At 33.3% G+C, this 72089-nt stretch overlaps 4 protein-coding genes and 1 pseudogene across 8 annotated transcripts; 3 read left to right on the top strand and 2 right to left on the bottom strand.

Moving 5' to 3' along the window:
• The first annotated feature begins 20272 nt into the window (after positions 1-20272).
• LOC140991760 (protein RETICULATA-RELATED 4, chloroplastic-like) lies at positions 20273-30568 on the top strand (annotated as a pseudogene).
• Positions 30548-32774, bottom strand: LOC140991758 (uncharacterized). Its single transcript, XM_073461901.1, has 3 exons — positions 31893-32774; positions 31126-31662; positions 30548-30719 (listed from the first exon to the last, which is right to left on the bottom strand). Exons 1-3 carry the CDS (start codon positions 32658-32660, stop codon positions 30624-30626), a joined length of 1401 nt encoding a protein of 466 aa, XP_073318002.1. The 5' UTR covers positions 32661-32774; the 3' UTR covers positions 30548-30623.
• Positions 32775-39220: 6446 nt separating this feature from the next.
• Positions 39221-43821, top strand: LOC140991114 (protein TRAUCO-like). Of its 3 annotated transcripts, none has more exons than XM_073461056.1 (4): positions 39221-40367; positions 41618-41857; positions 43078-43192; positions 43712-43821. In XM_073461056.1, exons 1-3 carry the CDS (start codon positions 39242-39244, stop codon positions 43170-43172), a joined length of 1461 nt encoding a protein of 486 aa, XP_073317157.1. In that variant the 5' UTR covers positions 39221-39241; the 3' UTR covers positions 43173-43192; positions 43712-43821. The 3 variants fall into 3 exon arrangements, with proteins under 3 accessions (XP_073317157.1, XP_073317158.1, XP_073317159.1); XM_073461057.1 differs by having other exon boundaries at positions 43654-43821; XM_073461058.1 differs by lacking the exon at positions 43712-43821 and having other exon boundaries at positions 39221-39443; positions 39537-40367; positions 43078-43632.
• A 496-nt stretch (positions 43822-44317) lies between these two features.
• LOC140991113 (ABC transporter G family member 12-like) lies at positions 44318-49314 on the bottom strand. 2 transcript variants are annotated; one of them, XM_073461055.1, is made up of 9 exons: positions 48975-49312; positions 47752-47831; positions 46841-47302; positions 46629-46751; positions 46396-46527; positions 45988-46278; positions 44944-45216; positions 44762-44869; positions 44318-44674 (listed from the first exon to the last, which is right to left on the bottom strand). In XM_073461055.1, exons 1-9 carry the CDS (start codon positions 49234-49236, stop codon positions 44318-44320), a joined length of 2088 nt encoding a protein of 695 aa, XP_073317156.1. In that variant the 5' UTR covers positions 49237-49312. The 2 variants fall into 2 exon arrangements, with proteins under 2 accessions (XP_073317156.1, XP_073317154.1); XM_073461053.1 differs by having other exon boundaries at positions 45988-46527; positions 48975-49314.
• Positions 49315-61242: 11928 nt separating this feature from the next.
• On the top strand, positions 61243-64894 carry LOC140990887 (transcription initiation factor IIB). 2 transcript variants are annotated; one of them, XM_073460724.1, is made up of 8 exons: positions 61243-61674; positions 62777-62801; positions 63510-63639; positions 63724-63854; positions 63919-64007; positions 64087-64163; positions 64268-64441; positions 64878-64894. In XM_073460724.1, the coding sequence occupies exons 1-7, from the start codon at positions 61322-61324 to the stop codon at positions 64399-64401; spliced, it is 939 nt and encodes a 312-aa protein (XP_073316825.1). In that variant the 5' UTR covers positions 61243-61321; the 3' UTR covers positions 64402-64441; positions 64878-64894. The 2 variants fall into 2 exon arrangements, with proteins under 2 accessions (XP_073316825.1, XP_073316824.1); XM_073460723.1 differs by lacking the exon at positions 64878-64894 and having other exon boundaries at positions 64268-64583.
• The last annotated feature ends 7195 nt before the right edge of the window (positions 64895-72089 follow it).

The following is a 72089-nucleotide window of genomic DNA, read 5'->3' as shown; positions in this document are numbered from 1 at the left end:
AATTTCTTATGCAAAAATGAAAAAAAAATGAATATATAAAAAAAAAGGGAGTGAGAAGGAAAATAAGAGCAACGAAGAAGAAAAAAATGTTCTTGGATGTTATAACGAGATTGAAGATGTTATCGTTAGCTGGATGCAATTGTCTTTGTAGAAAATGCGTATGTGTTCTTCAGTTCCATAAACCGTTGTACTTCTTTCCTACCTGACCTCTAGCCACAGTACAACCCATTTATAATGCTTGTTTGTGCGTTTCAATCCATTCATTTGGGGGAGGACGTGATATATTTGCAAGCTTATGGTAAAGATTTTCAGTGTTTTGACATGAGAGCTCCTTGATACATACCTAGACACTTACGAGTGAAATGAGAGAATCCTATGAGGAGTTTTTGGACCCTATGCATTTTTATTTCTGCACGTTCGGCTCTTTTATGCTTGAGGACAAGCATGGTTTAGGTGTGAGAGATTTGATAAACTCGTAATAGTTTGCATTTTTGTTGTCATATCTCTCATTGTTACCACTTTCAACGTGCTTAATTGACATATTTTTGTGTGATTTTATTGTAAGAGGAAGTTTTCTGGTCTTGCGATAAATTTGGGCTAGAAAAGGTGATTTTATATTACAATTAAAGTTTCCGATATGATATTATTGGAAGACTTGAAACAGAAAAATTCAGAAGTGGTTTTTGGACAAGACGTGATCACGCCTTGTACTTCGGCTGCCTAGTGAGATAAGGAATTTTTATATCAAACAAGAAATACAAGATAGAGTTTTTTCCATAAAAAACTCTATATTTTTTGGAGGATATTTTCTAGCATCTTTTAATTTTTAGAGATTATGTTTTATTTTAGATCATTGGTCTTTTATGTTTTTGGGCCCATTTTTCTTTCTTTTGATTGCCTAAAACTCACGTCAAGAAGGCACACAAGAAGATTGGAAAAAAAAAAAAAGAGAAGCCTTCCAAGACCAAGAACACATGTGAAGAAGAGGAAAAAAAAGGGCTCACGGATTTTCTCTCTAATTTTCTCCACGATTCTAGTACTTTTCCTTTCTTTATTTATTTTTATGGAGATATTAAAACAAGCCACGCTTGGCAAATTTCTTAGTCTTGTTTAAAGGTTGTTTTTACTGTTTAATTTATCACTGTGAGATATTCATTCTTATATTTAATATTCTTGTTATTCCAAGTATTTGTCTATTTATGATTTAATTCAATGAATATTGTATATCAATTAATCTGACAATTTAATTCGATATAAGATTTTCTATTGCTAACCATGAATTCCGTTATCCGTAATTGTCATGAATTATTGGTATACGAGTAGCATAGATTAGATGTGTTGTGCTATCATGATAAATTTAATCTAAATAAATAAACAAAACTGGATTTATCAATTGAAGCTATCTCGGTTGTTAGATTTCAGGATTAACTGTTTTCACAAATCTAAAATATATCGTTAATTAACGCTATCATGCCCAGTTGGTTATTGATAAGTTTTGACGGGATGTTGGGTTCGGTCAATTAAACGTAAGAATTTTTGTGGGACCCTTAACTCCTAATCGTTATTACAATACAATCTAATTAGGGTTAATTAATTACAGCGAAAAACGAGTATAAATTTTCTTTATAATGAGCCCAAAACATGTCAACTGTAATTATAATACTAAAAATAGTATATAATATAATCTCGTCTCAACATGTCACAATATAAAACAAGACCACACATAATCCAGATCAAATACATACAAACAAACTCATATCCTCGGGACATACTCCGGTATATAAATACATAAACATATATACTGAGAAAGACCACTAAACCTCAACTTAAATTGTGATTCCCTCCAGAAGTACCCTATCCGTTCTCCTAATATCCTGGAGTACCTGTCATTGTCCACATAAAAAGACAACAACAGCCCCATCTGGGGTGAGCAAAGCTCAGTCTGAAGCAACCACAATATATACCACAGATATCTAAACAATGATATATGATATGCAAATCATGTATGTCGTGGAGGTATCAGGTCAAATGCCCATCCACTGAGCACATGTCAAAATCAAACGAATCGATATCAAATCAATGCTCGAACTGGCATAATGGCCTCAATCAGGGATACTCATATGATAACGTCGACAAAGCGTCATCAAATCCCAAATCTCAATCAATTATCGGGGCCACAAATGACTATGATTTAAGGGTCATGTAATACCAAACATAGCATCGTGTTCACAAACCTCATAATCAAATCAAATCATATCAGGTTATCCAAGGATCATAGCTTAACGTGCATGTCATGTATGCCACATAAACTCAACAAATAAGGCATATAGACATTTATAATACAATCCAATCGATCAAACATATATCATACAATACAGATACCTGTCGTATGTTACCCGGTCGCAACATACCTCAATTCTTCCTTCCAAGCGATGTAGTTTGAATATATCAGTATAAAAATTCTATCTACATCAATAACACATTTTATTCAATCAATAATTTCATTCAAATTCAATAATATAAGTTTCAAATATCTTTTGAAACTTCGAAAATTCATATTAAATCAAAATTGTAACATAATTCAATTTCGACTTCAAAACTTAGTTTCTTGTCGGCTATTCTACCACATATATAATCAGAATTAATAACAATTGACAAACAATTCTTCAATCTCAATCCAAAGATTCAAATTCCATAATTATAATAAATTGGGAATAATTCAAAATAACATCACTATAATCATCTCTTCTTCGTTAAAATCATACACTATTCAATAATCTTCAATTTCCAGTATGATTTAATAATTTATCGAATTTACTCCAAAAATCGACGAATTTCAAACATCACCAAAAATATAAAATTTATACCTCAAATCGAAGATCTCGTGTCAACGATCCCAAAACTGAAGTCGGTTCGTCTATTGGATAAACCGATAAGTCGCAAGATCGAAAAGAAAATCGAAATCCTAATTACATTATAATAATATAATATAATATATAATATTTAACATTTTAACGTCGGTGTATCCTTTTGGACCAGTCAAACGATCACATTTTCCAAAACTCAAAATATGAAACTTTTATATCTTTGAGTTTTCTACGTTATATCCAAATTTCAAATCATTTCGACTTTATATTACCGAGGTATGTCACTAATTACCATTTTATCCTTAAAATTAATTTTTTATTTTTCAACTTATTTACAAAAATGCCATCATTGAATATTTTTCAACTTATTTACAAAAATACCATCGAAACTATTTTAAAAGTTGTTTGACTATTGTTTAATCTTGGGGTCTTACAATTTTAGCGGCTATCCATATAATTTTAAGGTTAATTGCTTGGAACAACTTGAATAAATTATTTGTTAGTCGATGAACAGTGATATAATTAAATAGTAGAACTCTCTTGAATCAGATCTTTCTCATATTAAATTCTTCACTTTATTCTAGTTGATTAATTATCATTTAAATTTATTACTTTTTTTTTCTGGAATAAATTTAGTTTAATATTTTATTAAATTCAGATCACAAAATCCCTCATTTTACTTATTTTTATTATTGAAAGAAATAAATCCCCGGTTCCATGTGGATTCGACCCTACTCACCATTACACTCGCTATATTTGAAAGTAGGAAATTAAGTTTGGTAGCTTAACAACAGCACACCACTGTGCCGCTAGCACACACCTTTTATAACTATGTATTCACCTTCTACTTCTTTAAATCTTTTCTCGACAGAAATTGCATGAGAAATTCATATCTTAATTTGTGAAATTTCATTATATGAATCTGAAAAATTTTCATTCCAAGTATTCACTGAGTGCATTCTCTTTCAAAATTTCATAAACCTACTGGAATTTGCAACATCATTTTGTCATTCTCAGTGTTTCCTCCCTTTTCGGGGGCATGGTCCTTCTCATGTGATTGATGAATTCATTTATGCTTCTCACTAAGCTTAGGAAATTGGAGGCATCTTGGTCCCACGGGGCGGGTTTACACTGAAAAATTGTGGGCGTGTCATTTCGTTCCAAATTTTTGAATAATATGATTTTCACGATCAAGTGTTGTAAATCACGATTCGATTGTTAATCATAACTCATTCAGTAAGTCACATAGCTAATAGTTTAAACAAGGAATCTCATAAAATTTGCAGAAGAAATCCATGAATAACATATAATTTAATTATGTTATTGTGAATCGGAATAATGTTTTTACAACTAGAATTGTGTAAGTAAAGAAAGGTTTTAAGTACAAAATGTTTATGGCGTGAAATCATATTTCTGTGTACATATATTATATGAAAATAGGAAACCAACACCGCTCTGGCTCTACTACTGCTTGTAGTCGAGACAATGGTATAAATCTTTTCATGAATATACTTTCATTTCGGTAATTTAATTCGCATATTAATAAACATAAATTGTTTTTTTTTTCAATGCAAGCATTTGGGTTAACATTTTCCCCAATATAAGCACCAAATCAAGATTTTTTTTTCAGCAGCATAGTTCTGTTATTCTCGTTAATACTCAAACAATTTTATCTCTTTCATGTTTTCAAAAACCATGGAACCTGATGCAATCCGGGTGAAATGGATGAGCCGGGTCGGATAATCCACCGGATCTGCTATCAAGATAATGAAAGGAATAAGAGCAGAATGTCTGGATCGAAAGCTTTTTTTCTCGGATAGCTGGAAAGATCTGTAATCAAAAAGATAACCACGTGAATTGGCGACGGAGGGGTGTCCGGCGTGATCACTCCGATGCTTAAGTCAGTGAATGACTCAATAAAAAACCAATAAAAACCAAGTGATGGCTGTAATATTGGTGTGAATAATAAATGTGTGCATTCAATATCTGAATAGAGAGTAAATACAAGAATGGAACCTGGTATTTATAATAGAGGATGTAATGATGACCTCGTTATTCGCGCTACTCATTAATTATAGTAGGGCGGCTGATTATACCCTATTATTCTGACATGTCAAATCTCATACTAGTCACATCCAACACACCTGATTTTGTCAACCACTTGGATTAGTGTTAGAGATAGGACGGCTGCTCTCACCCTATTCTGCTAGAACACTCGAGTGCGATGCTTACATCGAGGTAGTCCGGGTAGGGGACTTTCTGGGAAATGGCCCAAGAGCCCGGACATCTACAACCCAGTGATAAGTCGTCCCGGGTGTTCAATGATCCGGCCTCTAATGAGCTTCTCTGTAGATTCTCCCCGTCGGTCTGTGCTCCTAGTTTCCCGAGCTGTCCGGATCCTAACTCTCTTGCCGGCTTGTCATGCTACCTCGGGTCATCCAAGACCTGGGAATAATCAAGGTCCCTGACCCGGGCACTTTTTCATGTCCATGTCCCGAGACTTATCCATGGTCCATGATACCACGGGGCATCATCAAAACCTATTCCTGATAGGTTTCAGCTTTGAGTGGATAAAGCATGTCATAATTGGATACATAATATAACAGGACAAATGAATAGGGGGTAATAACTTGTGGATCCTTCTTCAAGCAGATTTTCTTTCATCGAGGGAAGTCTCTCTTTGGCTCCATCAGTTGACAGCAGGTGCTTTGTCTTCTTTGCATCATCTGCAGAAAAGGTTTGTCTTATTTTTTTGCCGTAAATTAAAAGCAAAAATTATTTTGTGAAAGAAACATAACAATCTTTAATTAATTTTCTGACCAAATTAGCAAACATGTCGCAGATAGTAATCAATCGACCAGATTTAAATCCAAAAAATTAAAACCATTGGTCGCAAGGGCATTAGTAAAAAGCCAAGTATTGTAGCCAAATTTAAGATGCATCATTCAAATGATGAAGCTAGAGTTACGAATCACGAACATATGCCTAGCTTGATGTAACCGCACTGGAGGAGGAATTTGACGAGCCAGGAATCTATATATCCACTCATGTGACAAAAACTGTTATATTTTTCTTCGTGTTTGATATCATGTTGAGCACGAAGAAGAAAAAATGACGAAGACATTGTGGGCGTGTTCTGGTTTACTGCATAACATGTGGGGGGAGCTGTTCTTAAAGCAAATTATCTTTTAAATAAGGTGGCCCGAAAAAAGTAAGGTAAAAGTCCATACGAGTTATGGGAAGGAATAACTCCTTCTTATCAATATTTGTGAGTGTGAGGGTGTCTTGCAAGGTAGCAATGTCCACTCCGAAGAAAGGAAAGATAAGACCAAAAACTGTTGATTGCATTTTCATTTGATATGCTCAAAACAATAGTGCTTATCGTTTTCTTGTAGATGAATATCAAAAACCTAATACAATAATATGATAATAGAATCTAGAAATGCTTTTTTCTCTGAACATATGTTTCCATGCAAATCTAAGGAAAACCAAGTTCTTCCAAGAGATCATATGAGACAATTGAAAAAGATCAAGAGGTTAACCATGAGGTTGAAACTAGACGGAGTAAGAGAGCTAGGACAGAGAAGTCCTTCGGTCCGGATTTCATCACATTCATGATGGAGAGTGAACTTCAAAGCTTCAAGGAATCGACAAATTCATCGGAGGGACCTCAATGGAAAGATGATGTCAATTGTGAAATAGAATTCATTTTACAAAACAATACATGGGAATTAGTGGATCTTCCTCCGGGAAGCAAACCACTAGGCTGTAAATGGATTTTCAAATGGAAAATGAATAAGATGGAACCACATATAAGTATAAAGCCATATTGGTAATCAAGGTTTGCCATCAACGTGAAGGACTTGATTACTTTGACACGTATTCTCCTGTAACGAGAATAACCTCTATTCGTGTGATACTTGCAATTGCCGTCTTGCGGAATCTTGAGGTACACAAAATGGATGTAAAGACAACTTTTCTACATGAATATTTAGAAGAGGAAATTTACATGGAACAACCTGAGGGATTTTCTGCAACTGGGCAAAAAAATAAGGTTTGCAAACTGGTGAAATCTCTATATGGCTTAAAACAAGCAACAAAGCAATGACACGAAAAATTTGATAATGTCATGATAGAAAGTGGATTTAAATCCAGTGAATGTGACAAATGTGTATACATAAATAATACTGAAAATGATTCATTTTATTTCTTCACGTAGATGACATACTTGTCATCGGTAGCAATGATAAGATGATTAAATCCACCTAAAAGTTTTTGAACTCAAGATTCAACATGAAAAGTTAGGGATTAGCCGATGTGATCCTTGGAATTAAAATTCATAGGATATCATAAGGGCTAGTTCTAAGTCAGTCACATTATATGGACAAAATCCTTAAGAAATTCAATAAGGATGATTCTGCATTGGCTAGAACCTCGATTGATACTAGTCGACATCTATCAAAGAATTGAGGTGAGAGTATTTCTCAATTAGAATACATACTCTCGAGCCATTGGAAGTCTGATATACTTATTGAGTTGTACAAGACTAGACATAGCATATGCAATAAGCGAATTGAGTAGAGTAATACAGGACTTGAACACTGGAAAGCAATTATCATATTGCTAAGATACTTAAGATACACTCATGACAATGGACTGCACTATACTAGATATCCCGCTGTTATTGAAGGATAGAGTGATGCAAGCTGGATATATGATATGAAAGACTAGTACACGTAAACCTCATGCATGATTGAAACCTCATACATGATTGAAATAATTTAATTACTCAATTAATAATTTAGATGATGCATGTTATGTGTTAAATTATTTTAAATATATATATATATTTATTTTATTATGTAATTTAAAATATTTTCATTAGTTTTAGTTTCAAAAGAATATTCAATGCCTAACCAAGAAAGGAGATCTGAGACGATTAAGGTGTTAAAAAATTTAAAGTTATAATTTTTATTTTAAGTCAAGAAAATAAGAATTTAAAAGATTTACGAATTTTAGCATTTAATGTCTAAATTTAATTTATTGAGTGAAATAAGAGTATGTTAAGCATTTTAATTAGCAAAATTCGAAAAATAAGATATTTAAATACGTCCACTCGAAATAAAATATTTAATAATTATTTTTATGATTTAATTAATTAAATTAGTTAGTATTTAATTATGGGTAAATTTTAAAATTTTTAGAACCCTTAAATATACAAATTTCAAAACTTGGAGGACTTAATTAGTAATTTTAAATTGGGATTTAATTAAACTAAACACCTAGTTAATATTTCTATTTAAACCCAAGAAGAGTCCTACCCTAAATCATTCACCACTCACATACACTCACACTAAAACACACTGCACACACACTTTGGCCGTGAGATTCAAGGCCTAGGGCAGNTTTTTTTTTTTTTTTTTTTTTTTTTCAAATTCCTCCTAGCAGCAACCTTAGGCAATCATCACACTATAATCCTTGATTTATTTAGCCACTTTTCAAGCCAATAAACGCAACAATCCGTCTTCGTTCAGCTTCCGTTTTCCCACGCGTTCATTTATCGATATTTCGTGCGTTTTTAACGCAAAGGCAAGTCTAAACCTTTATTTTATGCATTGATCATGTTATACAATGTATTTTGAGACAAATTATGAATGAAAACACATTGTTTTGATTGTATGTATGCTAGAACTTGATTAAAACTCGTTTCGATACATATTATGCATGAACTTCTTCGTTTTCTCGAGTTTTTAATCTCTGTTTTCACTGGACCTATCCTAAGGTTTGATGCTATGTATGGTCATGTTTAGGGATGTGTTTATATGTCATTAGGTGGTCCATGATGGGGCAAAGGGCTGCTGGTACCATAAAAAGCGAGTAGAGGGCATGGTCGCGCTTATGGGGTGATCGCAGGTGAGTTCACGTCGGGTTCAATATAGGGCTGGGCAAGGGTGTGTGGATATGGTCTAGGTGGGGTCTTAGGGCCCCTAGGTGAGCCTGGTCTTGGTCTCTTAGGGTTTGGTTAGGCGGCAAGGGCTGAAGTCTCGATTGTCGCATGCACGAGTGATTGTGGCCGCGCGGGTGAGGGTGGTCACGGGTTGTGTGGATTCAAGGGGATGTGGTGCATTATGGGCTGGACCAGAGGCTTAATTTATGTCTAAGGGTTGAGTCTAGGGCTTGGTTCGGGTTTGTTTCGAGTTAGAATCGATAGAAAGTCGTACGGAATGAAAAAGTACCATAGCGTCAATCTTTGGGCAGCTTGTGTCTATTTGGTTCGTTGTGCATAGTATGGGTTTAGGCATGGTTCGGGGCTATTCTAGGGCCTTGGCCAGTAGTTTAGGATGTATTTTATGTATGGGTCGAGTCCCGAGTCAATTGGTACGTCCTAAGTGGTTCTATTTAATTGGGGAGTCGTATGTGTCCGAATATACCTTAGGGGCGGTTTTGGGTATAAATTTTAGTATGTTAGGGCCGCATGTCCAAGGACGATCCAACGAGGTTTACGATGTTCTTAAGTATGTATGCCATGCAAAATAATTATTTTTGAGGTATGCGATTGTCTTGTGGCCAAACTATGTTACATGTTTGGAAGCCGGAGAACGTGTGTGGAGACCTCTCCCACCTCTTTGGAGGAATTATATTATGTTAGGGAGTGGACATTTAATCCAAGGGTTGTGGTGATCCCTGCAGACCCAGTACTATGATTTAGTTTGATCAAATGAATTATATTATGGGCCACTTGCATTGAACAGAACTCTACGCAAAATGATTTATGATTACGATTATTATGACAAGCATGAAAATATAATTTTTATGAAAATGTTTATGCAGGAAAGTCATGTTATACATATTTATGTTTATATTATGCTATGTACGAGCTATGTTAAAATTGCATGAATTTTATTATGTATTACTTGTTATTTACGATTTATGCATGCTGAGTCATTAGGCTCACTAGACTTGATCGATGCAGATAATGTAGTTGAATAGACGGGAGGTGATGACCAGTGAGCAGGCTCGGGCCAGCGACAATGCAAACCCGAGGACCTTATAGTTCACGAGTTTTATTATGCATATTTTAAAACTATTTACTCTTCTTTTATTGCACCGATTTTGGTGATTATTATGCTGAACTTTTATATTATGTTGGATTTTTCAAATTATGGTGGATGTTTTAACTTGATTTCATGGTTGTGGTATTTAAAATGGTGGAGTTTTAATATTAATTTTATTTTGGTATGCGTGGTGACCATTAAATTGTTTTACGTGTTAGATTAATAATAAATTATTTCAAAAAAAATTTCAATTTTTTCCGTAAATATTAAAGTAGTAGTATTATAAGATACGGTTCCTGACAACCTAATCGCACTAATTTGTAGAATCACTTTGGGGGTTATCTCTAGTTCATTCCTATTATAAAATAGTGAATGTTGAGGATAAGCTTATGTGTAGGACAGAACGCTTTCCGTTTTACCAAAAGCTATAACTGGTGGTAATGGTGCAACTCAAATATTTTAAACCGCACAGCAGCTCAAGCACCACGGTTCGATCGTCATTTTACCAAGCAGGGAGAATTATTGAACCCAAAAATCTCCCTCTCAATAATTGTACTGCTTGCAATCAATGGGAATCGAACACGTGACATTGGCTCTGATACCAATTGCAGGACCAAGCGCTTGCCGCTTTATCAAAAACTATAGCGGGTGGTAATGGTTCAAATCAAATCTTTTGAACTGCACAGCAGCTCAAGCACCGCGGTTCGATCGCTCTACCAAGCAGGGACAATTATTGCACCCAACATTACGAATTTTAATGATTCTCATGAGAAACAATATAGAATCACCTATGTGATAGAGAAGTGAGGCCGCTTCGAAGGAATTGCAAGGCTCAATTCTAGACCCTCTTGCAAAACCAAGAATGTGTCATGGCCAAAACGAACACAATCATGAGAAATTAATAATATCAGAGAGGGTCATGTGTGAAGTATATCTTAATTTACACAAACAACTATACAGTTCAAAGACATGATGTCTACTGTCAACCAGTGAATTAATGTGCTTTCACAAAGGAAGGTTCAAAGGGCAACACCTACCTATCCTATGCAAGACTCAACCGTTTTTCGACTTATGTGCAAACGTACGAGCGCGACTTAGATTTGTCGAATGTCGGATCGATCAAGGCAAAAATCGCGTAGCTAGGCTATGCCATGCCACCTTTTATTATTTTTTTTGGAAGAGACCTTCCACGTCATGTAAGACCTTTCACATGTCTTACTGTTGGTGCTCAATCTGACTGGATGTTCGTGCTTCGTATGTTTGCCTATTGATGGCCACATTTGGCCTTTCATATGGATGCTAAGTAAAGGATGTGTCAAGCTAGAAAACACACCAGAAACATCCACTTTCTCTCTCGTTCATGCTTTTTGTCTCCTGCTTACTCCATACGCAAACTGCTTGTGGTTCTGCTTGTTCCGCTGATAAAGTTCAGGTACTATTCGTTCGTTATTATGGTGATATAAGGAAAATAAAACACATATTTTTCATTTCTTTCAAACTAATAGACTTCGATAAATCATAGGAATAATTAAATAATTGTAGCAGACAAACAATGAATATACGTACATTGGCGTGGATAAATAGTTAACATGATAAATGCAATATATATAATACTATCGAAATTGATTAATCAACATTTTCAAGTTCTTTCAATTAATCCAATAATCTTACCAAAAAGTTGAAGGCAGAACAAGTAATCTAATTAGGTGGTTGGAAACAAGGCCAAAAGTATTGCTATAAGATTGCCAAATTTGGATTTATGGCATGAAAATGGTCGAAAAGGACGGCCCTCCCAACTTTGCGGAGGTGAATCCAAAGTTACTTACCATTCATAATTTTTAAAACATAAATATTTTTTTCATTGTAAATAAATGTACTACATGAAAAATGAACTTTTATTTAATATGATTGGCAATTAACATAATTAATTATCGTTAAAATATCCATATTTAACCTAGCATTCACCCAATTATAAACACGGATAAATTATAATATTTGGATAATGATTATTTTTTCACTTTTCTGAAGTTTTGATTGTTGGCACTTTAAATTTCATAACCACAACAAGATCTTTAAACATTCATGTCAAATTATCAGAAATAAATACTATAAAACATACCGGAATCCATAATAGCAAATGTGTTTTGGATGAAGCCTTCCACAACCAAATCTCCTTAATTCTTCAATGGATCAACAAGTTTCTCACTTTTGATTCCTATTAGAATTTCTTTAATTCTCTCTTGAATGGGGAAGGAAGAATAACTACATGTATATATATAGATTTGGTTTGGGGACTACAACCATTCAACATGTCCCTTCAATGTGGCCTTTGCAAAGCAATGTGTCCCTTGCCAAACACCACATTAAATGACACACTTTCATTAGAATCCCATCAATCCTAATACTATATGATTTCTACACATTAAATTCCATACTTTAAATATATAATTGAGTAGACTTTATAAATCACTTATTAGACTCAAAATTAATTAGATAGTATATATAATATAATTGTTATTTAAATATGTAAGCCCATTGAAGAAAATAATATTTCTAACAATCTCCCACTTGGGCTTCATATGTTTCTTGATCGATTATATTATATGGACTTGAATGCGCAAAAATTAACTATCCAATTTTCTTAGCAACAATCTGGTCCATCTAATATATCAGAATGGAATCAAAGCAATCTTTGTTACATTTATTCGTAACTAGATCCATCAATGGTCACCTTACTGATATATTCAATGACATAGATCAAGTATGGATGTGTAGCATGGAAATTACATGCAATGTGATCAACATGCCTAATTCCAACTAGTCCAACATTATTCTTTAATGAGATCAAATAAATCATAAGTAACATTCAGAGTTTAAGAATTGAACCAAATAATTTATTCTGCAGAACACAAACATAAAAATGTATATATGTACCAAAGAACATCAAAATACAAACTCCCACTAGACATGTACATCATCAAATAGTACAACACCCATACGAGCAGTATGCTCGTGAAAGACCTTAGGTGGTAATCCTTTAGTAAGCGGATCCGCAATCATAAAGTTTGTCCCAATATGTTCTATAGTAATTTGACGACTCTGAACTCTTTCTTTAACAACAAGAAACTTGATGTCTATATGCTTCGATTTTGAAGTGCTTCTGTTGTTATTGGAATAAAGTACTGCCGAATTATTGTCACAATATATCTTCAACGGTCTTTCAATGTTATCAACAACACGCAGCCCAGTGACAAAATTTCTCAACCATATCCCATGATTAGATGCCTCGTAACAAGCTACAAACTCTGCCGCCATAGTGGATGAAGCTATGAGTGTCTGCTTGGCACTTTTCCATGAAATAGCCGCTCCGGCCAACAAGTAAATATAGCCTGAAGTGGATCTTTTACTATCTTGGCATCCAGCAAAATCAGAATCAGAATACCCAATGATCTCCAAATTATCTGATTTCCGATAAGTGAGCATGTGATCTTTTGTTCTTTGCAAATAACGCATAACTCGTTTGGCTGCTTTCCAGTGATCCATCCCTGGATTACATAAATATCTGCCTAGCATTCCTACAATGAACGCAATATCTGGACGCGTACATACTTGGGCATACATCAAACTTCCTACAATTGATGCATAAGGAATTTTCTGCATATCCTTTTGTTCCAACTCATTTCTGGGACACTGACTCAAACTAAATTTATCGCCCTTAGCAACAGGGGTGTCTCCTAGAGAACATCCTTTCATGCCGAATCTATCAAGAATTCTTTCGATATAGCTCTTTTGTGATAACCCAAGAATGCATCGATGGCGATCTCGATGTATTTGTATACCTAATACAAAAGAGGCGTCCCCAAGATCTTTCATCTCAAAATTCTTGGTCAGAAATATCTTGGTTTCGTGCAATAAGCCTATATCGCTACTAGCAAGTATGATATCATCGACATATAATACCAGAAATATGTATTTACTCCCACTGAACTTATGATATACACAATCATCAACTTTGTTTACCTCAAAACCAAATGAGATAATTACTTGGTGAAATTTGTGATACCATTGACGAGAAGCTTGTTTGAGACCATAGATGGATTTCTTTAGTTTGCAAACCATTTTCTTTGGGTCGCCTGATACAAAGTTTTCTGGTTGCGTCATGTATATCGTTTCATCAATGTTACCATTAAGAAACGCAGTCTTAACATCCATCTGATGTAACTCTAAGTCAAAATGAGCTACAAGCGCCATTATGATTCTAAAAGAGTCTTTCGTTGAAACAGGAGAGAAAGTCTCTTTATAATCGATACCTTCCTTTTGAGTGAACCCCTTGGCAACTAGACGTGCCTTATATTTCTCGATATTGCCTTTTGAATTCCTTTTGGTTTTGAATATCCATTTACAACCAATAGGTTTGACACCTTCAGGCAATTCAACGAGATCCCAAACGTCATTTTCCATCATGGATTTCATCTCATCATTCATTGCATCTATCCACTTTTGAGAATTGGGACTTTGTTTGGCTTGATGAAAGTTGATTGGATCTTCCACCATGCCTATATCATTTTCATGTTCTTGGAGAAAAACAAAATAGTCATCCGAAATTGCAGTTCTCTTTTCTCTAGTGGATCTTCGTAATGGCATATTTTCTTCAGATTGTTGAGTTTGCACTACAGGAGTTGTTTCTATATTTTGTGGTTCTTCTATATTGCCTTGATTATCCAAATTTGCTTGATTATCTATTGTAATAATGTCATGACCATTTTGAATGACATTTTGACCATTATTAATTGCAACAAAAGGAATGTTAACAAATTCCTCTTCAAAAGCAATATTTCTAACCTTATCTCCCTCCACAAACTCAACTTCCTCAAGAAATTTTGCATTTCCTGTCTCGAAAATATTCTTAGTAGTAGGAACATAAAATTTAAAACCCCTTGAGCGCTCAGAGTAACCAACAAAGTAGCAACTTACAGTTCTAGAGTCCAGTTTCCTTTCATGAGGTTTGTAAGGTCTTGCCTCTGCTGGACAACCCCAAATATGAAGATGCTTAATGCTTGGCTTTTTGCCTGTCCATAGTTCATAAGGGGTTTTCGCTACTGCTTTGCTAGGAACTCGATTGAGGATGTAAACTGCAGTTTTTAAAGCTTCTCCCCAGAGTGATTCTGGCAAAGAAGAATGGCTAATCATACTTCTTACCATATCCTTAAGCGTCCTATTTCGTCTTTCAGCAACACCATTCATGCTGGGTGTTCCCGGCATTGTGTATTGCGGGACGATACCGCATTCCTCTAGGTATTTTGCGAAAGGTCCTTGACGTTGTTCACCAGATCCATCGTACCTGCCATAGTATTCTCCACCACGGTCAGATTTGACGGCTTTAATTTTCTTGCCAAGTTGATTTTCAACTTCAGCTTTGAATATGTTAAATACGTCTAATGCTTGAGACTTCTCATGGATCAAATATAGGTACCCATACCTTGAATAATCGTCTATGAACGTAATGAAATATTGTTGGCCATTCCATGAAGCTGTAGGAAATGGTCCACAAATATCAGTATGAATTAGTTCTAAGACATCCAAGCATCTGTTTGCACCTAATTTTCTTGTGTTTGTCTGTTTCCCCTTTATACATTCAATACAAATTTGAAAATTTGTAAAATCAAGGGGATCAAGGATTCCATCCGACACAAGTCTTTGAATTCTTTCTTTAGAGATATGACCTAAACGCTTATGCCATAGTGTGACGGAATCTTTATCAATTAATTTTCGTTTTGTACCATGTGAACTTGTGTGCAAGGTTTCATTAAATGAGACAATAGTATCCAATAAATATAGGTTGTCATGTAAAGATAAAGAACCAGTACCAATGAGATTTGAATTATGAAAAAGACTAAATTTATTATTTCCAAATGAACAAGAGTAACCAAATTTGTCCAAAACAGAAATTGAAATTAAATTTCGTCTAAAAGACGGTACAACATAAGTCTCTTCCAAATTCAAATAATGACTTGTCTTTAATAACAACCTAAAAGTTCCTATAGCCTCTACTGCCGCAGTTTCACCATTGCCCACATAGATGAATCTTTCAGCATCATTTGGCCGTCGGCTCCACAGGCAACCCTGCATAGACACACTTATGTGAGTAGTAGCACCAGAATCTATCCACCAAGTGTGTTTAGGTACAAAACTCAAATTAGCTTCAGAACAAACTAAATTGAGAAGCGAACCTTTCTTGATACGCCAGTTGGCGTACTTGGGACAATCTTTCTTTAAGTGATCTACTTTGCGACAAAAGAAACATCTAATTTCTGTATTCTGTTTCTTTTGCTTCTTGTTGTTTGATGTCCCAACTGCAGCTTCTTTTCCTCTTTTTCTTTTCTTGTCCTTAAAGGAAGTTGCTAAGTTTGCACTTTCGATTCTTTCTCGCTTTATCCTTTCCTCTTCTTGCACACAATGAGATATGAGCTCATTAAGAGTCCATTTATCCTTTTGAGTATTATAACTCACCTTAAAATGACTGTATTGCACAGGGAGAGAAATCAAAACTAAATGCACCAGCAAATCATCGGATAGTTGTAGCTTCAGTGCTTTTAGTTTGGAAGCGATATGAGACATCTCCATTATGTACTCCCTTATGTTCCCTTTTCCTTTATATTTCATGGACACAAGATTAGCCAAAAGAGTACTTGTCTCGGCCTTTTCATTCTTTGCAAAACGTTGTTCTATTTCCTCTAAGAACTTAGTAGCAACTTTCTCCTCGGACATAGAGCCCCGGAAAGTTTCAGGAATAGAGCGTTTCATGATCATAAGACTCATGCGATTAGAACGATCCCATTTATCCATGTTCGCCTTTTCATCGGCAAAACCCCCTTCAATAAGAGGTACAGGTCGTTCCTCCCGAAGCGCAAAGTCCAAGTCCATACAACCCAAAACAATCATGACATTCTCTTTCCAGTTCTTGAAGTTTGTGCCATTAAGCACATGAATGGAATTGATACTAGCAGATATAGTAGAAGCAGAAGTATTGACTGAACAAATAAAAGATAACATATCATGCTCGAAATTCATAATCACATCATCATTATAAAATAAATAAATATACATATGACATGATTAAATAATTCACATAATGGTGGGCCCTAAAACAAGATACCTAACACAACATTGATATTTAATCTTTGGACAAAATATCAATTGCAAGTGGTATTCTTGACATGGTAATCAAATACTTAATTAATTAAATTTACTCAAATAGTAAGTCTTTCTTTGGACCGACTTATTATTTATAATGTAAAATAATTAGGAATTAACGTACACTAATTAATATGTCTATTATTTGACCAAATAATAATCTTCTTTTGGGCCGATCATATTTTCATAAATAGTAGACACACATTATAACATTTCAATAATACCATAAATCTACATTATAGAGGTTACTTTGGCAACATATAATTTCAATCAATTTATATTGAAATATTATAACAAAATAATCCACAAGATTGGACATTAAAAAATGNGACATATAGATTAAAAATAATCAAATTCATATCATAATTATAATTAAATAGAAATTTATCATTTACGGTTAATCAATCAATCAATCAACTCAAAATAATAATTAATTGATTAATATTTATTTATTCATATGCCTTAACCGTTAATCCTAATCCTCACCCACTGTGACTACCTCTGTTGCCCCATACCGGCCAAATCGACAGTCGACAATCATAAGAAGGCCATATATACATACGGCATGAGTAAGATTGAATGGGGAGGAAGAAAACAAAGTACATATTGATTCACGGAAAAGAAGGAAAAAAATGCAAATTTGTGTCATTTTCTTCCAACAGTGACCAGATTCTAATAATTCAATTCAATTCAATTCAATTGAACAGAAACATTTTCGGTCTACATGACAATCATTAAAAAATGAAAAAAAGTAGGAAGAAACAAAATACATAAATGCATGTGGATACAAAATACATAAATACATGTGGATGAGCACAGATTCATTTACGCAATTCATCCGAAACAGTATAAAATTTTAATAATTTAACATGAATGATGGCTCTGATACCACTTGTTGGCACTTTAAATTTCATAACCACAACAAGATCTTTAAACATTCATGTCAAATTATCAGAAATAAATACTATAAAACATACCGGAATCCATAATAGCAAATGTGTTTTGGATGAAGCCTTCCACGACCAAATCTCCTTAATTCTTCAATGGATCAACAAGTTTCTCACTTTTGATTCCTATTAGAATTTCTTTAATACTCTCTTGAATGGGGAAGGAAGAATAACTACATGTATATATATAGATTTGGTTTGGGAACTACAACCATTCAACATGTCCCTTCAATGTGGCCTTTGCAAAGCAATGTGTCCCTTGCCAAACACCACATTAAATGACACACTTTCATTAGAATCCCATCAATCCTAATACTATATGATTTCTACACATTAAATTCCATACTTTAAATATATAATTGAGTAGACTTTATAAATCACTTATTAGACTCAAAATTAATTAGATAGTATATATAATATAATTGTTATTTAAATATGTAAGCCCATTGAAGAAAATAATATTTCTAACATTGATAAGAAATCTCTGTTTACCTTTTGTTTAGACAATTAAATAACCCCCAAATATATATTCTTGATCTCTCCGAGGTAAGCGAAAGATGTAGGTTGTAATATAGAGACCAGGTTTGGAAAAACTATAGACAGAACAGCCACAAATCCAGCACAGCGCAGCAACAAAAGAAGAAAGGGAGGATAAATCCAAGTCACGTTTTATTGCCTGCCTCGCCCTTCAACCTCAGGCCATGCACTCGCTTTAATTCTTTTTTTTAAATGTAATAAAATTATTACTCTGTCGGTTGACATTTTAGCCTTCGAAAAAACAATTACTTGGGTTCATCAAAATCTCATCTTAAATAAAACAAATAAAAGATGTTACGTACTGATCTTATGGTTAATTCACAAAATTAATGTATGTGGAGTGAGATTTATAAGTTTTTATTATTCATGATCTCATGTACATAAAAAAGTAAAAATTTAAGGAATTGTATTAAAGAAGAAAAAAATAGACCACACGTATCACCTTAATTATGAGTATTTTTAGCAACTCAACCTAGGCTCAATTGTAATCAACATAAAGTTCAAACTTATATAATTTTCTTCGAAATTTTGAGATAATTACGCCAAATATCATGTTAAATTTTCATTGAGCTAAATACCTACATGTGTAATGAATTTGGACATTTCGGTTTATTTGTTAATACGAAAATTGTGTCGATACCTCTGTGAAAAATATCGTTGAGCTAATATCCCTCTATGTAACATATTTAAATATTTTAGTCTTTCTATTGTTTTTTTGAACATGCAGACCCATGTCTCTGTGAGAAAATTATGCCAAATACCAATCAATTTTTTTTCGTGTATTTCATTCTTTTTTCCCTTCAATATAGGATTAATTAGCACAATTATGTTTAAAAAATTGTGGGAAAATTTGATTTGTAGTAAAAAAGAAAATTTTTAGGAGTTAAAGTGGCTAAAATGTTGAATAACTTCAAATTCTTGTTGAGTTAATACCATTATAAATGAGGGTATTAGTTCAACATTTTAAACAATTAATTATAAAAAATGCTCATCTTCTGCTACTAATCAAAGTTTTTCGCACTTATTTCGATTTAATTGTGCAATTAATCATATAATGAACGTAAAAAAAATGAAAACATGAAAAAAAAAAATTATGGGTATTTGTCGTAATTTTCTCGTAGAGACAAAGATTTGCATGCTAAAAAAATATAACAGAGACTAAGATGTTCAAGTCTGTTACAGATAAAGTATTATTTGAACGAAAATTTTGCAGAGAAATAGATACAGTTTGTGTATTAACAAAAAGATTGAAATATTTAAATCCGTTGTACAATGATATATTAACGGAACCAGAATTTCATTATTATGTCTCCAAATTTTCAATCGAAATCAAATGATGATTAGACCTTCGACAAACAGAACCAGAATTTCATTCTTATGTCTCCAAATTTTCAATCGAATCAAATGATTAGACCCTTCGGCTAGTACGTGGAATAACCAATATTATACACATGTCTATAACCATATCAATAGAATGTAATTTTTTTAAAAAATATAAATATATTATGAAACTTTGCTTGTGACCAGCCACGTTTTGTGATGGGTGTAGGTAGACCATATGTACTCTATAGCTTGCTTTACCCGACAACCTATGACTGATTTAACAGTTGGCATCTCCAACACCAACAAAACATAATAAATACCCAAATTAAACCAAGAAAATCAGACCAAAGGTTCAGAGTGTAGCCGCCGCCGCGATGTCAATCTCCACCACCATCGCTTCCTCTCCTTCGCCGTCGCGCTCTCTTTATATCCCCCGCCATGATCGCGCCAATTCCAACTGCTTCTTCTCCCCTCCGCGCCGTCCATTTTTCATCTCCTTCTCTATCAATGCCGCAGCCACTGACAGCGAAATCAACACCAAGTTTTTTTTCCGGGGATGGAAATGGTGGGATCGGAGGCATCAGAGGTGGAGGAGCTGGCGGCAGCGGAGGAGACAATAACAGTGAAAATGAAGGGAACGACGATAAGAACAAGAAGAAGAACAGAAATGAAGCTTTCATGGCGTTGGCAGAGGCTGGGAGGAATCTTGAGAGCTTGCCCGAGGATTTGAAGGCGGCCATGGAAGACGGAAGAATACCCGGATCGATCGTTTCCAGGTACTTCTGTCTGGAAAAATCTGGGTTTCTTTCATGGCTGATGAAGTTTGGAGGATTCAAGGAGAGATTGCTGGCTGATGATCTTTTCTTGGCTAAAGTTAGCATTGAATGTGGCGTTGGGCTATTCACCAAGGTACAATTAATTACGCCAAAAATATTTTTTTCTCTCTGTTACATTTTATTCTTGATAAATAGTGTGCATTCTAGTGCATGTTTCTTATTATGATTTTGACAAAATGCGTGTAGCGTGGCATGGAGCTGTCGAAATATTTTTGCTTCAAAGATCGTATATTAATAATTATACATGACATCAAGATTTAATTCATATCCTTTTTTAAATTCCCCGTGATGCTGATCATTTAATTTACTCGTTTTTTTTTTTCCCTCTGAAAAAGGTCTGTGCTTGGTTGAAAGGTTTTTAGGATATACGTACTGGAGAATAACAAAACCGCAAGAGTTGATAAACAAATCTATTTGATTCTTTTTGGCATGCATGATATATGCATGGGGACGTTAAGATTAGGTATTGACAGTGGATTGTGTAAATATTTTGATGTACATTTGTATGTGTGTGTACTGTTGGAGATTTAATAAAATAAATTTATAAATCATATGATTAAATCCATATATTACAACACGTCATGAATTTATGTCGAATTATCAGAAAATATAAATAACAGCAAACATGTACTATTGATTGATCTAGCGTCGGAGTTATGGATCTTCCAATGAAATAGATAATCGACCACCTTATTATTGCCTTAGATGAGAGAAGGATAGAGATCTAGAATATGTGAGTCGTATATATTCTGTGTTATTTTTCTGTGTCTTGAGGACCATAACCTTAGCAATCTTCGACCCATCATAAAAGACTTAATTGGGCTTGATTTCTACACATAAGGTGGATCATACCAATTTAATTAATACTTTGGAAACTCATAATTAATTAGATCACTTTATTTGGTCTTTCATTAAATAGTTTGTCCATGTACAATTAATTAAAGTATGCGAGCTAACAAAATAATTACAACAATCTCCCATTTGGGCCATATAAGCTATATGTATATTGTACATGCAAAAATTGGATTGAGCTCTTGCTATCGAAACCAAAATATTCCTTAACAATATGGTTTATCAGTTATACCAATATTGAACCAAAACAGTCATCGCTACATTGAAATCACTAGACACATCGATGATCACAATATTAGCATAATCAATAACATAGATCAAGTATGCATGTGTAGCATAGAAATACATAATTCAAAGAGAAATAACAGACTTCAACCAAATGCTAAACCGTAATGAAAGTCATCACTTTATTTCAGAGTAATTCAATTAAATTAACCTTAGTATGTACAGAAACTTGAATCATATCAAATGAGTCAATACTGATCAAACCGAATACAAACTCCCACTGTACAGACATATAAACTATATGGACAACACCAATGTGTGTCACATGCCCATAAACATCTTGGGTGGCCAACCCATGACAAACGCATCTGTAATTACAAAGTTTGCAATAACATGCTCAATTGACACACAACTACTCTGAATCATTTCCTTTCAACTAGAAACTCCATATCAATATATTTTGACTTTGACAAGCTTAAATTGTTATTTAAATGTTGAAACATTTCATGATCGCAATCTTGATTTTGATGTTAACAAAACTTGTTATTTTGTTTCTAATGGTTTATTGTAGTGCACAGGAAGTTGGAACTAATCAGACTTCGAATTGATCAGTTAATTGAGCCAAAAATGAAGCTATCAAGACGCAACTGAAAGTACCAGCTGATTGCCCAAACTGAATCAGTTCAACTGACATATCGAAGAACAATTCAGCTAATGTCCAGCTGATAGGTGGTTCAGTAGGAGAACTTCAGAAGCTTGGCCAGCTGATGAAGAACTCAACTGATGAAAAGCCCGACTGATCAGTTCAACTGAAAGCGTGAAATCAGTTCAACTGACAAGTCAACTGATTTAACCAGCCTAATTGAAGATCAGTCCAGATGACCAGTTAGGAGCGTCAGTTAGGAATCAATCAGCTGCAGATCAAGACAAGATTATCTAAAGTGGATTCTAGTTACGCACAAGGGTAAAAAACATCTGTACTATTGAGAGTACAATAATGGACGTTGCAGCAAAGCATAAAGCCAAAATGTTCCAGAAGACTGTCGGAAAAGTCGAGACACAAATTTCAAGGAAGACGTTCAAGCTACAACAGATACAATAATTGAGTATACTGTACGATCAAGCTTTCACGCCTATAAATAGAATATCAGTGAAGACGTTAAAAAAGTGAGTAAAAGAAGAGAGTGCACGCTTACTGCTTATCAGCTTTCAAGAAGCAATCAGCCCAGAGGGGATACAAAAAGTATCAGCTTAGTTTAGAAGCTCTTTTCCCTCATTGTGTGAGAACATCTTTTGGTGTATTCATTGTTCAGTTCTCACACTCACTTACTCACCACCACCACTCAAATACAGTCTTGCACAACGACATTAAACTTGTGTATATAGTCTTTGACACACAGACGTTAAACAAGTGTTGGCTGGAAGGTGCTGCCTTCAGTCTAGTCTAGGAGTTCATGAGTTAGGCAGTGTGTAAGTCCTAAGCTGGGTGGGTTTGTACAAGGTGTTGTATAAATCAAAGTCTTCTAGTGAATCCTGCCCGAGATAGTAGAAGGGGTGACGTAGGAGCAGTTGAAGTCTCCGAACATCCATAAACATATCTTGTGTATTTTACTGTTTAACTATTGTTTTCAAATTGTTTTGATTAGTTAGAGCATTCGTCAGTTCAGCTTTCACCATAACTGAACTATTATATGGTAGAACTGATCCCCTTCTTTTCATTTATTCAGATTACACAAGTTAAAAGGCTTTCAAATATAGCAGCTTTCTTCACGAAGGATTACTTCGAGTATTTTCTGCTTGGTACTTTAACCAAACTCGATTTAATTCATCGGTGTTAACATTTTTAGAACACGAGCTATTGCAACTCTTGGAGAATATTGTGTTTGAAGCACTTCTGGTGCCCAGCACACGATCTTTCATTAAATATAATGTAGCGGTTTTATTATCACAATTGATCCTCAATGGTTTCTTAGACCAATGATCATTGCCAGTAATAAAACTCTGCAACTTTATTTGGAGTCCAAATATCCAACTACTTCCAAATGTTAGATCTATGATATGTGAGCATAAAATCCTTAGTTCACTTTATGTATCGCATAACCCGATTAATGATCCAATGTCGGGTTTCTTAAATATCTTCCCAACATTCCAATGATGTACACAGTATCCAAACAGTGTTCTCTATAAATCCGAATGAGATTACCACCCGATAAAATTTATATTACCACATATGTAGGCATAGACATCAATATATTATTCTCAATGTTGACTTTCCAATTTACTCACTCCCACTAAAGTCAACATACGAAATTAGTTTGCATTTAATTGCATGATTTCATGCATGCATAATATCGATGTCATTAAAAATTATTGATGTTCAATTTATCAACCTTATCAATCAAAGAACTCATACCAAACATATTTGAATTTCGAAAAATTGAAAAGTTTCATTACCACGTGGATAAAGAAAAACTTGATTTGTCCAAATATGAAACTAAAATCAAATTTCGTCTAAAAAAAACAGTGCAACAAAAGTGTTTTCCAAATTCAAATACCAGAAAATAAAAAAACAAGTTCCTTGATAAAGCTTTTAAAAAAAAAACCAACAGTCATATTGTCATTTTCCATAAGATGTATCTTTCACCATCAGTTGACAACCGGCTCCTTAGGCAACCCTTTCTCTGCACGCCAATTGGCGTATTTTGGACAATCCTTCTTCACATACCCATCAGTCCTTTTGCAAAAAAAACAATTGATCACTTTATCTTGTTTCTGTTGCTCCATATGTTGTGAAGTCCCGAAGTTTCTTTCCTTATCGATCCGGTTCTTTTTCTTATTGATGCAATTACCTTGATAGTTAGATGCCAAGTGAGAATTTTCAATCACATCTCGTTTCAATCTCTCCTCGTCCCGAACGCACTGCGCAATAAGCTCATTCAAAGTCCACTTTTCTTTCTGGGTAGTATAACTTATTTTGAACTGATTAAATTGCACAAGCAGAGAGATCAAGACTAAATGCACTATTATGTCTTCCGACAATTCCAACTTGAATGCTTTTATTCGAGTCACAAAATTTGACATTTTTATTATGTACTCTCTTATATTCACTTTCTCTTTGTACCGCATTGAGACAAGTTTAGTCAGAATAGTACTTGTCTCGACCTTTTCGTTTGCAACGAAACGATCTGTTATTTGAGTAAGGAACTTTTTGACATCATTTTCTTCAAGAATCGCACACCTTATAGTATCTGGAATGGAATGTTTCATGATCATTAGACTCATACGATTTGATCGCTCCCACTTTTCCAAAGAACCCTTTTGATCAACAGTTCTTGAACTGGTCAAAAGTGCGGGGCGATCTTCCCTTAACGCATAGTCCAAATCCATGCAGCCAAGCACTATCATAACATGCTCTTTCCATTTCTTGAAGTTTGAGCCATTATGTACTGGAACGTTGTTCAGATTTGCAGATATAGAAGATGGTATAATAAAATAGAACAAAAAAAAAAACACTCACAATAAATTATAGTCCATGCATATATTTAAATTAAATAAATCACAATTAAAATATATGCATGCAGGTGGTGGGCCCATTAAAAAATACCTAGCACAACCTTGATATTTAGTCTTTGAACAAAAATAACAATTTGTAAGTAGTACACTCAAATATCATGGTTTTTAAATATTAATAATAAATTCGGCAAACAATATGTCTTTCATTGGACCGACAATTGCATGCATAGATAAATCCAAAATTATCACATATTAAGTACCACATATTGTGATAAAAAAATTTGGCCAGAAAATGACCTTCTTTTGGGCTGATCATTTTTCAAATAAATTTAACACAATTTAATATCATATAATATGTCTACAATCTGACAAGAAAATAATCTTCCTTTAGGTCAATTAATTTCTGCATATTTTTGACACTCTTTAAGACCACATAATTATGTGCTTATAATATGGCATGTTTAAGACCACATAATTATGTGCTTATAATATGGCCAAAAAATAACCTTCCTTTGGGCCGATTATTTTCTGCATAAATATAAACCCAAATTTTTTTTGGACATTTATTAAGTTTGTAATCTGGCCAAAAAATAGTCTTCCTTTGGGCCGACTCTTTTCGCATAGATATAAATGCACTCGAATAAGATATATTGTACACAAAATCTGGCCAGAAAATAATCTTTCTGTGGGCCGATTATTTTCCGCATATATCTAGATGCACTTTAAAATCATCTATTGTGTTTGCAATTTGGCCAAAAAAATAGTCTTCCTTTGGGCCGGCTATTCTTTCGCATAAATTGAAACACAGTTTATTTTGAACTTTAATAATATCTACATATCTCAAAAATCACGTTATTAACATGTAATTTAAATTTAACCAAATTTGATATACAAGATATTAAAATATTTGCACCTTATAATAATTCATCCACAAATATTTTATCGAAATAAACAATGACGATAAAATAATGAATAATTTCATATTAATTTTATTTCATGCAATTTAATCTTGAAATTGTCGAATTTAAGGGGGTGTATTCAATGTATGAGATTTATTGACTTTTAATGACTTTTGTAGATTTTAAAAGTCTAGATGTATTTAATTAAGACTTTTACATACTCTATAGAAGTATAGTGGTATCAAAATAGACTTTCAAAGAGTTTTAAAAAGTCAAGTGATATTCAACATTTATTTTTAAAAACTCTATAAAAGTCTATATGTATTCAAATTTTCAATAGATTTATAATAACTTCATAGAATTCATTAACATACAAACATTAAAACTTAAGGTACAACTATAAATTGAAAAAAATTGTATTTGGTTCAACCCAAAGATTTGGATGGATTTTGAAACTTCTAACTCATACACAAACTATTTATTTCTTTCTTTGTCGCTTCACATCACCTTTCTTCTTATCTTTTCTCCTCTCATCTATCTCTATCATTCTCTCAAATTTTTGAAGTGTATCTCTATATATATTTTCATCTTTCTTTTTCAATTTTTTCATTTTTTGGTTGATTTTTCATTTAATAATTTTTTATTTTAATATAATGGGAAATGTTTAATTCTAGAATTGATTTTGTTATTTTTAATTTATAATTTATACAGATTAATGTAATATTCAATAATAATAAAAGATGATCCAAAAAATATTGCTTAATTCTTAATAATTGAATAGTCTCGCAACAACCATGATTTTTTAAATTCTTTTTAGAATTTTCAATTAACATATAAGCTATGATATTTTTATACAAAATTATATCCACACAATGCTAAATAATATTCTTTTCACATGTAGATTATCAATTCAAAAATAAGATTACAGATTAATCAATTAATATATTTTAAAAAATTTACAAACATGCATATATACACATGTAAAGATTAAATGATTTAATTTTTAAATAAATATATTTATTTATTAATATAAATATTGAAAAACTATTTCAATCTGAATATGTTATATATGTCAATAAATTATTGGTTCAAAGAAATTAATAAAAAATAATATGTTATAATTAAGTACAAAATTTAAAAATTCTATAAAAAAATTTCACAAAAGTCTATAAAAATCTTGAAAAAAAGTTTACATGAATCCACATAAATCTGTTTATAAATATGTGAGAATCCATAAAAGTCAATAAAAATCTATCAAATCCATAAAAGTCTATCATTTGAAAAATTAATTAAAAATCATTAAAACTCTCAATTGAATACACCCCACTTAATTTCACAAATCATAATTGAGGAAGTCAAAATTTAATAAATTATCAAAATTCTGGATTTCAAAATCTTGTTCAAAATTAAATAACCAATAAAGGCCTTAAATTCAACCAAATCCCCAAAATTCGAAACCCTAACCCCAAAAAACCGGCGCCGCCACCTCCTACTCCGACGATGAAAGTCAGCGGCGACCATGACCCAGACGTCGCCTTACCATGTCCGACCACTACCATACCATATCAGACCACCAAGCGGCCTGAATTCGATCGAAATCTCCAAAAAAGAGGACGGAATTCGCGCGGCTAAAAGTTCCGAGATTCAGGTAAAAATTTCGATCATTTTACGGTGGTTTTAGATCAATACATGGTATGGATACAAGTTCCTAAGTGTTTCGAACAAAACGCCCAAGCATTTGCCACCGGAAATCGGCCGAATAACGTCCGATTTGCCCAAATCCGACAACCTATCCATAATTCGGAAAATTCGAATTTTCAATTTTTTGATTTTTTTTAATTCGAAAATTAGTCTAAATTTTGGATGTAAAATTTGAAAATACTAGATCCAAATAACATGAATTTATTCAGATCCACATTCAAAAAAATTTTTAAAAAAAATAGATCTGAATCCAAAAATTTATATAATAGAAAATCGTCTTAGATCTGAGAATAAAACACTTTTATGTTTCGATCCATCAATAAACAAAATTCTCATAATTCAACATGAACGTGGCTCTGAAACTAGTTGTTGGAGATTTAATAAAATAAATCTATAAATCATGTGATTAAATCCATATATTCTATGTTATTTTTCTGTGTTTTGGGACCATAATCTTATATAACTTTAGCAGTCTTCGACCCATCATAGAAGACTTAATTGGGCTGGGTTTCTACACATAAGGTGGATCATACCAATTTATTTAATACTTTGGAAACTCATAAATAATTAGATCATCTTATTGGGTCCTTTATTAGATAGCTTGTCCATGGGGACGTTAAGATTAGGTATTGACAGTGGATTGTGTAAATATTTTGATGTACATTTGTGTGTGTGTGTGTACTGCGTGCATGGCTAAAAATGCTAGCTGTAGTGTTTTTACATGTTTCGTTTTGCAACTTTGTTTCAGTATATTATTGTATTCAATCTTCAGTGGCAAGTATATATATGCTTGGTTCACAAATAACATTTCTTGGCTGGTCTTGTAATTGTCATTCATTTTCTTTTCCTAGACTGCTGCAGAATATCACAAAAGGAAGGACAAATTTTTCAAGGAGCTGGAAATTGTTTTTGCTGATGTGGTAAGTATGGGTTGCATCTTCTTCTAATGGATATTTTCTATAAGTGATTTGCAGTTGATACCAAATCTGTTTATCTCCAACAATGAATTGTTTGTTTATAATAACATACTGAATTGCCAGACCTATATTTGCATATTTGACTAACCCCTCCTTGAGCATTAAGATCGCCACATATTATGGCAAAATGTTGGGAGCAGAGATTGAAACTTGGATTTTGGATTGCAGTTCTATTTGAAAGATTTGACTCGTATCATTACAATTGGATATATTTTTTGGCCCTCCTTGAGCATTAAGGTCCCCACATATTTAGGCAAAATGTTGGGAGCAGAGATCGAAACTTGGATTTTGGATTGCAGTTCTATTTGAAAGATTTGACTTGTATCATTACAATCGGATATATTTTTTGGTGTAATGATAAACACTCGTTTTTGCGAACAGAGTTTGAGTCTTTCTCTTATACTCTTAAGTTTGTCATGTGGTCTGCAGATGATGGCCATAGTTGCAGACTTTATGCTCGTATATCTTCCTGCTCCAACTGTTTCTCTTCGACCTTCACTTGCACTAAATACTGGACGCCTTGCTAAGTTCTTCTACAGCTGTCCTGATAACGCGTTTCAGGCAAGTTTACTTAAAATTTACTAAGTTATATGTACTGGGACTGAGAGTGAAATCTTCGTTCAAATCTCAAATGCAGGTTGCTTTGTCCGGAACGTCATTTTCGTTGTTACAGAGATTTGGTGCAATGGTGGTAAGAATATCTATTTTCCCTTTTTCTTGGATTCATTCAAATTTATGAATATCATCTTGTCATTATTATTATTTTTGCCAGCGCAATGGAGCAAAATTGTTTGCGGTTGGCACCACTTCATCTCTGGTAATTTCATAAATGAAAATCTTGTTTGAAAACTTGGTGTTTTTATGTACTGTATCCCTTCGCTATATATCCCCAATTATTTTTTTTCAAGTTTAGTATGACAATGGTTCTTTACTTTATAGGTTGGTACTGTAGCAACAAATGCATTTATAAATGCTCGTAAGGCTGTCGAGCACTCTGCTGAGGATGAGATTGAGAATGTCCCAGTTCTATCAACTAGTGTAGGATATGGCATCTATATGGCCACATCTAGCAATCTTAGGTATGTACGTGATTTTTTGGTTCTTAATGTGATATTGTTATACAAAATGACAATGATAACTTTATATCCTTTAACCATCATATTTTGTCAAACTCTAGATACCAGATGGTGGCTGGTTTTATCGAACAACGGATTTTGGAGCCCATGCTTCATCAACACAAGTTACTGTTGAGCGCACTTTGCTTTGCTGTTCGAACAGGCAACACGTTCTTGGGTTCATTATTGTGAGTTATTGACCTTTCCGCGGCACTCTTATTCTAATCCATCCTCACTGTAATAGAACTCCTAAACCGTTTCGATTTTTTATGCAGATGGGTTGATTATGCTCGGTTAATAGGAATCCAAATAGCTCACTGATCAGAAAAATCGTCAGTCCATGCTAAAGTGAAGAAAGTCGATGTGAGTTTGTCCTTCATTTCAAATCCAAGTTAGTATTCGGAGAATTGGATTGCCTCTTTAAAAAACGAAAGGCATTGGGTTGATGCTGATTGTTAGTTCTCTCAGTTTAAGCATAGAGTTGAAGTAATTAAACGCACAGTGTATCGATGAATAGATGATGTAAATCCATATCTGATCACAATAATAATGCAAAAAATTTGGGTACTTCCAGTATAAAGATTAGGCAATGATCTCATTTTTCATACACTCCCTATATTTAACCTCTGCCTTGTTATCATGTATTCGAACGATGTCACAGCATTCACTTCTATCAATCTGGAAAAAAAAAAAATCAACCACCATAGATATGATCATTTGAATCTTAGAAGAATGAAGAATCTCAACCAAGTTCGAAACTAATGAACCCCAAGATGAATTTCAATAAATTTTGAAAAATAAACCTAAAGATTTTAAACAGTAATGCAAATTGTAGGACCAAACGTTTGCTACTTTACCAAAAATCACTTTTCGGTTGCTCTACCCAACAAGAACAATATAATTTCCCACCCAATAATTTCACTCATTGCAATCAATGAGAATTGAACCCGTGACATCGGCTCTGATACCAATTGTTAAGACAGAACGTTTACCACTTTATCAAAAGTATAGCTAGCTATAACAGTGCAGCTCAAATATTTTAAACCGTAACAGAGATAATTATTGCATTTAACACAAATAATACCTCAAGACGCTTTGTTGGAGGTGTATGTACCAGAATCTTGGAAACAAACTCGGCAGAATTGTTCCCAGAACAAGCAGGCAAAACCCGAGGCCATGCTCGGGTAAACGTGGCAATAACCGGATCATGCTCAGTTTTCTTATCCACGGTTTGGAAAAAGAAAACATGGGGGGCTTCACAGGGATGATCTGATGGCCGGCGTGTGTTGAACATGTAATGTGGTGGCCGGGGGCTCCTTCCCCATGGCCTAAAGGTTTCGATGGGGAACTGTAAGAATCCCCGAGGCATAATTCTTTCATATATATGAGCAGAATAACCCCAAGAAATGGATAACGACCACCCGTTTTCACGGTGGTAACAGATAGTTTGCTGCAGCATTCGGGACTGGTCTGCTGCTGCAGCAGCCATGAGGTGGCGTGTGGATTCGTATCGGTTCATGGAGGGAAAGAGTGGGTCAACAAAGTCGAAATGGTGAAGGGATAGTAAAGGGAATTGTGGGTGGGAGGATAGGAAACCTGATATGTCACCACGCATGTCAATCTGTAATTTTCAACGACAGCGACAATTTAAATTTATAATTGAATTTGAATTATCTAAATAAAATAGAATTTTGAAGCATCCCGTTAGAGTAATTTCTTTCAATTGGCCGGAAATTAAAAAAATAAGTGATCTTATCTCTAATATCAACTTTTTAAACTGAATTTGTACTAAAATTTAACGTATAAGGTGATACTAATTACTTCAAGTACCGCTGTACCACTAATATATACCTGGTGCAATCCTTTGAGGGGAGTGAGGCTAACTCCAATATCAGCAATACAAGACATTGTAGTAAGATCAGCAGCAGGTTTCAAAGTATACCTATATCTCAACAAACAATTCTCCATATCTTCTGCCAACACTTTTGCCAAAGGATAACTCAAAATAAATCCAGCACCTCCAAATCCCTGGCTAAAAGAATACCAATGATTCGACAAAATAAACTCGGACTGCCCCCCTAAATAATAGTACTTTCTATGATCATATCTTGATAGAACATCAACTATATTATCAACAAAAAATATCGAGTCATCGTCCCCCATTACCAACCACCTAAGGTTCTCATTATCTTCTCGGAAAGCCTCCATGATGCCATGTATGATCCGTTGGGCCGTGATGTCGGTGTTTCTGAGAAGTTTTGTGAGATCGTCGGATACTTTGTAAGGAGGAGCTGATGGAGACCAAGGCAGGAGGGTTATCCCCGGGGTTTGATCCAAAAGTAGGAATCCTCGTGTGATGTTTGGACGCCACCAGGATTGGATGTAAGGTTTTCTGTGACGCCAAGCTTTTTCTGAGCCAACCAGGCCAAAGACGAGGTGGCTAAGATTGGTCGGAGAATCCGTTTCTCGTGAGGATATAACTGTCGGAAGAGAAGAAACAGAATAATTAGGATGAAGAATGGAGAGGTAAATGAAGCAAAATGAAAAGATCACAACAAAAATGAAAAAGGTTTTGGGTAGACTAACTAAATGGTTCATCTTTTGAACTAGTGACACCATTGAATTCTATCGATTACTTGAAAGAAACCACTGGAGTTAAATGGAGTTACTTCATTCTGACTTTTGTATATTTTTTTAACATGCGGTGATGCATGTACGAGGAATTTCGATGGGAGGATTTGTAAGATTGGATAGAGAAGTATAAGGGTGGTTTTTTTTTTTTTTTTTTTTTAAAAAAAAGAATTAAGAGAGAAAGAAAATTGTGGAGTAAAGCTCTTTGAAGAATATATATATTTAACGTACGTGAAGATAATAGGTTTTTATCTTTGGAATTGATAGGTTAAAACATTTTTTTTATTCATATAAAAAACATCATATTACCAATATCGCAAAACGAAAAAAAAAAAAAAGATTAGTTACTTCACTCTAAATGTTCCCTTCATGTGCAATAAACATTTTATTGCTCACGAAGGAAGATTATGCTTAATTTAAGTAATTAGAAAGCTTCAAAATTCAACGATAATCTATATTTATTTGACTTCAATATCGAACAAACTCAGAAAGCTTAATTTAGTGGCAACCAACCAGTCAGTCAGTCACAAACTTGTAAATCGCGTACCCCGTACACTAATTATAATTACGAATCCGAAAGTCAACGTAATATGACTTGCACAAAAATTAAAGTCAGCTCGAGATTGAGAAGATTATTATAGTTTATGCTCATCGAAGACATTTTTAATCTACAGACTTATTTATGTCGGCTACAAATTCCACTATTATTTTAATTAAAAAGTGATTTGATTATTAGAAATNTATTCCATTTGCTACTTAGGTGATTTGGCACAAAATATTCAAAAAAATTTATTATATGATTGTGAATGTGGAAGATTAAGTAGATATATTTTCTATTAAGATTGATATATATCTCAATTTTTCCATCTACATATTTTATTCTATCATTGTATCATATAAATAAGGGTTTTCAGTTATGAATTAAAAAGTTCAGAGTCATTCTCTGAACTCACGTTTCTCTCATCTCATCTCCGATATCAGCACTAACGCTTTTATTTTTGAGTTACGTTGTTATCCTGAAGAGCACAACTTGTTATTAAATATTTTTAATGTTATATCAATTGATCCTCTTGACACAACACAATTTTTCTAAGATTTGTTAATAATCTTGATGAATATCGATCTACGACATAAGATTTGTATTTATTCTTGAAGAATATCAAACTAAAACATATGATATCTCAATAATCCTGAAACATATTGATCAAAGATCAAATATCTCATATATACTAATATTCCTAAAAAATGTTGATCTTACATTGACAATATAGACATATCTATATATATTCTTGCAAAATATTAATCTAGTATACAAAATTTATCAATATTTTTGAAAAATATAAATTTGAATACTCTTGAAGAATATCAATCTTAAATATTCTCGACAAATATTGATTTAGTGTGAATTAGAAATATATATTTATGTTCTTCTCTCAAAGATCACATATTGTAACAAATATTATATTTAATATATATTCATTTATGCTCGTAATATAATTCATAAGATTCATATCGATATGAGATCTATCAATATTCATGAAGAATATTAATTTAAAATCAAAGATTTATTAATATTTATTATAAATATTGATTTTAGATATATCAATAATACTGTAAAATATTGATATAAAATACAAGACATGTCAATATTTTTGAAGAATATTGTTCAAAACCTAAAATTTATCGTTATTTTATCGATCTTCCTAAAGAATATTGATGCAAGATATAAGATTCATCAATATCATCGAAAATCTTGATCTAAGATAAAATATTTGTAAATATTGCTAAAGGATATTTATCCACAAGATATAAGATATGACAATATTTTAGAAGAATATGAACTAGCATACAAGTTCTGTTAATCCTCTCAAAGAATATTGATCTTAATATTTCTAAAAAATATTAATCTAAAATCTACGATATTGAATTTAAGATTTGTCAAGCTTCCCAATGAATATTTATATAAGATTTTACTGACATTCCCGATGAATATTGATCAAAATATAAGACTTATTGATATATTTGATGATTGTTGATCTTAAATATTACTTAATAATATTTATTTAAAATTTGTCAATGTTCAAGAAGATTGTTGATTTAAGATCTAAAATATATCAATATTATCGAAGATATTCGAATATTTGTTGTTTAAATATGATTTAAGATTTACCAATATTCTTAAATAATATTTGTTTGATATCAAATTAGAATCATATATTTGTTGTTAATTATCTTGAAGAAACATGATATACTATTTGTTAATAATCTAGATAAAAGTAATTTGATTTGTTTTTTGTTAAATGATTTATCGAGATCTAACAAAATGATAGATTTTGTGAACTTTCTTGAAGGAATTTGGTCTTAACCATCAGATTTAATCTTAAAATTTAGTGCAATTCCTTTTATTTTATGTTGTATAAAGTTTCAAATTCCATGTTGTTTTCCACCGTTTTCTTTGTTCAATAGTGAGTGGGCTAGAGACGTCTAACCTGAATGTTTGTTTCCAGTACATATCACTAATTATCTTAATTTGTTCATTCGTTACAACTTATATTTCAAGTAGAAGATACTGAAAGAAAGGTATGTCTAATTTTTCAATTTCAATTCTTTCAAAAACATTAGTAAATAATAAGTGATTAATATTGAAAGTCTCCTAATTCATGTGATTCATTCCTTGAAGTGAATGAAAACAGTTGATGCATTGTGTCATGTGTAGATTAAGTTTTCAAAGAAGAAGAATGTTTTATTTCATTTGAAGTGGAATATAAATTATAAAATATCGACATATATATGTGAAAATTATATGTTTCAAGTGTCGTACACAAATATTTGTACATGTACTTCAATAAAAATATTAGATATCTTAATCGAATATTGTATCAGATATACATTGATGATACATGTTTTGTGGAGGAAATTGATTAGCACCCAAATTATATTTTTATTGTAACTTAACATAGATGTATTAAGATCCAGAAGATCAATGATTGTCGATGAAAAAATGATGTGTTTATAATATTTGCATTTTTTTTTAATCCAATGACAATATTCATTCAATATAGTATGTTATTATAAATAGATTGTTTTATAAGAGCTTTAGTACTCCAAAAGATTTAATATACATTTTCCTAAAGAAGAAATAACAAATTTATTGTTAAGAATGAATGTTGTTTTGGTGTCTCGATAAATATAATATCGAGACAACTAGTCCAACATATATTAAAATAAAATTAGGTGGTACACAAATCCAGTTTCTCAAAAATGGTATTGTATTAATGTCAATATAAGACAAAAAAAATGTCACAATAAACCAGAAGTTTATTGATATTAAAATTTGCAAATATTGTAAACCTCAAGTTTATTGATTTCGCAAACAGAAGTTTAAAAATACTATAGAATTAACTATTTTGGTATTACAAACCAGAAGTTTTTATATCAACAAAAAAGTTCATTGATACAAATATTTTTATAATTTGACATAACTGCTTGTTTTGAGCATCCCAATTGTATCTAATATAACAAATTATTAATAGTGCATAAAGATATTGATCAAAGATCTAGAAGTTCTTGAAATAACCAATAAGAAGATTCTTGAATCAATTAATAAGAAAATCTTATATATTGAATTGATAAATTTGGTCACACTAGCTATCAGTTGTTCAAATCGAGACTGAATCCCCATATTTTCTAGAATGAAAAAGTAATTATAAATGTGGTTCCACAACTCGCAACATGATGTTTGCGAAGACATTTACTGAGAATAATAATTTCCAAAATATATGATCAGTAAAATGGTTTGGTTAATTAATTATCAGATGCTTCCAATTAACTATTAAACAATTGATTATGAAACTAATGCATCATATTTTGGGTATATGATATGTCGTATGCAGAAAATATTGTAGATATTATTTCAAATAATTACTGTTGATATTAGCTTTTATTGATTTTGCAAAAACAAAAAAAATGCACTACATTGAGTCTATAGGAGATATTGAAAATATGTTGAAATTTATGTTGAAGTATGATGAATCAATAAAAATGAGATTTTTATGATGCAATATAATATAAATTATTATTTTAGTAAAATAATGTTTTCCAACATTGAGAGGGAGAAACGTGGAAGTTAAATGTATATGTAACGACCCATTACAGGCCCAGTGGACCGCCCATACGGCCCACTGCCCCGATCGACCCAAGGCTATCCCGATCTTGGGCTCCCTCAAAGGGGCCTTTTCCCTCACGGGCATTCCATAGACGTCGTACGGGTTACTCATAGAATCTCCCCTTCCCTACCAAGGGGTTTCTTTCGCCTCCCCAGGACTCGATCTCATGACCTGTAGGATAAGTACATTGATATCAAGAGTCTTGGTACCAATTGAGCTAGCCCATGGGCTGTTCCCGATCCAACTGGCGGGAGTCGGTTATCCCATGGCCCATTACTCAATGACTCCTCCAGACCAGGCACTAGAGTTTGTACCTCCCCAGGCTCGAACCTAAGATCTCCTGGACATATAGATACTTAGCACAAGTCTGGTACCAATTGAGCTCAATGATAATTTATTGTCTTCTTGATATAAAGTGAACCCGAAGTTCAAAATTTATTTTCCAAATACATTCTTTGATATAATGTGTTAATATGTAAGATATATTAATTAGCTCTTATAATTTTTAGTTGAAAATTTTATGTTTTCTAGATGAAGCTCTATAAATCTAATTGGTTTTTAAATATGAAAACCAATAACTCCCTTTTAAAATGAAATGATAGAATAATTCAGATGTCAAAATTAAGGAGACTGCTCGTCTCGAAGAGATTGTGACATAAATAATAGTAAAACCCTAGAAGAGGGTGTCTAAAACTTCTAAAATAACTTGATGTCATGCAAAATCATATCATATTTTACTTACAAGCAAAACTTAAATACGCCAGAGGCGTGGTCGACAAATAAATTCAAAATATTTTGTATCTTGAAAGTATAAAGACTCCAAAAAATATAATTTTATATGGTACAATAAAAAGGTTTGATAAATCTGAGTAATGTTATTCATGAAAAATAACAAACATATGCAACAAATGAGATTTCAACAAATTATTTGTTTTATGAAAACTATGATATCAAAGTTAAATGGTTATTGATAATTATTATTATCTCAATGTATCTTTTTGTCAATATGAAAAATCAAGAGTATATAAAACTACAGTTTGTAGATATTGGATATTGACATATGACAATATGAGTTAACCTCAACCAAAACTTCTCAGATTCGAAGCCGATCATGAGAAATGTTTTCACTTGTAATAGATGTGTTGACTAAACATTGATATACGTAGAAAAATCTATTAATGATTTAAAGTATCAAATAAAATTATATTCTACCTCCAATATTATCTTTTCAATAAAATGACAAAAGTCATTATGAGGAGTAAGTTAATCCGGACACATGTGATTCGTTCACATTAGTTGATATTCATGAAGAGTTTACTAAAATTGTCAAGTAATTAAAATACAAATGTAAGATGAAAGACTTGGAAAATATGGAGAAAAAAATTGATCTATGAATTCGATATTTTCAGAAAGAATATTTCTTAATTGGTCATAATACACAACAAAGAAAACACTTTCATATTGATATGTTATATCAATTAATGATTTTTTTGATAATGCTCAAAAGATCTTTGATCCTGAAATATCATATATAAGCATCGACTGAAGATATTGTGACCGATATTTTCATAAGAGCATTACCGATATTAAATTTTGAGAAAGTAGCACGCAAGATCAGGCAACGACTTAAAGATTTCGATGATGCTTGCAACAGGAGAGTAGTTTAGACTATATTCTTAATGACTTGTTTATGAATTTTCCCTAGGTGTTTTTTATAACAATGTTTTAATGAGGCTGTTAGCAAAAAATAAGAGCCGTCGTACTCTTTTTCCTTCAGTAGGTTTTGTCCCATTTAGTTTTTCCTAATAAAATTTTAATGAGGTGCATTCATCGTCAATAGAACATACAAAGAGAAGTATTTATTGTTGTACTTTTTTCCTTCGCTCAAGTTTTCTCACTGAGTTTTATTGTCAATGTTTTAACGATGCGCCACTTGACTCTCCATGAAGTTTTCGAGCAAACATCTAGCCAAATGAAAGATTCAACGAAGTAGTTGTTATGTAGATAATCGTCTAGGGGAGAGTATTAAGTTATGATTGTGAATGTAGATGATTGATTATGTAGATATATTTATATTAATATTGATATTTCAATCTTTTTATTTAAAAATTTATATTTTACAATAGTATCCTGTAAATAAGTCATTCTCTGAACTTGTATTTTTCTCCTCTCCTTTCTTATTAAATTCATTACAAGAATAGAGTTGTTATGTGGATGTATAGCCGAAATTGTGAAATTTTATAAGGTTAAAGTATAGAATTGTTGTGGCAATTAGGAAGAGGGCCACAGGGAGTGGATCCAATATCGGTCTTGGGCTACCAATCATCAGGAATGGGCCTAAGTCCAGTATATAATCGCCACGTTCTTGTTTTCTACACATACACCCGGTGGTCGGTCTTTCCGATGGGCATACTCGAAGCTGCTTACGGAGACATCGACGCAGCCTCAACAAATCCACCTCCCTTCCCGACTAATGAGGAGGGATGTGCTACCATTACCGCCGCCACAGCTGAGGAAATGAATCCCGAGTTGGCTGAGTTCTCCGTGACCAAGCTGTATTACGTGCATGGCTTGGGGAAAGAGCTCGAAACCGATGTTTCTGAAGGTATTTTATCTGAAAAAACCTCCAATTTTTGGAATCCATGTGTCCTCGATTTCGATCGAAACGACTCAACAAAGTCCCCTAATTTTTTCCCAGAAATCGGTGGAGGCGAATATGATGATGAGGAGGAAGAAGAGGAGCCTCCTCGTGAGAAGAAAAAGAGTCTATCTCATTTTCCCAAGCCTGAACCTGATGTTTTAGAATCTTCCTCTCCCGCTGATACCATTACTCCAGTGCCTGAGGAACGAATGTTGCCCCCTTTAGGACCGAAATCGGGGAAGAACTTGAAGAAGAAGAAGAGCAAGGATGTATGGGTGAGCACTTCTAGGAAAGGAAAGAAAAAGACCAAGCACGCTTTCAACGGCAATCATAATCCCAAGAATCCTATTAGCATCTATGGTTCACTGGAAGATAAAATGCTGATGCCCCCTCCATTCTCGAGATCTCCTGACAATAATGACGATAATCCAGACTTAAAAATATGTCTCTCTAAAGTTTTCAAGGCAGAGAAGATCCAATTGAGTGAGGATAGACTAACTGCATCCACCACGAAGGGGTACCGAATGGTGAGAGCAACACGGGGAGTGACTGAGGGTACGTGGTATTTTGAGATTAAAGTGGTGCATTTGGGTGAGACTGGGCACGCGAGATTGGGGTGGTCCACTGATAAAGGTGATTTGCAGGCACCTGTGGGATTTGACGGAAATAGTTATGGGTATAGGGATATTGATGGCAGTAAAGTGCATAAAGCAATAAGGGAGAAATATGGGGAGGAAGGGTACAAAGAAGGTGATGTTATTGGGTTCTATATTAATTTGCCGGATGGTGGTTTGTATGCCCCTGATCCTTTATGCTTGGATTCAAATAAGGTACAGCTGTGTGCTGGTGCTACAGGCGCCAAAGAGGATCCCCTGAAAGCTGTTCCTGGTCTGTGCTTTTTATTGCTTTTCACCCATGTTATGTTCTACTGCCTGCCTATATTTATCTCTGGCTTTGCATTATCCTTTATTACCTATTGGTGAGTGTTTCTAGAGTATTGTTATTTATTTTATTCTGACGCTCCTACTTAAAGTCGTGCTTTTCTGAAAAGTCTGCTGTATTGAAATTCATAAGACTTATTATGATATTTTATCATGCCTAGAATTATTCAGTAAATCAAGTGGATTTTCTGTTTTTGATGAAATTGTGAATTGGAATAGAAAACTTTTTCAGGCATAGCAAGAAGTTTGATGCTTGGTGTGATCCTGATAATGAAATTTGATTTACAACATGGAATTACAGCTGTGATAATTGGTCTACCCCTCTTTGAAGTTCACGGTTTAGATAATTCATCTAGAAGTTCATTGTAGTTTTGAAAAACAATTAGTTTTCCTTTAAAGTGTGAGAATGCTCATTGTACGGTATTGAAATCCAATGTCCCATAACCTTGAGTTTACGGGAGGCAACACAAATTAATAATTCTATACATTGACAAGGCGCCACATGTGTAGGCCAGAGAATTAGGAATTTATGCTCAAAATTAATATCCAAGGCACACACATTCAAGTTGAATGAGCATTAAACAACATAGTGTACTAGACTAACATGATAACTATGTTTGGTTTTTGCCCACCATGCGATTTGAATCTTTAACCTTCCGGCTGCAATTTCATCTTGAAATAACTCGTATCAAAAGCTTGAGTTCATGAGAGGTTGCACATCAATGGTTCTATATTTTATCAGGGATTGATATGCTAGATATTAAGTCCAACTTGACTTTTAAATACCAAGCAATCACATATTTAAGTTTCAAGGGCGTGTCACCAAAGGAGAAAAAAATTTCCACAGTATTTAGTTATTCATGTATGTGCATTCAATTTCTAGGAATGTTTTTCAAGATATCAACTGGGCAACTAAGCCACAGAAAGAATATGTTCAGACAAATTATTAGTTGGAGTAAATTCGTCGACATTGCAGAATAAGTTTCTTGCACCTATCCTCTTGTGTTTTCTTTCACTTGATTTTTCAGCACGGATTAATTTCTGTCAACCGGCATACGTATGTAGCTTAAATTTATATTACAGTTATTGTTGTTTTCATTCTGTTTGTCAATCAGATTACTTAGAAGCTTCGACATGAAATTGGAGTACTGGAGACCTTTCCTTCATTTTTTATGAAATATTGCTCGTGGTGTGCAGGAAGTGAGATATCTTTTTTCAAAAATGGAATATGCCAGGGGATTGCTTTCAGAGATCTTTATGGTGGTCGTTATTACCCATCTGCTTCAATGTACACTCTTCCGAATCACCCAAATTGTGTAGTTAAATTCTGTTTTGGTCCTGGTTTTGAAAGGTTCCCGGAAGATTTTGGTGAACGTCCCATCCCAAGACCTATGATCGAAATTCCATATCAGGGTTATGATGTCAGGGTTCAGAATGGTGTGTCCATCGAGAAGCCATATCTTTGAAATTTGTTCCGCTTTATTTTATCATACAGCAACCAGGACGTTTAATGTTGGATATTTCTTATTTGAATTTTTTAAGTAACCTTTTCGTCAACTTCCGAAACGGCGAATGCATGAACAATGAATAACTTGTTGTGAAGTTGACTTATCTTAGCCAATAATGTTACCTTTTCCGTCAAGAAAGGATCAAAGAATTAGTTGGAGAATTTGGAAAGTGAAAAAAACAGGTGCCATGGACTCTCAAGATAAGGGAGCAAATGACGTAGTTGAGCTATGTATAAAGTTGTTTTAATGGAGCAATAGGTGGTTGACACCCGCGTTTATAAAGATGTCTAGTTAAATTAACAGCCACTTAGTTCAAAAGTCCTAAAGAAGAACTCAATCCCAAATTATGGACTTTCTTGGTGGGGGAGCCTCCAAAATCATTAGTCTTTTTACAATATCTTGTTGAGTTGGTATCAAATCATAGCTTTGACGGCCGCTTGAGAAGTCAACATCCTAGATGGCTTTCAATAACCTGACAATATTCAGTGTATGCACTTTAATACAATTTAATGTGAACACAGGCCATGTAATTGATACTGACTCGATGATATCCCTTTCCCAGGTGTTACTCATTCCAATATGTCAAGTTTCATCACCACTCTTAGAACTTTAGTCCATGTGAACCAAAAATAAAGATAAGCCTCTTGGGCTGGAAAGTCGCCCAAATGTGTTACACTCCAAGATTGCTTGTGAAATTGATGTGAGGTCATAATGGTCACTCTTTGCAATTTGGATCTTATGTCGTAAGGTTCTAACCTGGTATTCAGAAAAGTGTTCTTGCCATTTTTAATAACATAGTTTTCCTTATTATTTCTTCTTGATCTTTTAATAATTCTTCTATGATGTTGTGATTCAAACATCAATGATCAAAAGTTGGTTCTGATTTTTTCTTCATCTTTAGTTTCTTTCATCCGCCTATTTCATTTTCAACTTCTTGTTATTAATATCTGTATGTTAGAAAGTGGTATGGAAACCGCGATGGGGCATAAGTCGCATTTCGGAAAGGAATGCAGAATCTAGTTGAATGTGCATATGACGGATAACATTGATCGCATTACCATGTCTTCTCTGTATAAATTCTTTCATTTACTCTTAATATTTCATTTTACGAGAAATTTGAGTATGATAGAAACTCTCTCTGTAATTCAGGTAATCCACGGAAAATTCTCAGAATGTTACCTATATTCAAAGTATTAAAAGAGGACGACAGTGATTTTGTGAAAGATGGTGAAATGGTGAGTTAAGCGTCGGCAATGTCAATGAGGTTGGTAACCTTCGACATTTTCCTGTTAAAGCAAGGGCCGACGTGTATTGAAAAACAGTAAACATTATGTAAAACATTTCTAGAAATACAAGTTTTACTCCCCCAAAATATATTCTCCCTCGACCCATCTCACCCCATCCCCCTTCCTGAGCATTTTGTGTCGGCCAATTTGCATACAAGTATGAAAATCTGTTGCAGAGTTCAAATCAGTTGTCAATACCCCTTTTTTAGCTCTATGTTCCATGCTTTTTAAATTCTTGGAGCAGTGTTGTTGCGCTCTTGGCTAGTTGGTGCCAGTTCTTTCAGTTTCTTGTATGCAGCAGTACCTTTTTTATCCATTTGATCTTGTGTTCTGACCTGTGTTTTTTAGCACTATTATCTCTCTTTAATGTATGTAAACCTATTGATAAGATGTTATAAGATTGTGTATTTTTTGTCTTAAGTGGGAAAGTTCACATCAGGTCAGATGCAATTGGAAATAAAGTGGCTTCTAGTGATTGTATCTTGAACTTAATGTAGGTTGAGTTACACCATTCTGGAGTTGATTCTAAACTATCCAATTTCGCTATGGTATCAAATGTACACCATTCTGGAGTTTGATTCCCATTATGGAGTTTGATTCTAAACTATCCTCTTTCGCTACAGAATCAAATCTTATTAGTATTATGATGTTTTAGAGTAAAGTTCACTATTGATTATTTGGATAAAGTCTTGGTAGGTTTTAAGAATTAACTTAGCAATTGAAATAAAATGTTGATTTTTTAAAATTTGGGTGGAAACCAACGTTACTAAGTAATAAGTATATGCGATGTGGATGAACTGTATGAGTCGATGCATGCAATAGGAATCATAACACGTTTCATTGTGAAGATAAACTGATGTCATTGCTTTATTTAGGAGCATTGACTTCAATTTTACGCAAGCTATGCACTGACAGATAAGATATGCACACATGTATTTTTTTTCTATTTGCTGTCATAAAATTTAAATCTCGTGTTATGTCTGCAACATTTACAGATTTTTGGTAGTCTTATTAATTCAGAAGTTTGAATATAAGATAAAGCACACCTGCATACCTTAAAACCAACACCTACATATATTCTACCTTAAAAACCAACTATACTTTTAATATAATGGAGAGTTGAGACCCTCTTGGGAAGACAAGGAATGGTGACCATTATGTCTCTTTGAAGGAAATGCTGATGAATTTCTGAATGAAGGGCTCTTCTTGATATGCTGTAGAGTTCTTTTCACATAAAATGCTTGAAATTTTGGCAGAGCCTTCTCCTTGAATCTTAGAATACAGAAGAACAGTAGTCTGTAAGTTACGAGAATGGCTATTACCACTGCTAAGTCCCACCATTTTGAGTGTTTTTGTGAAATTCCCATCACAGAATAGAGGACTTCTTCTCCTTTCAGTTTTGGTTGACCGAATATGGGGGATTCGAACTCGATCCCAATCATGTCATTTTTATACGCACCCTTTATTTATCAGTTAGGGAAAAAAACAAATTAAAATAATCACATTAAGGAGAAATGTTGAAAGCAACACAAAAACTTTAGCTTTACCTGTAAGCCCCATGTCATGTAATTAATATATGAAACCGGGAATCTCCAAAATGGCTTTGGAAGCTCGGGAAGGCGCCGGAAAAAACCAGATGTTGCCATCATAATGCCCTACAACTTACAATTAAAATTGAGCATTGGAGACAAAGTTAAGAATATGGAGAGGTGAAACTCGGAATACTTACCATAAAGCCTGCCCCTACAATGACCCCCATCAGAAAATTGGGAACGATTGAAGCCACTACCATCATGCAGCTCTCAACTACTGCTATACAAAATAAAAGGTCGACCGTGGCGTACATATAGTGGGAGAGGCCAGAGTGATACTTCACCATGAAATAAGTGATGGATGCTGAACTTAAGGACATTGTTACCAAGAATGGAAACGAAGAGATGAAGTTGGAAAGAACAAACACTCCAACACCATAATGTCCTTTGAGCCTTCCTTTGTAAAATATCTGTTTATGCCATGATACCGAACATCAGGATCTTTAAGCTGCAAGTTAGTATTTTACAAGCCAGTAACTGGCACGAGGGTGATTCTCACTATAATTGATAATAATGTGTGAGAGACATATTTACAAAAATTCACTTAGGTCGTGCTTGGATTGATATATTTGAAATTTATTGGATTTACTTGATTGTACTAAATTCAATTGAATATCAGATCCAATCTATATCAAGTTAAGCATTTTCAATAATAATTATAGTAGATTTCATATAATGTTGTCTGAAATTCATTTCTCAAAGTTTTTTTCAAATAAAACAAATCAATCTTAGTGAAACCTTAGGTTGTTATTGGATGGAGGATTTCATTTGAATATAGGGGTTTGATTTGAGAAATTCATCATAATTACCATTACATTCACATAAATTAATAAAGGGATGGATTTGAAATTACCCGATATAAATTCACCATATAATTGAATGAATTTGAAATCCATTACTTCAAACCCCTCAATCCAGATGCACCCTTAATATACTTTGTGTTGATGCATAAATTGTGCTATTATATTCTTGTACCTTTTCTTGGTGAATTTCATTAGCTTGGACTGGAGACCACTTTACAACTGTAGCTAATGCAACTGACCAGTTCATTAACATTCAGTAAGTGGCTCAAGTTGCCAGTATCCCATTTCTACTGAAAGGAACTGGCAAGGATGTTACTAATATTTGATTATACTTTTTAAAATTCTATTACGCGCTGATACCAAGTGAGATTATTTTACCTTCATCTCTTCAATGAATGATGGAAATCCTCCAACAGTCATGAATGTCATGAAACCCGACACAAATCCACCACATGCTGCCCTCGCTAGAAGTGCATTATACTCGGTTCCATGTCCAACATTGTAAAAGACAGAGCCAACACAAATGGACACTGTTATATATACGATGATTCTTAACCAGTAATATCCAAAATCTCTAGACATATTGGTGAAAGATCTGTTTATCAAAGTTGAAAGTTGCTTCCACCATGTTGCGTGGCTTCCTCTGGTTTTTGCGAAATCAATTCCTTGCTGCAATATGTTTCTCATCAATAAGCTTCTATTAACAAGGGTAAGAAACATCATATAAAACCGATTGGTTTGTCTTGAAATTAATCTATCGACTCTCAAGTCGTATAAGATGCTTACAGAGGATGAGAATTTATGGACTCCAGTTCTCACTCTAGCTGCAATTTTTGAGCTTCGATATTTATGAAGAAGCGTTGCTCTGATTTCGGTAGTTGCTATTTTAGTGAGCGAGCTGGGATTATCTTTTAGATCCTGCATACCCGGCGAAAAGTAATATAGTCATCGTTAATTCTGCGGTGTTGGGATTAGCTTTTACCTGACAACATAGAGATTTGAGGGTATCATCCACTTACTTTTATTCTTTGAGCTCCTATCAAAGTTTTGTTTACACGATCAAAGTCTGTGTTTATACTACGGAGAAAATGGTCTGATGGATTTCTTCTACTAGGACAAGGGAATCCCGCATCAGCAAAGAACTGTAAGAAAACTCACACGACAGGCATTAACAGTTGATAAATGTTCACGTACGTAATTCTTCTTTTTAAGATTATTTCAATTTTTGTACCTCTAAGGTCATTTTGGTTTCCCCGAAGTAAACCATTTCACCGCAGGACAACAGTAAAAGATCATCAAAGAGGGTATAAACCTCACTGCTAGGTTGGTGGATGGAGGAAATCACTGTTCTCCCACCAGATGCAACATTCTTAAGAGCTTGAATCACGAAAAAAGCAGACGCGCTGTCTAGACCACTGGTCGGTTCATCGAGTAACAATAGACCTGGTTTTGTTAAAATCTCCAAAGCTATACTCAGCCTCTTCTTCTCACCGCCACTTATGCCCCTCAAATGCCAGTTTCCGATGAGTCGATCGGCACAGTCTTGAAGTCCCATTTCAAGTATGGAATTTTCTATGATTTCATCCATGTCTTGTTTTGCTGTGCTGGTTGGTAGTCTCAATGAGGCCGAGTATTTTATGGTTTCTCTTACTGTAAGTGTCCCCAAGAAAATGTCTTCTTGAGTTACATATGCCTGACATTTCCAATACAATTAAGTGTATCAGAATTTCAAGAAAAGAGGAGCAACATTCATCATTTTCCATAATTTAAACCATGGAACGATTTCTTTACTAAAATTAACGAACGTTAAATATTTTCGTCGACAGGACTGATTTTTTATGGTTGTACGCTCGATTATATTTCAGTGTACAATATAATCATCTCGGAAAGAATTTAATTGCATTGTCCTTTTATACTAAATACAAGCATTAACGATTGAAGTACGTACCTGTACATTTGTACGTAAACATATATAACCATTATTTTTAAGAATACATTCCCTAAGTAAATGGGTATTTTAACAATTGAAAACATTATGAGCACATGATGAAACGGGGGAGACGCAACCAATTACGCATATATCTCTAAGAAATAAAATAATAATAATAAAAATATGTAAATTTGAGAATGGTGGATACTTACGAGGAGACCAAAATCTAGCGTCCTTCTCCTTCCATTAAGGTAAATATTACCAGTGATAAGTGCTTGACCTGAAACCCTGCCTGCAACATTCAACATGCACATTAACTGCACAACTACCACACACCCAACAGAAGAATGAGTAAATTCACGTGTCAATTGTTTAATCAAATTTAGAGATCCTCTGTACGCATGCAAGCATTCAATGCAAAACATACAGAGTGGGTTGATTCCATCCCCCCCTCCCTTCCCTTTCCCTTGTCTTTTTTCAGAAACATTATATTTCAAAGTCAAATATTAATATTGATTCATGCATTTTTATGTGGATTTTCGACAGAGATTTCTAAAAATCAGGTAAAAGCTTAATTTTTCTTTTTTTAAAAAAAAAAAAAAAAAACTATATCTACATATTTTTTTAGAAAATCTGGCATGATCAACTACTCTCGTTTCGATTCATTTATTTTCAATGAGTTTTTACTCTTTAAAATGCAAACCAGTCTAGAGGTCCTTGAAGAAAATTACTATCAATTTCCACAACGGTAATTGCTGCTAACAGTTTATAACTGGATATATATATATCAATTAATTCATAATCAAGAAAAAAAACAAATTAAAAATGGTAAATAAGTAGATGAATTGAACAAACATGATATTACGTACTATTATTCGAGAATTTGGCAACTCCCATTAATGTATTGGTAATATTGGGGTGGTTGTCCCAATTCTCCGTAGGAATTACTAAAAAAAGAAAAAAAATATGGATGATTGAGATCGATAAAAAAAATGATCATTATTAATGCAGTTGGAAATCATTAATCCAACATTTTTATAGAAGCGAAACCTAAAATTTAAATTTTGATGAAATAATTCATGGGAGTCTAGCTAATCCACAATTGGTATTTTTATTATATATATTTGTGCTAATCCACAATTGGTATTTTTATTATATATATTTGTGCGTGAAGCACCATCGAATTAAAAAGGTGGTACTTTTTGGTTCAACAAATGTATTCAAATTTTATAAATCATATATGCATATTGATCTCCCAGGCCAGCATATATAAGTATAACTATTATATTCACATGTACATATTACAGTTCAAAACCCTAATGAAACAGATTTTGAAGGGACGACTCGAGACGAGACAAAAACCATGCACNAAAAAAAAAAAAAAAAAAAAAAAAAAAAAAAAAAAAAAACTCATTGATTCGGAGGAAATTAAAACCTGTTAAAGAATCAAGAAATGTGGACTTCCCGGATCCAGAAGGACCCATAACAGCCATGATCCTACCCGGAAGAGCATAACCCGTTAACCCGTCTAACAATCTTCTCGTGGATCCATTCCCAAAACTTGGTAAAATCACTGTTAAATCTTCCCATGCTAAATATGCTCCCGCCCCAATCGGATGTTCTTCTACAGTAGAGCCCTTTTCGATATCCGAGTTTCCATCAACAGTTGCCTGACTCGTCGTTATCTCTATCTCCATATTCTGTATATGTTTCCGATGTTTATTTTCTTTTCTTGAAGATAAAAAAATAAGGCATGCAGCAAGAATAAGAGTATGGACCCTAACAGCTCGTATTAATATAAGTTCTGCAACTGTGAGCATTTATTGCATGAATGTCGAAGCTGTCAAAAGTGATAAACGTGTCAATCGTACGTAAAAGGTTGGTGAAATTTAATATTGGATGAATGAAGGGGTAGAAATTTAAATATATATTAAAAAAAAAGTTGAATTAAAAATGTATGTAACTATATATGTCTTGAATTGCCCCTTCGCCTGTTCGTTCAAACTAAGAGTGATATCTTAATTAGTTGAATTATGTATGTTAATATTAGGGAGTGTTTACAACTTTCAACGAGTTGTTACAATTTGTGTTAGCTCGGCAGGTCTCTATGGCTTGGGGTATCGATCGAGATTCAGCTGCCTTCCTATGGCAGGATCATAATCACAACCGANTTTAAAAAAATATTGGTTTCCTATCATCATTTGAGTTAGGCAAGCATGCATGATGGCGTTGGTAATTAATTAATTACTTGAGTTTGGCACATGGGAGTTACGTTAGTTGTCAATCGTTGTCTTTCTACACCCAAGGTTGACAAATATCACATAAGAGATTTTTTCAAACGTGAAATTAAACATGCTTCTTCTACTCACTCTAAATTTTTACGGGAGAAAGTATTATTTAAAATCAATGAAAAAATTGAGATATACTAGCATGCATGCGTTGTGATCATCCGATCTGATCATTTAACAATGGTAAAATTCACATGCAGCGTAAAGAACACGACATTTGAGCTTTAATATATATAAGAGTTATTATTTTAAAAGACGATATCACGTATTTATATTCGTGTGATTAAAAATTAATATTTCTCGGATAGGAGATTGTCAATTTTTTTTTTTTTGTATTAATCTAACACGGCTAATGCGCCGGACTGCCTAACTTTGGGTAAACAATTAATCTTCTTATTTTAGTTTACAGACATCATTTATTAACGCTATCGGCCAATACGTTCCTAATTTGCCTATACATATAAAATTAAAATTGAATTGTTTTCTTGGGCACACTGACATTTCCCCACCGATATTTACATTTTTGCGTTTCTTTGCTGCACGTGGCGTGGATAGAATTCGGTGATATATATATATCTATATATATATGTAGTTTTATTAAAATCACCTTAATTTCATTAAAAAAAGGTTTTTTTAGACATATTTTTCTTTGAAAAACGTTTTATTTAAAATCACCTCAATTTCATAAAAAAAGAGGTTTTTTTAGACATATTTTTCGTTGAAAAACCTACTCAATCTAAACACACCGTAAAGATAAAAGACGGATTCAGGTATATCAAGAAATATCGATTAATGTCGGGCATATGTTGTTTGTTTTGTTGCATGATTTTAAAAATAATAGTTAGTTCCATTGTTTAGGTTTTGATTATTTTTCAGTCCCAAAGGGAAAAAAAAAACTAACCATGTATATATTTATTTTGATTTTAATTTTGGTCCTATTAATCATATCTAAATTTTATTATAATAGTTTCATCAATGTCACCATTGAGAAACACATTCTTTACATCCATATAATAAAGCTCAAGATCAAAATACGCCACCAAAAACATTATAATCCTTAAAAAGTTTTTTGAAGAAATCGGAGAGAAATTGTTTTTATAATTGATGCATTCTTTCTGAGTAAAGCCTTCAGCGACAAGACGAACTTTATATCTTTCCATATTTTCTTTCAAATCCAAGTTTTAAATATTCATTTGCAACCAATGGACTTCGTTCTTTTATGCAATGAGACAAGATTTCATACTTATTGTCTTTCATCGACTTTATCTTCTCATTCATGACATTATTCCACTTCTAAGAATTAGAACTTTCCATGGCTTCACGGAAGTTGATAGGATCATCCTTCATCACTCCAATGTCTAGTTCATTTTCTTGAAGAAATCAAAATCATCTGGCATTGCATATCTTTGTTCTTTATTGGATCTTCTTAATGATATAGGTTATCAAGGTAATCGAGTTTGCTTATCTGGAATAATGGAAGGATCTCCACTATTGTCTTCGTATATTGTGTCTTGGTTAAAGTGAGGAAAATGATCCTGATCAATGTTCAATACACATGTAGAAATATTTTTATATTCGTCTTCAAAGAAAATATCCCTAACTGTATCTCTCCCTGGCAAACTCAGCATCCTCAAAGAGCCGAGCATTTCCCGAGTAAATAATCGACTTACTTATAGGATCATAAAACTTGTACCCCTGGATCTTTTCAGAATATCCAATAAAAATAACAATTGATCGTCCTTAAGTCCAGCTTTTCATTAGCATACCTCATCTGGATATCCCAAAGCATGCAAATGCTTAAGATTAGGCATTTTTCATGTCCAAAGTTTGTAAAGGGTTTTGGTCGCTGATTTAGTTGGAACCGTGTTATGGATATATATTGTGGTCATTAGTGTCTCTCCACAGAGTGATTTTGGTAAGATATAATGATTAATCATATTTATCACCATGTCCTTAAGTATTCTGTTTTGTCTTTCAGCAACACCATTAATTGTGGCCGAACCCGGCATAGTGTAATGTTGGATGATACTATATTCCTATAGGAATCTAGCAAAAAGTTATGGATGTTGTTACCTGAAACGTCGTATCTACTATAGCATTCACCATCATGGTCATGTATAATGCTTTTAATCTTTAAGCCAATTTAATTTTCAATTTCGGCTTTATAATTTTTGGACACATTCAATAACTCTATCTTTTTATAAATGAGATAAATAAATTTATATCTTAAAAATCGTATGTGAAAGTTGTAAAATAATGTTTACCATTCCATGAAGCCAAAGAGAATGGACCACAAAGAATAGTATGCATAAGTTCTAAAACACCTAAACTCATATTGACTTCAAATTTTCTTTTGTCATTTTTTTCCCTTTATACAATTAACATAATTATTAAAATCTTTGTAATGTAAAGGTTCGAGAATTTCGTCTGACACCAGTCTCTTTATTCTCCTTTCAGATTTGTCCTAGTCTCTTGTTCCATAACACAACTGAATTCTCGGCGGTTAATTTTATTTTAGTTCTTCTATTTATTTGCAGAGATTCATTAAAGAAGCAATAACATTAAAAGAATAAAGATTGTCATATCCTGATAAAGAACCAAAATCAACCAATTTTGAATCAGATACAAACCCGAATATTTCATTTCCAAATGAACAAGAATAACCGAATTTGTCCAATGCAAAAATAGAAATCAAATTTTGTCTAAAATATGGTATAAAAAATTTTTCTGGAAGGTTCAAATAAATTACAATCTAATAATAATCTGAATTTTCCTATTTCCTCAACTTCAACTTTGTTGTCATCACCAACATAGACAAATCTTTCAGCATAACTTGGTTTTCAACAATCCAAGCAACCCTATAAAGACACAATGATATGGTTGCTCCAGATTCTATCCACCACATGTGTCTAGGCACTGACATTAAATTAACCTCAGAACAAATCATATTTAGAAGCGTACATTTTTTAAGCACATCGAATGGGGTAGTTGGTGTATTTATTCTTTATATGCTCATAACTGACACAGAAAAAACAACCAGAATTTTGAGAATCACTAGAATTGTTCTGTTATTTCTTCGTAGGTTATGTATCTGCAGCTTTTTTATCCTTCCCTTTTCCCTTTATCTTTCGAGATAGAGACATAATGAGCACTTTTCATCTTATCTTGTTTCAATATTTCCTCTTCTTGAACACAATGTGAGACGAGATATTTCAGATACCAAGTCTCTTTTTAACAGTTATAGCTCACTTTAAACTGGTTAAACTGAGGAAGAGATATCAAAAACCAAATGCACAAGTAAGTCCTCAGAGAGGTCAAGCTTAAGTGCATTTAACCTTGAAGAAAGACAAGACATTTCCATAATGTACTCGTATGTTGCCCTTACCTCTATACCTCATTAAAATTAGGTTTGTTAAGAGTGTAGTAATTTCAAACTTTTAACTCTTAGCAAACCTCTTTTCGAGATCCTTAAAGAATTCCTTAGTCGTAGCAATGTCGTTAGATATTGTACCCATGAATGTTTCAGGAATGACCCTCTTTATGTTCATCAAATAAAAGTGATTATTTGACATCTCTCACCTTCAAACTCCATCTTTTCATCAGAATTACTCTTATCCATAATTGCTTGAGGAGAGAACCCTTAACGCAAAGTTTAAATTCATGACTCCAAGAAATTTAATAAATTTTCTTGCCACGAAATAAAATTTGAGTCATTTAATAAAAGAATAAAATTAAGTTGGAATGAATATTCGTATGAGCATATAAAATCTTATAGAGAATAGAAAACCATAATATACACAATTTTCTTGTATTTATTATTATAATTATAATTTGGCTGCTCAATTATATAGGAGAATGAGAAGTGCTGCTACTCATTCAAATGACATTTTTTTGGAAAATATAAATCAAATGTAAATTAAAACAAACAGCAAGACAATTGATAAATAATCGGATTCACGTATCTTTAAAAAATTGATAACATGGATAAAACAAAATACAGGCCTCGTCTTAAATAAATGAATACAGACAGACAGAAAGACAAACCATCACAAAAAAGCGAGGCAAAACCTCATCACCAAAACTGCTAGCTAGGTAAGACAGCGTGCAATCTCCCAGGAAGAAAGAATCGTGTCTGTCTCTGTCTATCTATTTAAACTAATTCCCCAAGTCCAAATTCCTTAATAATTGAGAAGCATGTATGAAATGAAGAAGACAAGAAAATAAAATACACCAACAAACAATAATAACTCGACGTGAACAAATACTAAAACAAATCAGTTGGAGAATAAGATAAATAACCAGCAAACCAAACCATTAACACCAACTGGCTGTGTACACCGCATTCGATCTGACGACCAAGAATAACACACGAAGAAGATAAATAAAAGAAATTATAGACGACAATAATTAAAAAAAAAAAAAAAGAGAAAGAAACAGTCGGATGGTCAAACAGTTCGACCTCTTAAGGCAGCAAGAAATCAATTTTTTTTAGCCATGACTGTATTATGAGAAATCAGTGCATCAAGTTAGAATCTTGCATCCAAGAATCATTTAATTTAATTTAAATATCAATTAATAATTAATTTATTGGATGGTGGGTCAAACCATTTGAAGCAGTGAATGCCATGCATTCAACTATTTATTTATTGTTGCTACATTTGATTATTAATTAATGCACCGTGTAAGTATTCACAGTTAAACAAGCAAATCATGTTAGTCTCAATATATATATATATATATATATCCCTAATTTGAAATCTGTGAATAGAGCCATCAAACTTGACGGTATACTTGGATGGATGAATCTAATTATTCCACAGAATCATAACAAAATAAGAGAGGTTCAAATTCAAATCTCTTCGCGCTGCAAAAACGACACAGGGATAGAGGGGCAATAAACAAACAAACGCGAGAATAAGGTTTCCCGGGTCAATTAACTCCCGAAGGAAAAAAAAAGAAAGAAAGTACATTTGTTTCTTGTCTCAAATTGAATTTGAGTGCAGGTTTTTTTGTTGATGTTTTTAAGGTGTAAAACGAATACAAAAATATTCCATGGAATAAATCCAATTTTGAGAGTCAAATTCAAATAATTAAATAAATTTTAACCCCAAGTACATTCATTCAATCAAAATTCATAGGAGATTAGCCTTTGGTTTTCAATAAGCCGGGAGAAGTTACCGAGCCAAAAAAAATAAAATATAATTTTTTTTTAAAAAAATGGGATAGCTGTCATGGGAGAGTACAAACATCCAACTAAAACAAGACACAACATAGCTCAATGCAACGCACAAAATAACTATAGAACCTAAAAACGCAGGGGAATAAATGAGAGAAGAAAAGAAAAGCAACCTTGCAGCACACCACCGTGGCCAGCCGAAAACCTACAATCGACATGCGATGAAGACCGCTTTCGACCCGCATAGCATAAATAAACAACGAGAAGATGCAGATTGGAGAAACAAAATAATAGCATTTGCAGCAACAAATTAATATCAGCAGCAAAAAAGAATGCAATAACAGCAACAACAAAGAGTGCGCAAATAATAAATAAGACAGGCAATGGGTAATGGAAAGACATGTATGAACGCGATAGTAAATAGAACCATATGAGGCTTGGAATACAAATTGAATCTGATACGTGGCATTGTTTTACCAAATGTTTCCTTAGTGGCTTTCGCACACATGGAGATTATTGGTTTCCAGCCTATATACCATATTCAAATTACTGAACTAATAAAAGGAGGTATTTAATTTTCAGAATAAGAATGAATATAAGGTTCATCTATGACAATTTTACAAAACATAAAAGGAATTACAAAAGATATACCAGAGAAATTAAACAACAGAGGATTTCCCGAAGACAACTTCAGAAACATAAATTCATAAAAAATCACCCATGAACGCCTTAAACGCCATCTCTCGGCTAAGCAGGCTGAAGGGCTACAACATGAATTTATGCCTCTTAATTAACTTCGAACCTTGTGTTTACAATTTCCTGGTTCGTCTTTAAACCTTATGTCCAACCATTAACCCTTATATTACATCTAATTCCAAATTTTAAATGAAATCTTTGATCATTTCAATTTAATTCTAAGTTACAAATAAATAAAGATCATGGTTTAGTAATGGGATGATTTAACACGAATGTTTTAGCCTGTCATTCAAGCTAATATATGAAATATAAATATTTAAAACTTGTAAATTATAAAAATAGAAAATAAAAACAGTAAACTTACAGAATTGTAATCAGAAGAAGAAACTTTTATACAAAAGGTTGAAGCTTTTATTAAGAAGAGTTGTTTATAAGAGAGGAATAGAGGGGAGCAAACTCGACCGTGTCCTTCTAAGAACACAGACATAACTTATATATAGATGAAAGAGCCGGACATGAACCCCGGATTTCAACTAAAAATATAAACAGTAAATTGTTTTATTAAAGCAAATAGTAACATGGTTACAAAAGTCAAAAAGTAAATAGTGAGATTCCACTAACTTGTGCTTTTTCACCAGCTGTCGTGATATGCCACTTGCATATAATTTGAAATATTAAATATGTCCTAATCATCTTTAATATTATCTTTTAATGAATTTTTTAGATTTTCAAAAATATCATTGATCTGAGAAAATTGAGGAATATCATCCTCTGGATCTTGAGCATCTTGCATATGCATTAGATGAATAAACTGATTTTCACTTGATTCGGATGCCATAGAATTGTCAGATTTTGAATCAGAACATCCAATATTCTTGTAGAGATTTTTCTTCATCTCTTCAATGCAGATTTCTACCATTTTCTCTTTGGAGTAAATTTCTGAATATTTTTGAGTCAAAATTTTAAATGGACTCATTGCATCTTTTTCTTTTTCTTGTTGATGCTGTAAATCTTTCTGGTATGCAGAGATTTTTTCTTCCATTTGATGAAGAGTTTCGGCGCCATAAAGATGTCCAGTTGCTGGATCTTCTCTTAAAAGTTTATCCCAAAATTTAGTAGAGCTGACTCTCCATAGGCAAGGGATACCTTCATCAGTATAACCAAATTCTGGCTGCGATCTCCAGATCCATGGGATTCCAAATTCCATGAAGAATATACATAGAGTCTTCCCATCAATCCAATGTTCAGAAAAGGATTTTTTAATGCTTGGTGAAACATTTAACCAAGTATTCATTGGTTTTATAAAAACCTCAGGCAAAATTTTTGCTGATGGACCAAAAATCTTCCACCATATGAAGAACCAATTTGGAACAGGATAATGAAAAACATTTTCGCAAATTTTCAGAAACCATGTATGTTTCTTTTTCTCATTTTCATAAAATAGAGTTTTATTGAAACTCTCTACATAATCCCAAAAATTAAATTTGAAACTCATTTTATGAGTATTAGAATAAAAATCTTAGTTATAGACTAATACACAAAACAATATTAGAGTTCGAAAAAAACCAGTACACAATTAATGGATGAGAGGATAATTCCGACAACACGCAACTCAAGTCACACTTTTAGGTATAGTTTGATACATGAGATAAGAGAGTGATTGATAAATAATCCTCTTTATCCCACGTTTGGTACCTTTTTAGAAAGCACATGATATTCCGTGATAAATAGTTTTATAAAAAGATGATGTATCATTTTTATGACATGTGATAATTTTAATTTAATGATAAAAAAAACCACAAATGGCTTAATTGCCCTCGATATATAAAAATCTTAAACCCTATCGTTTTCTCATTTTACCGCCTCATCAAATAAATATTTTTATTTATTTTTATATATTATATAAATGAACTCGAGATAATTATATAAATAATTTTTATAAATCTCAATAAAATTATTAGTATTACTCGATTAACCTTAAAAATTGATATTTGACTTGACTCACAAAATCAATGGCTCAATTATCATATTATATAATATATAAAATTAGGTAAAAATAAATAAATCATGCAAGCATTGTTGGCGCGTGAACAGATAAGAAATATGAACTCAAACAACAATTTTGAAATTATAAAATTTATTATGATAAAATTAATTTTGTCATTACAATCTAATATATAAATTTAATCACTCTTATTAAAACCATACCAAACATTAAATATAATATCCTACATCTTATATATTCTTAACTTATCTTTATATGATATATCACACGTTTATCCTATCATGTGTACCAAACTATGCCTTAATGTATATACATATACATATATATTAGATAAGATATATTAGATAAGCCTTGTATTAATGTAACATATGAGATTTAGTAGATTTGTTTGTTAGGTGAGCATGATCTTGTGGATGTAGGTCGATTAGTCCAAAAAACATTAAAATTTCATGTGTCTTTTATTTTGTTTTTAGTTTTTTTAATCAATCAAGCTAATTATGAAAACTTATAAGCAAAACAAGATAAAGCCAGAACAACAAAATTTATTGATATGTTAAGTAATTAATTAAATTTATTTTACAGTTAATTAACTACTTTTGAATCAAAATAAATTCCGATATGGAGTAATTTCAAATCGTTATGTTAAATACTCTCTCAAATCCATATCTCTCTATCAAGATGCACCCTTATGGTGCAATCCAATTTAATAAATTGAAGTCATGATGAATTTCAAATAAGTGTGATTGCTTGGAATAAAGGATGAAAAATAAATTCTCGTATCTTTTCGAAGACTAAGTCAACTCAAGTTTCGAATACGGAACTTCTCATAAAGAGGGATGAATGTAAAACCCATAAATTCTAAACTGGGATATTATTTTGTAACTGAAAGTTGTAATAAGTTATACAAGATTTTTATCTTATTATTTTATTTAAGATTATCAAGACTATCTAAAGTTGAATAAGATAATTAAATCGTGTATACAATATTCATGGAACTCGAAATTTAAGATGATATTATGCATATATATTGATTTTAGGATAATAAATAAGCCAATATCTAATAATTTAAATAAGGAGATATTTGATAAAAACATGTGAATTTCGAAAATTTTAAGACATAATTTCGAAATTTGAGAAGAAAATACAAGATAAAATATAAGATTTGAGATAGTGAATACACATATGGATCAAGATAAAATGAAGTTCAAGCAAGAGGATAATGTAATATTAGATTTCGAAATTTTCATGTATTTATATATATACACATATTTAATTTTTGAAAATAGAGATAGGTAAATAAGATATATAAAAGTCTACACGATTAGGAAACGCATGCATGAGAATTCAAAAGTTTGCCTACCAAGTTTTGAAGAAAATCAAGAGTCCTATTTTTAGAGATGTCAATGGGTCCGGGTTTTACCTAGACCCAAAATGGACCCGCCCCATTTGGGGCGGCTTTGAGCATATTAAATGGGTCATGGGGTGGGTCTCAGATCCAATTTTTCAGACCCATCTGGGTATGAGGTGGGTCATGAATCCTATAATACCCACCTCATACCCGCTCCATATATGTGGATATAAATGATAAATATGATAAATATTGGATAATTGTAATATTATGATGGAGGTTGCTGCTGTATTGGATCCTATATATAAGATGAAGCTTGTTGAATTTTATTCTCCTCTAATTTATGATGAAATATCACAATCTAAAATTGATGAAGTTTGACAGAATTATTGTGATTTATTGGTTGATTATCAATCCAAGACAAAAAATCATTGGAAAATAGTGGTGGTTCAGGGATTGATGGGACTTCGTCTGTTTCTAATATTGATGCATCTGATATTAATATTTTAGATATGTATGATAAATTTGTGGCTTCAAGTTCAAGTCAAGCTGTGTCAAAATCCCTAACCGAGTTGGATATATTTGGAAGAAATTGTCTTGCCACGAACTCAACATTTTGATATTCTTAATTGGTGGAAGACGAATGGGGTCAAATATTCAAATTTACAGAAAATAGAAAAGGATATTTTAGATATTCCTGTGTCAACTGTTGCATCTGAATCTGCTTTTAGCAATAGTGGAAGAATAGTTGATCCTCATCGTAGTAGGCTTAATCCAACGACTTTGGAGGCATTGATGTGCTCGCGAAGATGGTTGTGGGTGAGGTTGAATGTAAATAAATCACAATTTTATTTTGTTATTGTACTTTCATTTTAATTTTGTTACTGTACTTTCTTTCTTTAAATTACATTTTTTACGATTTTAAATTACAGTTTTATATTTTCATTGTACTTTCTCTTTTTAATTTTGTAGGTAATTCTTCAAGTAATTTTCCAACTTGTTCCCCCATTCTTGATAAAGAGGAAGATGATCTTGAAGAATGTGTCTGAAATAATGTTTACTCGCTGATTTTATATTGATCTGTTTAAATTCTGTTATGACTTATTTTTGGGGATGTCAAGACTTTTCTTTGGAGAGCTAGTAACTCTTTTTTTATGTAATTCATTATGTCGTGAAAATAATTTGTTTGTTATTATTAAGTGTTGTCGAAGACATGAATTAGTTTTCTGTTGTGTTGTATTTAGAGGCTTGTTTGTTTCATAATTTAGTTATGTGATAAGAAGATTATTCTTTTCATTTAAAAAAATTCGGGTCTCATGGGTCTGGAGGATCTACCCGACCCCATTTCATTTTTGGGGTGGGAAGGGTCTGAAGAAAATTTAATCGGGGTGGGACGGGTAATGGGTCAAAGTTTTCTTCGTGGGACGGGTCTTGAGTTTAGCCATACCCGCCCCATACCCGTCCCATTGACATCTATACCTATTTTAAGGATAAATTAACAACAAATTCGAAAATAAATAGGGGAAAATTTTGAAATTTAAGGGTAAAGATTAAATTGTACTGCAAAATAAAAGATCTACCGGATGTTGGAAAATTAGGTCTAGAATTCGAATTTCCAGGCCTAGAAAGGGATAATTTCGAAAATCTATTCAAGGGGATAAATAAAGAAGAATAAATTATCTCGGATTCAAGATTTAATTCAAAAAGTTTAAACGCGAAGATAATGCGCGATCAATATAGCGGTCAGCCCCTATATATAAATAAGAGGACCTACCATTCGAAAATTACACATGAAAATTTACTCCAATTTTTCGAATATATTAAAGTCGTGAATTTCAAATAAGTGTGATTGCTTGGAAGAATTAATGGTGTTTATATTTCAAATTAACATATTTATTAATTTATTATTATTATTATGTATGAATTCATTTTAAATTCATTAATCAATCATTTCACAAATCAAATATCTATTTGCGAATCAAATCTTACGAGCAATTACTTTTTAAGTAATGGGGGTCGGAGATCAAAATTAAAATATTTCAAGTTTATATTTGATCCATAAGCCAGTTTTATATATGTTTGGGGTACAAATGTGATTCCTAAAACTATAGGGTCTTGTTGGTAATAGGGATGGACAAAAGAAGTAAGTGAGAACCCAACGTCTTACATTACATATAAAAATTGGATTAATTTTCCATATTTTCTTATCTGCAGAAAACGGACAGCCAACCCAAAATTGGTGACAGACAAGAGACTGAGGCGTGGGATCATGGCGGATACGTACTGCCCGGACTGCAAGAGAGCGACCGAGGTGGTGTTCGATCACTCGGCGGGGGATACGGTGTGTTCCGAGTGTGGGCTGGTGTTGGAGGGGCATTCCATCGACGAGACTTCTGAATGGCGGACTTTTGCTAATGAGAGCGGGGAGAAGGACCCGGTTCGGGTGGGCGGGCCGAAAAACCCGTTACTGGCGGAGGGTGGGTTGTCCACCGTGATCTCCAAGCCCAAAGGATCGACGGGGGAGTACTTGTCTTCGTCGGTGAGTCGGTGGCAGAACCGGGGATCGAACCCGGATAGGTCGCTCATCCAGGCGTTCAAGACCATTGCTATAATGGCTGACAGGTTTGTGATTTCTTCGTTTTTTCTTAGGTTCTTTTGTGAATTGTGTTGCTTGTGGAACTTGGTTGTTGAAGTTTTGAGAATTTTGGCGGGTGGTGTACGGAATTGTGTGGTTGGTCCGGTGTTTGTTGAAATTCGAATCGTTAATTTGTTCAACTTCGGAGTGCATCTGGAAATTTTGCTCGATTGATGGTTGGAATCTGCAGGCTTGACGTGCTCGTTTGTTCTTTCCACTTTAATTATGCATTTTTATTCCAAATTTCGTTGAATCTGTCTTCTATGTTCTTTACGTTTTCAGGAGCAGGGGCAAAAATCGGTTTTTAGAAAGATTATAGGTCAAATATTGAATTATTTTATTTATTGATGACTGACCTTGCCGGGCCCACTGAGTTCGATCACGGTTTTGGACAGTTTTTCAAAATTTTGACTTTATTTATTTACTATTATTTTTTTTTTAGGTTTGATGCTGAAGTAGCATTCTGTAGTAGCCATGTTTAGAACAGAGAGAGGTGGTGCAACACATACGTCTATACATTTCATACCTTGTAATCTTAGTCTAATAATTTATTAAATTTTGTTTGTTCTACATTTTTATCAATCTCTATTTGCTTCTCTGTTTTAATATTATTAAAAAAAAAGTCATGATAAATGCATTCTGAAATATCTATTAATATGGAGAGATATGAAATGCTTGAATTTAACTTGCGCTAGTTTATAAATATGGTGTCTTGCACATTGGTTTTGAGGTGCTGAATGGCTTCCGCAAGGTGTCATCTGCTCTATTTATCCGACATGCTAACATGTGTTTGCGGGGTTTGTGTGTAGCTTAGGTAGTAAGATATTGGTGACAGTGTTGTGGTTCCTTTTGGTGTGTATATAGTTCAAAGTAGTGTTTTCTCGTTTATTTTGCATCGTGATGTGTTCGAGGTAAGGCTTGATTAACCTTGCACTAGTTTGTCAATACGGTGCCTTGCTCACTCGATAAGTTAACATGATTTTCTATCGAACACGATTAAAAGTTTTTATTTTCTTCTTCAATTTCTATATTTTGTATTGCTCCATGTGGTTGGAAATTAAACTGATGTTATTTATATTTATCCTCCAGGCTGGGTCTTGTTGCCACCATAAAGGTATTGGTCTTTTACCATCTGTGTCTGCCATTCATAAATTGTCATTAGATCTTGGTTTATTTTGCGCACCTCCTTTACGTGATAAACTTATCTATTCAGGTATATTGACATTAAAATATGGTCAACCATTCCTTCTAGACTTTGTTATATTATATTTGTTTGAGGTAATAAGTTGAGAACTGGGAAGGAATCAATCACGTGTTCGATATATGTATCTCGTCCCGAGAATTATGCGATGTTGATGAAAATTCCAACGTGGGCCCTTTGGTTTACTCGAAAATGTACTGTTTATAAGCTTGTTCCGCTCATGCCATATTTTATGGTTCAAACTCTAATAACATGTCTATCAACGCATGAATTCTGTGGTCATTTAGAAAGTTTGGTGTTCATTTTTTGTAAAAAATAGTCTCACACTCTCTGCCTACATGTAAAGGTCTTTACTTTATGTTTTTAAGGAGGGCATATCGATTTTGTCGGCATAGACTACTTTTGGTTTGTGAATTTTCCTTGGAAATGTTGAAATTGCTTTCTTTTTTTGCCTTACATGAAGGTTTTAACTTCCGAGAATTATGACACTTTGTAAAATGAAGCCAAAAGATTTCAATTAGTTCGTTTGGTTTTGTATTTTTAGTAGTTGGGGATTTGTAGGATATCTTAATTAGTTTGGAGAAGCCGTTGAACCTCTGTTTATGTGATGTTGATTTCAAGGATCGAGCAAATGAGATATATAAAAAGGTAGAGGATCAAAAGCCTCTTCGTGGGCGAAATCAAGATGCTATTTTAGCTGCTTGCCTTTACATTGCTTGTCGACAAGAGGATAAGCCACGGACCGTCAAAGGTTTGGTTTGACCTATGTGGAAGTATTTCTTGTTTTTGATATGTGATTTCGTCATGATCTTGCTGAACATATGGTTTCAATTAGAAATTTGCTCTGTTGCCAATGGGGCCACCAAGAAGGAGATTGGGCGAGCAAAAGAGTTCATTGTGAAACAGCTAGAGGTGGAAATGGGGCAGTCTATGGAGATGGGAACAATTCACGCTGGCGATTTTTTGGTGAGTTCTTTCTAACACCTCGCTCACGCACGTACTGTAGTTTAATGTATGAACATGATTGCAGAGACGATTTTGTTTCCATCTGGGCATGACTAATCAAGCTGTGAAAGCGGCTCAAGAAGCCGTACAAAAATCGGAAGAGCTGGATGTCAGGTAGAATCACTTACTTTTCTCAGACGCCTGACCTAGGTGCTTTTCTCACAAAACAACATTATTCATATCATGCTTGCAGGAGAAGCCCCATATCCATCGCAGCTGCAGTAATATACATAATAACCCAGCTTTCAGATGACAAGAAACTTCTCAAAGGTGGTTTTTTTTTTTTTTTTGGTCGCTCACATGCAACGACAATAGCCCGGTTTTGGTTTTTGAAATTTATGCGTAAATTTTCTGAAATCCCGAACACTTCACAGATATTTCACTTGCCACTGGAGTTGCTGAAGGCACGATTCGGAATTCATACAAGGATCTCTATTCATACGCAGCGAGGATTGTACCCAGTTGGTTTGCTAAGGAAGAAGATTTTCGACAACTCTGCAACCCATGATTGATTTTAGATGTGCAGATTTTGCAGTAGGATTGGACAGGTCACGTTTAAGTTTTGTTTTCTTCTGGTTTTCCCCACCCCCGGCCCATTGCTCAAATATTGTGGAAATTAAATTCTCACTACAATCTAATTAAACTATTTGTAAGTATAGGAAATAATCTATTTTTGATAGTTCAAACCCATTTTTAATTACGGTCTCATTTAATTTTCAATATACATATATGTTTAGACTATCATTCATGAACCGAACCAGAAAAGTATCATTCCATGTTAAAGGTTTTATAAGCTGATTTCATGTCCTAACGTTACATATCCATCTTATATGGAATCCTCTTGCTCATGGACAATTGAAAACATGTACTTACATGTAAATAATAAGTTTACCAACATTCTCAATGTTCCAACTTCATTTTATTGATTTTTCTATTATAAGACACATAATAACATAAGAAATCATATTTAATTACATTTAACAGGTACCTTTAGCCATTATTATTTCTTAATTACTCAAATCCAAGCACCTCACAAGTTTGGAAGATGATCATGCTCCACACAAGATTCAGTTGACAAAAAATTATAGATTCTGTGAGGCCCGAATTGTAATATTATCATTATTACTTTAATTTACTGTAGCGAAAGTGTGTACAATTCTTGATTTTACAAAAGATAGCAAAAGTATTATTTCATGTCATGGTCTTGCTAAGTCATCATTATTTATTTCCATAATTTTCATCCTCCTGTATCTAAAATTTACAATAAATAGAAAAAATAGAGGTTAATTCTTTGGAGACTTAGTAAAGGAATAAACCAAGGTTATATATATTTATATAAGTCAAACTTCAATATATCATAGCAGTACGTCAATATAAGATGATATGTATAAATAATAATACATTATTATGAAAATATCTAGTCAAGTGATATGTAGTGACTGTTTAGGACCCTGAAGCGAATATAATAGGATAAAGAGGTGGCTTCACTAACATTCGGTGTAACACTTTTCCTCACATACTCAAATATCATTCGTACAATCGATTATTTGTGAGCCAAAGCGAACTCACATTTCCAGATTGAAATCACGTTGTTCAGATGAACCATATACCCGGGTTAAAACCTCTTGTTCATTGGACTCACTTTTCGAGCCGAAGTCACGTTATCTAGTGGACTAACAATCCGATACATATATCGTTATCTAGGGCTCAAGCCGTTCATTCATTCAGTGAATAAGTAATCGATCAGTAATCATTCAGGAACCAATAACAATTCATAAAATCAAATATAAGGTACAATATGATCAATAAATTGTGAAATGCACAACATGATGCAATATATACAGAAAAATCACTAGTTTATGAAATTTTACTGTAAATTCCAAGTCAAATGCCAAAATTACTTTAATAAAAGAAATGTATTAATATCCTTACCTTATAACTTATAGTTAGAGCTCGGTTGATAGTCCAAAATTAAATGAATTCCTACAAATACAATAAGATCGATATTTTATATATTAGAGCCATGTCATATTATATTATTTTTGTATATTTTAAGTAATATCGGTTCAAACCTTAGAAAATTAATTATAATTACTATATATTTCCAAAAATCTGAAATTTAGTCAAATGATCGAAAATCAGTGCAGAAAGCGACAATGACTGGATTCTTGGCGTTCTGATTGCATGTGTATTCAGTACCTTGGAAAGTTCCCTTGGCATATTCCCCTTCGGAATCCTGCAAAATCACATTGATTTCAGAGAAGGGGGAACTCTGCTGCTCAACAAGCTCCTACAAGAAAGCAGAGGAAACATCTGCATGAGAAGCAGGAATCAATTGAATGGAATAGAATGGCTGAGCTCTCAAAATAAACTCAATTTTCTTATTTCATAAATTTTTATTTAATTTAAATATATAATGTGATTTTTTATGAGAGAAATAATGATGGGATTTGTTAGTGTAAAATTGCCATTTTTTTAGTATGTCTAGAAAATCAAAACATAGAAAATTTGATTAATAATTTATTTGAAAACTAATCATGATTACTTGATTTAAACAAGGATATTTGATTAAAAAAAATCTGGTCAACAAATTTTTTTAAAAAAATGACATCCCTAAATATATTTGAAACATAATCAATCTAATAGGATTTCTTAGTTTTAATGATTTTTGGAAATTCAAATGCTTTTACATTAATTTTTAAGCAAATTTATATTTATATTTATGAATAATGAAAAACAATAACGTTTAGTATGCCAACTAAAAATATTTATAATTATGAAATACTTGAGATAAAATTTAATTATTATTTATATATTTGATTTATTACCTTCCATTCTAATTAAAATTTAAAATTAATTTTGATTCTTTGATTTGATTCTTCGAACAGACTCAAATAATCAAAATAACTCAACAAGCCCTCAACAAACATAATCAACATAAACGATTATCGACCAGACACAATCACAACATAACAAACCAAAATTATCATAGCCTGACAAGACTTCTTAATAATATAATACAATATGTAAAAGTATAACACCAACATATATACACATATCATTCTCTTGAAGTTGACAACACGACAAAATACTTAAAAGGCTGAGCTCACTTTCAAGGAGCTCTGGTACTTCCTCCCGAACACCATAAGCGATCTACATTGGAGGTTCACTTGGTGATTTGCTTTGCTTGTTAGAAGCAGATATTGGTATTGTCATTGACTTGAGTACCAGTATGAACAATTTTGTCAGCCATTTTGGTGTTTCTTTAATTCCTTTGTTCTCTGATTTGACAAGTAAACAGAGAGAATTCGCGGAGAGCTGCTCTCTATATATCGCAAGGGAATGTCTAGTACTTTATATAGACTCTCTAGTTAGGACAAAATATATGCATTCATTTTGGGGCAACATATGTATTGTTGGATCCATGTGGGAAAAATAAGAATAAGAAAATTTGATCAGTACTGCTGCTATCATATGTATTTTTCGCAAAGTCGGCAGCGGGACGTAATCCTTTAGGCCACATGCCACTTGTCAGACCTTAACCATTTATTTTTATTTTTTGAGAAATAGAACTGCATGTGGCAACGAAGTAGCGCATTAGATAATTTTTGTTAATCGGAAGAACCGAGTCTGAAATGTCTATTAATTGTTTTTCTTTAAAATATATTAAATCTTTTTTTCTTTCTTAATCTTTCCCAATTATTCGGTCGAAATGTAACTATACATATATAAATATATTTTTGACATCATTTAAAATAAACTCACAAACTACTTATTTGAAAATCCAAAAGAAAGCATTCAAAACATGATATCGTAAATCGTCAATCAAACCTAAATTTAGCATTTTTCAAAATAAAACATAAACTCTTTAAATTCTCTCAAAACCTCTCAAAAGCCTCATAAGTCATAAAATCTTTAACGTAAACTTAAATCATAAATGTAATTTTGCGGAAAACTTGCGACGGTTCTCGATTTGTGTGCATCTTCAGTTCAGCTAGTTCAACCATAAACTCCTCCATTAACATCAACATCATGCTCACCTACATCGATCACACCTAGTGAGTTTATTGACTCAGCAAACCTTAATCATGATAGCAAGTAATACATATACATTCACAAGCAACAGTGAAAATACTTTTAATAAAATAGTTTTTCATGAACATGCATAAACTTAAACATTTTTCTTTCATTATATATTTTTTCCTTTTCTTCATATACGTATACGTTTCCCTTTTTATTGAATTCAGATTCTCAATTATGACTTTCGTATTAGCTGTAGGTCGATGGATCCATCTACGTATAACCACGGTACCGGGCGGCGGGGACATCAGCGACACTCTCAGTCGTCAACTGAGCCTTGGCCTTAAATATCATCGTATCATCGTATTAGTCACAATCAATTTACTTCGTTCAACTTTTCATATTTTCATCACTTATACAAATCCATCCAAACTTAACATGACACCTTAAAATACACCTATAAATATTTCTTAGGCGTAAACTTCCCGGTTTTGACTCGCATTGACTCGAAACTTATCCAAACTTTACCAAACTTGAACCACCTAACTATACCATATACAACCCAAATCAAGCCAATTAAGACCCTCGATCACGTCTAGATCAGCCACTGAAATTTCCGCCCTATATGGTTAAAACCCTAACTCATGCCACCTTCCAAACTTTCAAACCTAAACCTTAACCGATTGGATCAGTCCCTGACCAACCCTCATTGGACATATACCAAACCCTTTAGGATCCCCTTAGACCTGCCCCTATATCCCATGCACGTAAACGTGCATGGCGCAACCCAACTCGCGCGGCCACAGCTAAGAAGGGCCCTAGCCGTGCGCCTTCCCTATCCTGCCCCTCCAGCCTTGCATGGACCTCTATGGCTCGATGCTAGGACCCTCATGAGCCCAGCCCCTCGCCTGGAAAGCACCACGCACAACCTCCTTCCTAAATCACCCAAAAATTGAGCCCTAGCCATCCTTAATCCCACAATTCGTGGAGTCCTTACCCTGCCAATTTCATCCTTGAATCATGCTTCTATGGACTCTTAAACATGTGAAAAAACTTCCCTTCAAGTACCCCTATCATGACAGCCCCTTTGTGCATCATTAGGAAGAGTTTTAAAAAAAGAAAACTCTACTTTTATGCATATTTAGCCATAAAAACGAAAATATAAGTGGTGCATCATATTTTTCATGCAAACATAATTAAATACACATAATATGGTGTGAAAGATGTTTGAAGGAAGATTAAAGTGTGCCTTTGCGTTTATTACGTGCGAAAAAATAATTTGCAATACGAGAGACATTGACATAGGGAGGATCTTGCTGAATTTCCTTCAAAATCACGTGATGTTCTTCTCCAAAAATCTTGTGATATGTGTGGTTGTGTGCTGATGGAGAGTCTTAGTAATTTGATGTATGTGTGTTTGTGAATAGATTTAGGGTTTTGAAAGCTTTAAATTTGATATAAATGGTTGGGTAGTAAGCTAGGTCCATTAACCTAGGTATATTAGGCCCATTAGATAATATTTAAAATATTTTGTTTAGGTTGATTTTCGAAAATAATAACCGAGCCTCTAAAAAGTCCATATTTTCGTCAAAAATTGAATACCGGTTTAAATATGACTTGACGCGTCAAAACACCTTAAAAGTTTCCATTTTTGAAAATATCATTTAAAATATACCATATATTAAATAATTAAGAATAATCATTTTGTTGGAACATTTCATGCTCGCAATCTTAATTTTGATGTTAAAAAAACTGTTATTTTGTTTCTAATAAATTTACCTAAGTACGCAGAAAGCTACCGAGGCTATCGAGACGCAAACTGAAAACACCAACTGATTGCCCAAAACTGAACTAGTTCAACTGATTGTCCAGCTGATGGGTAGTTCAGCAGAAGACCTTCAGAAACCCAACCAGCTGATGAAGAGCACAGCTGATCAGTTCAATTGAAGCAGTGAAATCAGTTCAGCTAACGAGCCAATTGATTTCACCAAACAAGTTCAAGACCAGTTCAACTGACCAGTTCATAACATCAGCTAGGAGCCAATCAGTTTGCAGATCACGACAAGCTTATCTAATTGGAATCCAGCTGTGTGCATTTAAGAAAAGCAATTGTCCAGTCAAAGGACAATAATGAACGTTGCAACAGAGCTTAAAGTCAAGACATTTCAGAATGACTGTCAGAAAGGACAAAACACATATATCGAGGAACGAATTCAAACTGCAACTGACAAATTTGATGAGTCTTGATGAACGGTCTCAAAGCTTCTATAAATACATTACCAAGACCATCGACAAAAGTGTGAAGATATAACAGAACTGTGTGGAAAGATGAAGGGCACGCTGAACTCATATCCGCTTTCAAGAAACAATCAGCTCAGATTTGAGGGAACCCTTCAAAGTGTTATTATCTTAGATTAGAAGTACTTTTTCCTCAGTGTGTGAGAACACTTTCGTATCAGTTCTCACACACACACCCCATCGCTCACATATATATAGAATAAAGCGTATTGTAAAGCTGAGTGAGTCTTGCACAAAGACATTAAACTTGTGTATGTAGTCTTTAACACGTAGACGTTAAACAAGTGTTGGCTGGAAGGTGTTGCCTTCAGTCTAGGCTAGAAGTTCAGTTAAGCAACAGTGTAAGTCCTTAGCTGAGTGGGTTTGTACAAAGTGTTGTATAAATCAAAGTTTTCTAGTAGATCCTACCCGAGGTTGTAGAAGAGGATGACGTAGGAGCAGCTGAAGTCTCCGAATATCCATAAACATATCTTGTGTACTTAACTGTTTAACTATTGTTTTCAAACCGATTTGAACAGTTCAAGCTATTATTAGTTCAGTTCTCACCATAACTGAACTGATATATGCAAGAACTGATCCATCTTATTTCAGTTATTCAGTTTATACAAGTTAAAAGGCTTTCAAATTAGTCAGCTTTCTTAAGGAAGGATTATATCGAGTGTCTTCGGCTTGGTTCAAAACAAAACTAGATTTAATTCATCGGTATTCATATTCTTAGAACACGAGCTATTGAAGATCATTGAGAATATTGTGTTTGAAGCACCTTCTCAGGTGTGAGAACCGATCCATCAGTTGGTATCAGAGCTAGTTTTTCTAAGAAAAACATTTGAAAACTGGTATTTTAAATTTGTTTCAACATGTTATTTAAAATGATTTTCAAAACCTTCTTAAAAATTTTATATGAGTTTACCGTAAGAAGAGAGAAGATTGTTGAATCTGCAACTAACATTGTAGCCACTTCTCTCGACTCCGTATTTTGTTGTTTAGCAACTTGCAGGGTTTTGAATTCAAACTGACAGCAGAACAACTAAACTGATCAGTGGACAAGATTTCAGTTGCCAGCCTACCAGTTCAGCTGATCATCAGACGAAACCCAGCTACGCTGAAATGTTGGATGATTAGGAACTTATTCATCAGCAGTATACTGCCGCTTCATTTCCATATCAGGTCAAAGTAGATAATCAATGCGGTTCAGCATCAGTTGAGTCCAGTTCGACCAGTTAGCCAGCACAGAGATCAAGTCCAAGGAAAATTAGCTGCTCTTCTGGAAAAGAAAACTCAAGATTGATGCAGCACTTCAAAGCATTCAAGGCAACCAGTTATTGGTATATTCAGTTATATTATGTATAAACTGACTGATACTTGATGTTGTTTAAAATTTGTTATTGCAGTAGCAATTTCCCTTACACATGTTGGTGTGCTTAATATATGATACAAGGGATGTGTATTTGATTAAATAAACATCATGTTTATCCAGTTGATTTCTATGTAACTGAACTGTTATATCAAGATTTGTTGCCTAAATTGTTTAAATGTTAAAAGATGTTAAAACTTCATTAAATCGCGTAAATGATTATATTTTCAAGGAGAAGTTTTTAATTCAGTTCTTAAGGGAAAGTTTTCTCCCTCGAACTGAAAAATGTTTTAAACGAGTTTTTAATTCAGTTCTTGAAGGGGGGAGGGTTTTCTTTAAAATTAGCTTAATTTTTTATATAAAAATACATGGTGCAAGTTTAAACCCATTAACCTAGTATAATCGGCCCATTAGATAATAATTAAAATATTTTGTTATAAAAGTTTGTGAAAATATTAACCGAGTTCTCAAAAAGTCCCTATTTTCATCGAAAATCGAAAATCGGTTTAAAATACGACTCGGCG

Source organism: Primulina huaijiensis, chromosome 13, assembly GCF_012295235.1.
Source record: "Primulina huaijiensis isolate GDHJ02 chromosome 13, ASM1229523v2, whole genome shotgun sequence".
NCBI lineage: Eukaryota > Viridiplantae > Streptophyta > Magnoliopsida > Lamiales > Gesneriaceae > Primulina > Primulina huaijiensis.
The sequence above is the reverse complement of the archived record's forward strand: the minus strand, read 5'-3'. Positions and strand labels throughout refer to the sequence as shown.

What these genes read in the sequence shown, in the direction of transcription:
- LOC140991113 (XM_073461053.1), bottom strand. Translation starts at nt 49,236, where the DNA reads ATGGAGATAGAGATAACGACGAGTCAGGCAACTGTTGATGGAAACTCG. An exon ending in CATTCATTGAAGAGATGAAG is followed by an intron (nt 45,217 to 45,987) that starts GTAAAATAATCT and finishes TGGCATAAACAG; the next exon opens with ATATTTTACAAAGGAAGGCT. An exon ending in TTGTAGGGGCAGGCTTTATG is followed by an intron (nt 44,870 to 44,943) that starts GTAAGTATTCCG and finishes TGTAAGTTGTAG; the next exon opens with GGCATTATGATGGCAACATC.
- LOC140990887 (XM_073460724.1), top strand. Translation starts at nt 61,322, where the DNA reads ATGGCGGATACGTACTGCCCGGACTGCAAGAGAGCGACCGAGGTGGTG. An exon ending in TAAGCCACGGACCGTCAAAG is followed by an intron (nt 63,640 to 63,723) that starts GTTTGGTTTGAC and finishes GGTTTCAATTAG; the next exon opens with AAATTTGCTCTGTTGCCAAT. An exon ending in TGACAAGAAACTTCTCAAAG is followed by an intron (nt 64,164 to 64,267) that starts GTGGTTTTTTTT and finishes AACACTTCACAG; the next exon opens with ATATTTCACTTGCCACTGGA.
- LOC140991758 (XM_073461901.1), bottom strand. Translation starts at nt 32,660, where the DNA reads ATGGTGTCACTAGTTCAAAAGATGAACCATTTAGTTAGTCTACCCAAA. An exon ending in CCCTCAAAGGATTGCACCAG is followed by an intron (nt 31,663 to 31,892) that starts GTATATATTAGT and finishes TGAAAATTACAG; the next exon opens with ATTGACATGCGTGGTGACAT. An exon ending in CTCCAACAAAGCGTCTTGAG is followed by an intron (nt 30,720 to 31,125) that starts GTATTATTTGTG and finishes TTTTTTTTCCAG; the next exon opens with ATTGATAGAAGTGAATGCTG.
- LOC140991114 (XM_073461056.1), top strand. Translation starts at nt 39,242, where the DNA reads ATGGGCATACTCGAAGCTGCTTACGGAGACATCGACGCAGCCTCAACA. An exon ending in TCCCCTGAAAGCTGTTCCTG is followed by an intron (nt 40,368 to 41,617) that starts GTCTGTGCTTTT and finishes CGTGGTGTGCAG; the next exon opens with GAAGTGAGATATCTTTTTTC. An exon ending in TGATGTCAGGGTTCAGAATG is followed by an intron (nt 41,858 to 43,077) that starts GTGTGTCCATCG and finishes TCTGTAATTCAG; the next exon opens with GTAATCCACGGAAAATTCTC.